Below are 72,089 nucleotides of genomic sequence, written 5' to 3'. Positions count from 1 at the left end.
GTACCACAATGCAGTATTATGATGCCACTACAATTTTAGGTACCCCCTTTTTCGGAATTAACCACTGATTTCAACTTTTTTGTGGATGCTCGCGTTTGGCGTGCATGAACGACAGAAAGATCGTGTATAGGACGCAAGTCCTTACTACATACACTACTGAGTACTTTTTCTTTACTGAGTTTGCGTTTATCACTATGAGTAATTTCTGTATCTGAGTCACTTGTGGAGTCACTACCGCGAGAGCGCGATGTTAAGTTGAGAGTGAATTCTGGTGGAACAGCTAAAGGTACGGTCTGAGAGACGGAACAAGTCTCTTCGACTAAACCAGTATCACTTACCGTAGAAACTGATGTGACGACTGTTGAAACAGCTGGTGCGGTGCTGGGTGTTATGGGTGCTGGAATAATTTTAGTATCCTGAGTTTCTTCCACTTCCATGGTATTAGATGGTACAGGTTCTGCAGGAGCCGATTCGGAGTGAATGGGGGGATCTGCAGGCTGGTTGTCTGATTCGTTCGGTGGATTTGAAGAAGGTGATTCCAGAACATTCTTACGAAGCACGGGAAAAACACTGTAACTACCTGTATCAGGAGCTGATGGATCCACTGGTAAATTATGAGGTACTCGCACAATGGGAGAAACGGAACTGGTTGATGAAGATGGCACAGTAAGACGGGAATTCCTCTTCTTAGGACATCCCTGAACAAAATGGTCGGGGGAGTTGCAGATGGCGCAAGTTTGAATTTGACCAGGAAAGCTGGTAAACAAACGTAAACCACAGACCGTGATAAACGAAGGAATGTTTCGTTTAATAGTCATTTTAACAAGCTTACGACCCGTTCGGGTAGCATAAACATGTTCCTTTGAATATTGTTCGTCGACAATACTAGTAACATCGCCATATTGGGAGAGCACACGCGTTAATTGCATGTCACTAAGTTCCATGGGGCATAAGGACACCTTGACTATCACCACAGAATTATCCGCCAAATCAATAGGCAACACATGTTCCCCATTAGTATCGGAGTAGGTCACTACTCCATTAGTACTAGCTAGGATTTGTTCACATAACACTTTGTTAATTAATTTCAGATATAAGTTCTTACGTAGAAAGTCCATTTCAATGGACAACACCTGATCAAGGGTTAACTTAAATACCTTACGTATCCATTCATGAACAGCAATAGACGTGGGCTTTTGACTCACCGTAACAAAGTTGATACGCAATGTATTAGCTCGTATGCAACTCATGGCAGTAATTCGACGATAAACGTCACCAAACTATGAACAAAATAAATATGCACTGAAAATGCTTATAAAGTTAGAACGGTTAAACTGAAAATAAGTCACACTGAAACTTCAAGTTCTCACAAAAAAAATAGCGATGTAAACAAACACTCGAAACTAGAGCGACGGCAGAGACGATGTTACTCGCCTCGTTGCGAGCGCTGAACTATACTCAATTTCCTAGATTTTGAATTTCCTATTTACTGCTCACATCGTACTGGTACGTAGCGGGCTCGCGTCCGTGGAATTACACCTCTGAAATCGGAATAGTAATCGTGTTATATATGTGTTTTTTAGGATGATTAAGGAAATGATCTCTTGTTATTTGATTGTAATAAGAAATTTGAAAGACACGATTCTAGTACAATGTTTTACTACAGTGTAGAAAGTGGTGTTGTTTAAGTTTCTATAAACAATTTTTTTAAAAGCCTCCAATAATATTCATATTTTAAATTACCTTGTAAATAAACGTCTTCATAAAAAATATAAGAGTAAAGATACAGGAAGACTGTATGTAATTGTCCAGTATAAATAATCATTTCAACAACAAGTCCTGCTGCCCAATAATTACTTTTGTACCAAAGGACAGCATTGTAATACAGTGTACTACGTTACTGTGCAAAAACTGGTGTTCAATCAAATGTTATGAACTAATGTTTAAAAAGCCTTAACAAAATTCATATTTGTAAATTACGAACAAATTTAGTCTTCATAAAAATACAAGACGAGAGATAGAGGTAGACTGCAAGAAATTGTCCAGTAAATATGAAATATTTCAAAAAGTCTTGCTGCAGGTAATATGTACTACTATGCCGAATGGTTCTTTTATAAGGGACTTTTCTAGATTACAGTGCAAAATAGTGTTTTCTCAAATGATACCAACAAATGTTTAAAAAGCTTCCAACAATAATCATATTTGTAAATCACCTACAAATTGTAGTCTTCATTGAAAATACATGAATAAATATACAGGGAGACTGCAAGAAATTGTGCAGTATATATGAAACTTTTCAAGAAATCTTGCTGAGGTAATATGTACAATTGTGCCCAAGGTTTCCATTATAATCCACTGTACTACATTATAGTACAAAAGTAGTGTTCACTCAAATGCTATGAAAAAAATTTAAACAATCTCCAACAATATTCACATTTGTAAATTATCTAGTAAATTGTAGTCTTCATTGTAAATACAAGAATAAATGTGCAGGAAGACTGAAATATTTTCCCACCCTTATATCACAGATATGAATTACTTTTCCTGCAGGTAATATGTACAATTAACTACAAGGACACTATTATATTACATTGTACTAAATTACACTGCAAAACATAATATTAAAAAATGCTACGAATAAATATTTGAAAGGTTGCAAAAATCACATTTGTAAACAGTGAGTGTTTTCGCAAAATGCAAGGTTTAATAGGTAGGCTATTGGAAGATAGTGTCCGCTGTTTATGTTTGAGAAAATAAATTCTGTTATTGTCTCTAACATGTATAGGTGTGCGCAAAGTGTACATAATAAGCCATGCACATGATTGCCAGATTAGAAGTAGTAATAGAGTTCTTTCTAATAAATTGTGTGTTTGCTTTTCAAAGTTACATGGAAGGAATAATACCGGTTGAATTGAAGTATGTGTTGGTAACAGGTGTCTGCTGTAAAGGGAAGTGAATTCCTGAAGGAATAGTTTTCTAGAACATGACACCTCATGGCAAAGGCCTGACCGGGGGCCTGGGGGCGGAGCCCCCAGCGAGCTTTAGCGAGTATGTTTATAATATCAGTAGTAGAAATTTAGAAAACCCACTAACATGTAAATTTAAACTGTTTAGCGGTTTAAAAGTATGTGGACTTACTATACCATATTTACTTTCATAAAACATATTGTAAATAAATATCAATTTTCCGTATTCTCTAAATATAATAAAATATTAATAAAATAACTTAACATCGTTCAGAATATACATTCTGAGGACTCCCATGGGGACAACAGTAATAATATACTGTGATATAAAAACGAATTTAACTTTGAAATCATAATATAGTAATAGAATGCAATTTTCTTTGTGATTGTACATAAATTCCCGGAAAATTCCCATTTTTGGGAATCTTCCCGGGAATATTCCCGAAAAATATCTTCCCGGGAATTTACCCATCACTACTCCATAGGCGCGCCCACCGTGCCCACAAGGGTTTAATGTTTACAATGTTTGGGACAAGACCACTAGCATTAGCCTCGATCTTGACCTCATTGAAAGTGACTGCAAAAAGAGTACCCCTAGTTCATGCACCCACTGCAAAGAGTTTCTCACTACTTATGACGCACTACAGGCACCCTTAATCACAAGGTTAGTACTGTGCGCTCCACAATGTACGTACAAGGCAAGAAGTTGTTATTTACATATAATAGATGAAACACTAATGTTTGCACCACTCGTATTTCCAGAGCCATCATAAGCTTGTCCTCTGAGTTGAACAATGGGAAGCTGGAGTCTCACCATCTCATCCAGAATAACTGAAGCTATAAACTTACCAGTAGTTTATATATATATATATATATATATATATATATATATATATATATATATATATATATATATATATATATATATATATATATATATATATATATATATATATATATATGAAAAACACATAATCAAATTGATCACGTTTTAGTAGATAGAAGAAGACAATCTAGCATAATTGACGTCCGGTCGTTTAGAGGGGCTGATTGTGACACTGATCACTACCTGGTAGCAGCGATAATGCGGGAGAGATTATCGTTGAATAAAGGTAATACTCAATGTCCGAAAACGGAGAGATTTAATTTAAAGAAATTAGAAGAGAGCCGGGTAAGAGAGGAATACCAGATTGAAGTTTCGAATAGATTCTCGGTTTTAGAAGACTCGGAGTGCACTAGTGTTGAGGATACTTGGATTGAAATTAGAGATAGCATTAAAAGTTCAGCAATAGAAAAACTGGGACACGCGGAAATACGTAGGAACAAACCATGGTTCGACCAAGAATGCATTAAACTAGTAGAGAAGAGAAAACAGGCAAAATTACGGTGGCTACAAAATCCGAATGAAATAACTACACAAAATTTCGCAGATATCAGGCGGGAAACTTCCAAAACTTTTAGAACAAAGAAACGGGATTTTTTGAAAGCTAAAATTAAGGAACTTGAAGATAATAGTAAAAATAAAAATATTCGGGTCATGTATAAGGGGATCAGCGAATTTAAGAAAGGCTATCAACCTCGTGCTTATATATTAAAGAAATCTGACGGAACAGTTCTCACTGATACGGATAGCCTCTTAAATAGATGGAAAGATTTCTTTGACGATTTGCTGAACACGCAGCCAAAAACTAATGTGCGTGGAGAAAAGGAGATACACACCGCAGAACCGTATATTCCAGAACCCAATCGAACAGAAGTGGAAGCCGCTATAAAGAAATTAAAGAAACACAAATCTCCGGGTGTAGATGAAATTCCGGCTGAGTTAATTTTAGCTGGAGGCGAAAAATTGTGGAACAAGATACACAAACTCATTCTCCTTATCTGGAACAAGGAAGAATTGCCACAAGAGTGGAAAGAGTCAATCATTGTTCCAATTCACAAGAAAGGCGACAAAACTGACTGTAATAATTATCGAGGCATTTCTCTTCTGTCAACATCCTATAAAATCCTTTCAAATATTCTGTTAGCAAGATTGACCCCATACGCAGATGAAATTATTGGAGATTATCAGTGCGGATTTAGACGAAATCGATCAACTATCGACCAAATATTTACCATTCGCCAAATACTCGAAAAGAAGTGGGAATACAATACCCCGGTACATCAACTATTTATTGATTTTAGAAAGGCTTACGACTCGGTTAGGAGAGAAACATTATACAACGTTCTTACAGAGCTTGGAATACCGAGAAAGCTAATTAGATTAATTAAGATATGTTTAAGTGAATCCCAAAGTAAAGTCCGGGTAGGAAAATTTTTGTCCACGAGCTTCCACGTCGAAAATGGCCTGAAACAAGGAGATGCGTTGTCGCCATTATTATTTAACTTCGTTCTGGAATACGCCATAAGGAAAATCAAAGATAGCAACCAGGGCCTAGAGTTGAACGGCATTCACCAGGTTATGGCATATGCTGATGATGTAAATTTAATAGGGGATGATAGGAGAACAGTAGAAATAAATGCAGAGATATTATTAAACGCTTGCAGGGACATGGGTTTAGAAGTAAATGCAGAGAAAACTAAATACATGGAAGTGCGTCGGGACCGTAATACGGCAAATTGTGGAGGCGTTAAAATATTAAATAATACTTTTGATAAAGTGGATGCTTTCAAATATTTAGGATCAATATTAACAGACGAAAATCATATTCACGAAGAAATTAAATGTCGACTAAAAGCAGGGAATTCGTGTTACTATTCGGTTCAAAATCTCTTGTCGTCGCGAATTCTGTCGAGGAATTTGAAGCTTAAAATATATAAAACGATAATCATGCCTGTTGTTCTGTATGGTTGCGAAACATGGTCGCTTACTCTGAGGGAAGAACATAGACTGAAAGTATTTGAGAACAGGATCCTGAGAAGAATATTCGGACCCAAGAGGAACGAGAATGGGGAATGGCAGAAGCTTCATAACGAGGAACTACATAGTTTATACGGTTTACCCAACATTGTTAGGGTCGTCAAGTCTAGGAGGCTTAGGTGGGCAGGTCATGTAGCTAGAATGGAAGAAAGGAGAAACGCTTTCAAAGTCTTGACTGGTAGACCCATAGGAAAACGACCATTAGGAAGACCTAGGCGCAGATGGGAGGATAATATTAAGATGGATCTCGCAGAGATAGGAATACAAAGTAGAAACTGGATCCAATTAGCTAAGGATAGAAGTCAGTGGAGAGCTTTTGTGAACGCGGCACTGAACCTCCGGGTTCCATAGGCCATAGAGTTAGTTAGTTAGTTATATATATATATATATGTATGTACTATAGAACACAAGAAAACTTTCATAAGAACAGAGATCTTCATCAACTCACGTGGCACAAATACTTAATTGTTCTTCACCATTCAGTTCACGGGAACTATCAGACATGATAGAGAAAAGAGGACAGTTTTGAGATTTGATTTTGTTACATACGAGCTCGTATATGAAAAGCAATTTCTTGGCCCATGGTTTCGAGGTTTCGTTCTGATTTTAACATCCATGAAATTACATCTCTTCATGTTTTTCTTCATCCATCTCTCCAATTGTGGAAAATCTTCAGAGCAAAGGCTCATCAACAGGAATAAATTCCTGAACCGAGAGTCATATCCTCTAAATGCGAGTCCTTGTCTTGCAAGATAACGTATACTTGAAATTACATTTTTTTTTCAGGAATTTCCTGGCTTTCATTTGTTCATCTAAAATTTGTTTGTTTAGTTGGTCTTCTATTGGACTTTTTCTCTGCGTGTAGCGCAGTACAGCCAGTTTATGGCATTCAGAAGTTTCGTGTATACGGAATTTCTCTTTAGCCTCCTTCCAGTTGCAAAATCCTACAGTAGAGAAAGGGTCTTCCATGGTTTTAGTAAGAACTTTTTTTAAGTGTTTTTCAAGATGTCCATATAGTAAAAACAGAAAATGACGTAATTTTGTTTGGATCGACGTGCAGCCACGAAAGGAACCAAGTTGGTACAAATTTCAATGTTCGACCTTTCAGAGACTGTTGTAGAAAATTTGTAGGTAACACTAAAATGTAATTGGGCTCTGAAAGGTTCGAAAGGTGGGGAGAATCTGAACCACTTGCTAGACGTGGAGATTGAGAGGTTTCTTCTATAGGCACTGATGGTGATTTGACCGATACCAGATTTGAATTTCCTTTGTCAGTTTCAGGTTATAATCCATCAGCTGAACTATCATTTGAAATAATTTTTCTCTTTTTTCTTCAATAGTGGCACTGCTTTGACCCACGTGCTGTCTTCTTTTCTTTTTCTTATGACAGATTGATTCATTTCAAAGAATGAAACATCACTAAACAGAAACAAGAAATGAAAAACTTCATATCAACGTTATATTCACAGTAACACACATAAACGCAACTGTCAAAATAACGTTACTGTTGAAAAAAAACACGCTGCAAAACATACCCTTTCAAAAATAGTGGCGCACTTGCGCACAGCCCAGTTAACGAAGTTCAACATTACATTAGAAAGAAGACGCAAAGAGACCTACCGTACGGTACCCGCACACGAAGAAAAAGATCGTTTTAGGCAGGTTTTGAGTTATATTTCCGAAGTTAAACACAGTGTTTTAAGTCTTCCGTCGATTGTCCAGGTTGGCTCAATAATGGTGGTATTTTTACACGAAGCCGACACAGCAAGAGTCGGTATATTAAATAATAATAATAATAATAATAATAATAATAATAATAATAATAATAATAATAATAATAATAATAATAATAATAATAATAATAATAATAATAAAAGATCATTCCACATTTTCTCTTTTCTCCTTGTAATGCTATAAGTGTGGAGAGAAAGGAATCTTTTTAGATACTTAGAGAGCGATATTTTTTTCTTGCAACTACCGCTTTCTTGGAAGACTAAAGATAAAATCTCAAGGCAGAAAGATTTGAAACTGAGCATGAAACTTTGACAAGTACTAAGTCAAATTCGAAATATTTTTGCCTTGGAACCAAGTTGTAAATCTTTGACAAAGCGGTAGCTGTTCAAAATGAAAAGACACACTACGAATTGCGTACTTTCAATTAGAATCTACTATTTTCATAAAGATACTATGTCAGCCTGCACTCTCTACACAGCGCATCATTCACATATGAGCATGAATCTCCTTGTCATTCCTCACAACATCTGTACATGTCCCTGTACAGACACAAGTGGAGGGCGTCTTGATAAAAATCGGCAAGAGGTATCATAAAGGGGGCAATATCTTGCACCGTTTGCAAGATTTGAGCCTACTTCCGGTTGGAGTTTCTAATTCATTTATGAGCAGTGTTTTCTTTCTCATTGCATTCAGTATGTAATGACTAAAGACATTACACACACAATTAATTATAATGTCAGTGATAGGCTATATGGTGTTCATTATACCAAACACTCCAAACAATAAAGATTCATCTTACACTGGAAAAATAGTCATGCTTCGTTTTCCATTATCATTTGACCATGAAACAAACGTCGGAGAGATACACTAACTTCGTATGCAAATGTGCGGTGTTGGGATGTATAACTCGTAGGACAGTATTGAAAGTTTTCGGCGTAGCTAATACAGTGTCGCTACTTTCTGTACTTCATTTATATACCCTGCTAATTGTTACAGAATTTTCTTCAATGAAACTGTAATTCCTTTCAATTCCAAGAATTATTAATTGACAATCAACGTTCCCATTCCAGTATTTCATTATTTTTGCCGAGATATTTGGGGGAGAATTCCTGCTATACAATTTTCTGGGGGGAGATAATCCCCTCATAGAAAATTTCTGGGGGGACGCGTCCCCCATATCCCCCCGGCTGGCACGCCCATGACTACTCACAACAAAGAACACGAGTGCTTTCTACGTCTGGGAGAGAGGCTAGTATTTATCTTATAATTTAAGTATCTTTGATCGTGCCTCTACTAGGATAGTGAATTGCATACAGAAGTCAAGGTATAGAACAGGAGAAGGCTAAGAGAATTGAGTATGTTGATTTTCTTCGGATTTTTCTTTTCTGACTTTCTGTTTCGCTCATTAGATGAGGTGTATTTATCATTAGCTTCCTTTGGAGTATAAAAAAACAATCTTTGCATATTAAGCTAAATTTTTATTGTTATTTTCTGAAAGTGAACACTTTACTTTGAAGAAATAAAAACTTATTTTGTATGAACATGCTCCTGATGTATGTAGATTACAACACGCAGGGCATATGCCCTGGCCGTAGCTGTCAGACATGTACAAAATTGTAATACCGCGAGTGGCAAAACAGCATATAGGACATATTAGTAGTTTTATGATTGTCATTGTGCTTCGTGTCTCAACTTCCACAACTGTCAGATTCTCTGGTGTAGTCCTTTACGTCATCACACTCGTTTTACTACTGTCTGTCACCCATAAGAGTGTCCCAATGAGTTATCTGTCAAGTATCATAATTCAAAATCGTTGTTTTTATTTATTGTTATGTGTACTTTTCTCATTTTCCCATCTTTTTTCTTTTTATCTCTGCACTTTGCAACATTTATCTAAAACGTAACAACTACGTTATTCCTGTTCAAGAGGTTATGCAACAAACATACATTTTATTTAGGGAGAGTGATAGGTAACTGGAACATGGCATTTGTCTATCTGGGTCGGCATCTTTCTTATGGAAAAATCGCATCATAACTAGTGTAAAAATTGACTTTGTAAATTCCTTATTACAAAAGTTTATCGGGTCAGCATATTATCAGACTGAACAGATGTTGCAGGAAATGAGAGAAAAGGGGGTGGGGAAACAGGTTCATACAGAAGAGGGCAGAAAGATAAACAGGAAGTTAAACAACGAGTTACGAAGGTAAACAAACACAGCAAGGGAAGAGTTTTACAAAAGAAAATGCGAGGACATAGAAGTATTAGAAACAGTTGGGAAATGTACAAGGAGGTAAAATCTATGGAAATTGGGAGGAAACATAGGGATATTACGAGGGCAGTAGAAAATAAGAATAGGGACATAGTCAGGGAGAGAAATGAAGTTTTAGAAGGATGGAAAGGATGTGTTGAGGGCTCATATAAGAATACAAATACAACGTGTACCATAGATATTGAAGTGGAAAATGAAGTACGCGAGGATGGTAAAGGGATGGATGATAGTATTCTTCACGATGAGTTTGAAATAGCTATATACGAGATTAGAAATAGAAAGGTAACCGGTATAGATAATATACCAATCGAATTCATTAAGAATATGAGAGGAAAGGGGAAGAAATAAATTTTTCCGACTCTGTATATAAATATATGAAACAGGAGAGTGGCCAAAAGACTTCCTGAATACGATCATGATGGTGATGCTAACTAGGGAAGGTCACGAAGTTGCTTCGCTGAGATCCGAACGAGACAATTGTGTTTGCATTTGATATGTTACAACTGGACGAATCCCAAAGTTATAAGTGCCACCGGGCGGAATATCCTGAGTTACAACATATTTTGCAATGTAAAAGCTACAAAAAGTACCTGGCAGGATAGTTTGAATCGAGTCATTTGTTCGGAAACGGTTGGGTAAATGGAAAACTCGGCGAACACGTATCCCATTATTTTCAAGGGCACACTTTTCGGGGTAGAAAAAAACTTTGCCCCAGGGTCTCCTACAGGCCCCAGGTGGGATCCAACTAAAAAATTTCAAGTGACAAGAGGGGTTAAAGAGAACATCGTTTGAAAGCTGATGATAAATCAAAGAAGATGGAGCAAGTCTCGACTTTCTACGACAACCCTGTGCAAAATGGCGGCGGGTAAAAATATAAACAAAAGCTTAATTGAAAATCTATGGCCACCTTGAATGCAAGATGGTCGCTTAAAACCTGTATCGAAAGAATAGGCATACCCAACTGCTGAAGCTAGGAAAATGAAATTTGGCATGAATGTTGATTAGTAGGTGACGAAAAGATGCGAAATACTCAAAATTGCACAATCTTGAGTTCAAAATGCAGCACTATGTTCTGAACGCATTTCCAACTCAAACCACTAGGGTGTTCCAGAAGCGAAATGTGGTATTTACGTTTATGGTTAATAGCAGATATCCACAAAATATCAAAGAGTTTCATCTGTAATACAATATGGCTGCCAGCGTGAAAAATGATTTTGTATATAAATATACTATTTCTTGGAATATTGTGACAAACCAACAAAGTTTGAGCAGTTTGATGCACTGAAATGATTTTCCCATGGTTTGGTACTACTCGCTAATCTTGTAAATGAATTCTTTTTGTACATGTGGTATTGCTTGAAATATTGTGATCAAACCAACGAATTTCATACAAATGTAACCATCACGAATACATTACAATGGAGACCCCAACCTGATTGGTGCAGGAAGTTCTTTATGTATGAACATTGAATGTAGAAGGCCTAGAGCGATTCATGAATTGCACTCTGAAGTACGAAAATAATAATTACAAAAACACCAAAAGCACACTTTGTATTTTTTAACCATATCATGTATGTGCTAAAATGATCCTATGAAAAAGGTTTTAAGAATTTTACAGTTGTAATTTACAAGCAATGACACAATTTTTAACAAACTTAAAACTGTATACTTCCCTACATGTAAAATACCAAATAATAATAATAATAATAATAATAATAATAATAATAATAATAATAATAATAATAATAATAATAATAATAATAATAATAATAATAATAATAATAATTACAAAAAGACCAAAAGCACTTTTCTTTACTTTTTAACCGTTTCATGTATGTATGTACTAAGATGATTCTATTAAAAAGTTTCAAAAGTTTCATAGTTGTAACTTACGAGCAATGACACAGTTGGTAACAAACTTAAAACTTTATATTTCAGTACATAAAAAATAATAATTACAAAAATACGAAAAACACCCTTCTTATTTTTAACCATACCATGTACGTGTTAAGATGAATGTACAAAAAAGTTTCAAAAGTTTCATAGTTGTAACTTTTGAGCAACGGCATAATTTGTAAAAGCCCTAATATTTGCTTTGTATGCCCCTTACTGTTTGAAAGTGTAATCTTTTGCAAGGTTACTTAAAATTTGCTGAAAGACCAAAACTTAAGCTTTCATTATACATCTGTATGAGCCCAATAACTTAATAAATAAGGAAGTTATGGTAATTTAGTTCCATAATGCTGAGTGCCGGAAAGTGAAATTGAAGCAAAATTCAGATTTTTTAAAAATTTCTCCCCGGTCCATTTCTCATCCAAAAAATCGAAAAAAAAATTAATTTAGCATAATTTCATTGGTATTAATGTATGAGAAAATTTTGAAGAGAATCTGAGACATTGAAGCACAGTGCTCTACGTGATTTCACATGGAATGACCCGAAGGTGATATCGAGAGAACTTACGGATTGAAATAATAGTTGAAGTGAACTGAAATTCAATTGTTCTTTAGTATTTCCATTGTTTCTAAATACATAATAGAGAAAACATAGATTTAGATTTGTGTTGGTATGAATGACATAGGTTTCAAGCGGCCATCTTGGATTAAAGGTGGCCATAGATTTTCAATTAAACTATTGTTTACATTTTGACCCTCCGCAATTTTGCACAGGGTTGTCGTAGAGAGTCGAGACTTGCTCCATTTTCTTTCATTTCACAACTATCAAACGATGTGCTTGGCTATTTGAAAATTTTCAGTTGAATCCCGTCTGGGACCCTGGGGGTACCCTGAGGCAAAATTGTTATTCGCCGAGCTTTCAATTTACCCAACTGTTTCCCAACAAATTACCCGGTTCAAAGTATTCTGCCAGCTTTATAGCTTTTATATTACAAAATATGTTGTAACTCACGACATTCCGCCCGGTGGCACGTATAACTTTGGCATTCGTGTAGTTATAATATATCAAATGCAAACACAATTGTCTATTTCGGATCTCAGCGTAGCAACTTCGTGACCCTTACTTGTAAGAAATGGAACTCAGAGGGATATCAGGGTAAAGAGAACTATTAGTTCCATATCACATGTAGCAAAGTACAATCAATAGTAACAGTTACTCGTGTTAGCAACAATAAGGAGTTCCATTCCAAACATGACGGTGGGTCAGTTTTTCGTGGGTCAATCATTTCAACTAAATTTATGTGAATGTTGTAGTGGAAATAAGGATGGGAAATAAACTCGCAATTTCCGTTATTGCCCTAGGTGTTGTTGATACTAGATACGCCACTGGAATGCGTAAATAATATTTTAAAATTTTGTTTGATATTGCATTCCAGTGGCGTTCCTTTTTAGTAATCGATAGCAGAATAAACTCACATATTCAACTTTAATATCTATTGAAATTATATTCTTGTGCTATTCGTCGTTAAAAATGTGTTTCCATATCAGAACTCACTTTCATAATTGTCCTTGTGTTGGATAATTTTATCATTCTGAAAATCAAAATTAGTTTCAAAATAATTTTCTCAACACTCTTTGATAGGTTCCATATTTCACGACCAGGTGGTCCCAATGTTTAGTGTTCCTCGCTTTATATACTACTTAATAACATATTTGTAAATGTGAGACTTCAGAAGTGAAATATTCCTAAAAGTTTATGTAATAACTGCCTCCATCGCTTGTCTAGTGGATGATGTACATGTCTTAGGCTCTGCTGATCCATAGCAAAAAGTTTCTTATAGGTCTTATATTTGGAGAACTACATATAGCGTAGCCAAACTCAATCTATCACTTAACTCAGTAAGATGTGTTTATTCTTTAAAAAATACGACATTCTGATGCAGGCGCTGTTCAGAAACGTTGTGGACCCTGATCCATATATCCCAATACCCTATATTTCATTCAATCATTTTTTTTCTTGTACGCCTTATATCTGGAGAACTACATGAGTGTAGCCAAACCAAAACTATGACATAACTCAGTATGATGTGCATATTCCGAAAAAAATACGAAAACTTGATCTAAGGACCGTCCTGAAATTTTGTGACAATTCATTCATAAAATCAAATATATTTCATTGAATCAAAACTTTTCTGGTACGCCTTATATTTGGAGAACTACATATAGTGTAGTCAAACCGAAACCATCACTTAACTCAGTATGATGTGCATATTCCGCAAAAAATAAGAAAACTCAATGTAGGGGGTGTTTAGAAATGTTGTGCCCCTGATCCCAAAAATCCAATATATTTCATTCAATCAAAAAATTTCCTCTACACCTTATATCTAGAGAACTACATAAAGTGTATCCAAACCAAAACTATTATTTTACTAAGTATGACTTCCTTATTCCGCAAAAATACGAAAACTCGATGCAGGCGCTGTTCAGAAATTTTGTGGCCCATGATGCCTAAAATTCAATATATTTCATTCAATCAAAAATTTTCTTGAACGCCTTATATCAGGAAAACTACATAAAGTATAGTCAAACCGAAACTATCACTTAACTCAGTATGATGTGCTTATTCGTAAAAAAATACGGAAACTTGATGTAGGGCCAGTCAAAAATGTTATGGACTCTAACCCATAAAATTCAATATATGTCATTCAATCAAAAAATTTTATATGCCTTATATCTGGAGAACTACATATCGTGTAGCCAAACCGAAACTATCACTTAACTTAGTATGATATTCTTATTTCTTAAAAAGTACGAAAACTCGATTTAGGCGCCGTTCAAAAATTTTGTGGCTCTTGATACAAAACAAAAACTAAAACAATATATTTCACTCAATCAAAATTTTTCTTGTATGCCTTATACCTGGACAACTACATATAGTGTGTAGCCGAACCAGAACTATCATTTAACTCAGTATGATGTGTTTATTACGTAAAGTATAGGGTACGTTCAAAAATTTTGTGGCCCCTGGTCCACAAGTAATTATTGGCCAATATCGCAATATTATGGTGTGTTTCTTATCATTCCTAAAATTCTTGGCCAAGATCGCCATTTTTGATCCATTTTTTGGATGATTCTTAAAATTCTTGTTTTACTAATACTTTATTTATTTAGTTGCTACGATTAATTTTATTTAATTTCCAATATTAACTCTTTTGATTTGAATGTTATAAGGTCATTCAGCATTAAAACAGAAATAATAAATTAAAACAATGCCTTCTATGAATCAAGTTGGATAAATATTTAATTCAGAAACAAATGGTTGAGTGTATAATAAACAATTTTCCTTGGAACTTTTGAAAAGTCACAACTTCGTTCTGAGTCAAATATTACAGTTGAAAGTTCTACTATAGTTTTAATATCTTGCAGAATTTTCTATAAGGGGGGTTACAAAGGACCAAGGAGGACCAAGAGGGACCAAGCGGGTTACAAATTTCCACACTTACCAAATTTGGGATTCTAATCATGAGTATGTGTGATCCCTTACTCAATATTTTTATTTTATGTTAACAAGTTTTCTGTGTTAACATGCTAAAAATCTAAGAAGAGAAAATAGGGAAAGAAGAGAAATATAGCACTCAGTTGGAAGAAGAGTGTAGAGTGAAGACTTATCAAGATGCTGGTAAAAGTTTAAAGGAACTGCAAGAGTTTGCCCTACGTCTAAATGTCACTGATATGTTTAGTGTGGTTTCTCAGGTTACAGTGTTTGCGGAAAGTCCATCAGCTATGGAGTAATGTGTACAGAAAACTCTCCTTGATGTGGAAAATAAAGTTAACGTGCGTACATTACTTTTTCTGTTGATTGTAAGTTTTGTGTGTATTAACTCGTAGTATAGAAATGAATACTGTAAATTGACTAGCGTACGTATACCATATTATTTTTGCCTTGGTATGTCCATTATATGCATGCTTTTTTGGGGGGGGATTAGTCTACCTTCGTTAATCAGAAACCTATATTTAACGGAAATTTTTGCTAGTCCCTCAATTTGGCTAAAGATAGATTTTACTGTATTATAATTTGTGCTGACCATAGGACAAGACGAGACGAGAAAAAATGTTTCTTTTTTGTCTCGTTTCTTAATTTTTATCAACTTTTCGTCTCCATTCTCGAAGCATTCTTTATCGTCTCGTTTCAGTTCTCGGAAAGCTTTTATCGTCTCATTTTGTAAATGTATATACGAAATTTGTGTGCTGTTTTTTTCTTGTTTCATTTCGGCCAGCAGTTATCAGAATCTGTGTCACGAGAGATACACGAAGAGTGTGGTATAACAGCATTTAAATCATATTTGTTTTTGGAGTCTATTGTGTAATGACTTGCATATCTTTAAACGTTAATAAATGATTTTCATTGTATTCGTTCAATCTTTTTGTCACCTTATAGTTTTTAGACTATGTATCATGTCACACTAAAAGTATTTGAGATCTAAAGATTAGGTGAGATAGTGTTGCCCACGGGAACAAGACTCTAGAAATTTCTGGCCTCGTCTTGAAAATGAGACGAGATGAGAAAGTTTGCTATTCTTGTCTGTTTCTCACGTCTTGTGCTCAATACTAATTTACTACTAAGATGACATATTTGAAGCATTAAATATGTTGAAAATGCAAATATCTTAGAGTAATGTAATATTTCAGCTTTTTATTAGCCTACACATGCTTTAATATTCATACATTATATATTAAGAATGTATTGAAATGATTCAGAAGCACAAGTAAACACATTTGAACAGTTCTCTTAAACCATTCATGCTGAAAAATTTATTAGTAGCGAAAAGTGATCATTTTGACGAACTTTCTTGAAATCATTTGAAATGTATCTATATGAAGACCAATCTTAGACAAATTTACCAATTATGATTTAGAGAAACATTTTTTGGCAGTTTCGAAAAGTGTATACGAATGGAGACATAGCAGACGGACTCATCTGGACTGGCTAGTACAGACTCGATCCTGCTTGCGTCTTTTTTCTTCTGATGGTAACCGCGAGACGTAGAGTAGTATCATTATCTTCACCAGGCTGGTTAAATGTGACAAAGGACTTCAGTTCAGGTACAGGTACGAGGAAATTTTCCACATTTCCTGTATCAGATAGAGCCTTATATTGGGCAATCGGATAGAATACCTCGTACTGGAAATGTTCTGCCTTTTCAGTTTGTCCGAGATACTGGATATAAATCCTTGACGATATTCTTGACGCCATTGCATTCTCATTCCCATGTGTGACTGCGAGGAAGAAAAACAGACCCCATCGTGGTACCCGGCAGAGAGAGAAATAAGTAGATGCTTTTCTTGGTTTAAATTGCGTTTGCCAGGTTATTTCGTTTGCGGTCGTGTCTCTCACACACTCAGTGGCGCCATGAGATTTCACAAGATGTTCTTGGACGTTATCTCTGTCGAGTCGAAATTTGCAACTGTTCACTGGGCATCTGAAACCCTGTATTCTTTCCACACGCTATTTCTTGGCGGAATTTACATGTCCACTATGATCACCTTGCATCTGATTCATTTGTTCTGCTATAATTACACAGATATCCGAAAATTTACTTAAAATCTTCTACTTTGGTTTGGATATTTTATGACAAAACTTGATTTAATTAATAAGTTTGCAGTCCCCAGCGCAACACTTCAGCAATAATTCGTAACACTGTTACTGTCAAAAATGTAAGATAATTAAATGAATAGCGATATCTTTAATAACGTAATTGTAACATTTTCGAGCAGATAAAATTAAAGTTTATACCAAGAAAAAGCAATATCAATGTGAACTAGCTACGGATCCAGGACGGACTTCTAGCGGGGACGGGGAGTTGTGAGTTGTAATACTGCTACTTAGAGCTACTTTTAAGAGCTCCAAACTCCAGTAAAGAAATTATAAGAACGGGTCCGGGAAGCAATCAAGCACAGGTTTCTACAATACAGCACAATCAGAGACGTAATAGGGCTTACACGGGAGTATCCAGTGTATATCCACTTACAGTCTAGCACACTGGTTTTCAACTTAATTCCTATCACGATCTCCATTTTATCACATCCTCTTGCCAGCGACCCTCGTAATAATAGTCCAGTAACTTAAGCCTAAAATAGGTCTGAATTGGAAAAAGGAGGAGAGATGAAACCTTTTGCAATAGTCTCAGTTTCATATCCTATACTGCAATTGATACTACTTGTCGTTTCTGACAGCTCGCTGCGCGCACGCGGTGCTCAATGCTGTGTTGCCAGTTTTTGCGTCGGATATTGAAACACGAAATTATGCACTGCAAGTAAATCTCAGTTTTTTAAAACTAAATGACACAAAAGAGAACTAAAAAGATTGCTCTCAATAACCAGCAGGTCCACTACTCAAGTTGGCATTGTACTATAACAATGTGCATTTGTTTATATTCAACTCGGCAGCGTGCGGAAAGGGTGGAATGTTTATCATTGCAGAGAGAGAGAGAAATGTGTCACTATAATTGGCTCAAAACACTGTTTCCATAGAAACAGTTCTTGTTGTCTGATTGTTATGACCATGTGCAGGAAAGGAAAAGAGAGGAAAGCAACTGTCAGAAGGAACAAGTTTTATCAAACGGACTGTAGTTAACATACTAAAGTCTCCGAAGTTCTTGGCTGTGGAATCGGAGTTATGACATCATCAATATGCTCGCCGTAAGAATTTCTAGGGCAAGTTTTAAATGCCTATAAAGTCTCAGAGAATTATAGGCAGGAATGTTATTTTTAAGACATAGAAATAGTTGAAAAATGTTTATAACATTTCCTCTGAGTTTTATTAGAAAGAGTGAGAAAATGTCATTTTTTCAATCTTTTTTCGAAGTTTCTCTATAAATAACTAGATACTTACGCAACAAAATGAGATTTTTTCTTTGGTTATATAATACATTCTTAGAGCTTTAAAACGATACCAATATGTTTCCTCTATCATAAATAGTAAGGTAGGTACGATAATTTATTTACCACAAGATGTGATTTTATTCACTAGCCAGTCTGCACAATTGTGATACAACTTTCTTATGTTAGAATTTTAAGGAGATGTATTTTTAAACCCTGCTCAATACTTGTAGTGTAGGAGTATTAGCGTTCGAGGTAGAAGTAATTATTATAAAGCTGACTTTGGCCTCATTTGATGCAGAATACATCCAAGATTGACACATTAAAAGCCCACCGTATAAAGTGCATAAAATAATATTGTTCAAAATTACTTTATGTAGTAAAAATGTAATTCAGATGAGAATTTTAATCCCTTTAAAGTAGAAGGCTGCATAGTTTTACACAAGTACATGGTCTTTTCCTTGAAGTTAAGACCATACAGGATGACACCAAAAAGTCATTGTTCTTTGAAAAGAAGCAAACAGGAGTCAAAATTCTATTGAAACAACAACGTGAAATCCTTTTATTATCTCGAAGTGAAAATTAACGATATGGTCTGTTAACAATCGCAAATATCACCAACGTTGCTACGTCCACATAATTATGTCTAATTGAGTAAAGGTAATGGCGTGCTTTAGCAAAATAAATCTTTAAATTTTCAAGCAGAACCATCACAAAAGTTACAAATGCAGTTCATTAGTTGAACAATCTGAAACGCATCTCCTGATTATCAATGACCTCACTTCAGCGATGAGACTTGTGTATATACTTCACTTTTAAATGTATCGAAAACCTAGCTCATCAGCTCAATATAGACATTCCATGTGTTACTTTCGATCAACTATTGTGAATATCCTTCAAAAAATAAAAAGAAAAAATAACGTTGTTTGTCGTTTAGGTGGGTTTCACGTATTTTATGAGTTTCATCGGTAGCATTGGTACGATTATGGATACTTCTGAACTTCAAGAATCATTTCATGTGAACTACGCCTCAACATGTGGTCCATGTGCTAAATGGTAAAGCATACGCAAGAGCATTGAAAGCTCATTTCCTGCTGCTTTACTGAACTTATTGTTAAAAGCAATAATTCCCAACAATAAAATCCATGAGTTCAAACAGGATTCGGCATTTTCAATACGAGACAAAGATAAAGTTAACAATAACAGTGGCGAAACGTGACTTGAATAGTTATTACTGGACATGGTACGAATGAGCACCCTGAGATATTGTATTTGAACCACAAGCAGACCCATCTACTTCATCTAAAAGACCTGTTCAGGAAATTAGAATCTCATAAATGTATTCCAAAGACTTTCATTAAATGTGTCACACTCCTCAAACAAAATGAACTACACAGAGAGATGAAACACCTATTTTCAATACGCGAACAGCAAAATTGTGGATTCGGTACCTTGGGTACAAAAAGTAGTAAAGATATGAATTCGTGCTGAAATAACTGGAAATTGGAGTCATCACCTCACAGTTGTCGAAAATATGCTGAACCTCTTTGCAGTTGCTAGCCACAATTAATACGCTAAATGTACCCATCCATATCTGATGACTGAGCAGCATGAAAAATCCATAGGTTCACGAAAAATTTGGTTTGCACACAGTCCGGCTCTCGAAGTAAATGTGGACTGAGCTCTGGATAGATTGTGTCATTGAGGAATGCATGATGAAGGTTCGCAAAAGCAAGGGTGGATTAACCAGGGGTCGTGGAATGACAGAAAATGATCGTCTAATATGGATTTACATTTTGGTAAAGTGTATATCCGTGTACGATGCAATGTGCTTAATTTTTGGTATAAGTTTCAAAACATCGGAACAGCATATTGAAATGGGAATATCAAGGATGAGAAAGTATTACGATTATCTCAGGAAGCTCACTGACTGTTTTGAAGTTCACAGTACTCCGTTTGACACTGAAAGTACCAATTCGAGAAGCATAACTAGTAGTATAAGTGCTAGATTACTCAGAGGTGAATTCAATCGACATTCAAGTAGTAGGATTTCGCATTCTTCAGCAACTGGATAATGTAACAATTGATAGATGTGAGTTTTAGGGGGAAAATCAAGTTAAAACATTGATACAGAACGTAAACCAAATTAAAGTGGAAAGGAAGTCCGTAAAAATCGGACTCAACTGTATTATTCAACCGCTACACCGAGAGTTAATTTTAATCGAAACAGACCGGTTTCTGGAGTCCTGCTTTGCGTATAAGCTCAGCCCAACGCCAACATAATTGTTTACAGACGGATTTGTGCGGAAACCAAAGGAAGAATTGCCAGAGTGGTTACAAAGGATGCCATGTGGTATCTCATCACAAAGGTAAGATTACGTTCATTCTGGACGGTAGAGCAGCACTTCATTAAGTTTATTGGACCTAGAAAAGCTCAGAGATGGGAGTGGATTGTATTGGCAATTAATACAAGTCATTCGTAGTGTCAACGTCCGGTCATGCATTTCTATTGTATTTGATGAATATGATTCTCCAAGTACGAAGACACATGAACACTAGAGACATAAATTCTATAGCCATGCATCAGATGTATTTTTGACTCCTCCACAAAAATCTGCATCAACCAGGAAACATTTTTGCCTAATTGTCAAAACGGCCTCGGGTAATTTTGATATTGATATTATGCTTGTTGGGGACAGATATTTTGATTCTGCTAGTATACTACTTCGTACCTGAAATGTGTAATATATTCCTTCCTATAACGAGAACAGCGAGCGTACAAATCTGAGTGTCCGTAAAATATATGTCATGACACCTACTGACGTTTCATGTCATCATTTATCTGTGCTATTTCGTATTGGAAAATCTAGTGCATATAACAAATTCAGAAGCTCACAGCAAGCAAGAGATCTAAGTAGCTCACTCCTCATTTCTCCATAAATCCCTGCAGATGTTGCTGGAATCAGCATGCCATTATTGTCGATTCTCTATGGGGGTCACCCTGACACATATTTAAACAAACGTCCATACTTGAGTTACAATTGGCTATCGCTGGACCAAATAACTTGATTATTCCGGAAAGACAGCCTTCTACGGAGAATGCTGCGTATATCTATATTTTACCTACATTTCTCCAAATAGCATGTTGTAAAACAACGTGCAACACCCTGGATCCAACTAAGTGAGGCTGAATGTTTGACAACAACACATTCCAATTTAAATCGATATGGCACCAGCGAAAGAGGCTCCCCTGAAGATGATCCGCTTGAAATGGACATCTTCATCCAGGAACTCGTGCAGCACAAATATCACCTCATGTCAGAAGCATGGACTGAAGTGCTTACTGTCACAGTGGATCATGTTGCAATAGTGACATTCTCAATTTGTATGGCAGTGATGATGAAGATATTGACAACGAAATGTGAATGTAATTAGAAAAACGAGTAAATCGGTATGTGTTAACCACCACAGTTACTTTTTCTTCTGCCATCTCCAGTGCTGTCCTAACTTTAAATGTATCAGTATATCAGTCTGTGCTCGTCGTATCTAAATATTCCCAAACTCAAGGTGATTTCTTAAACCAGCAATAAATCGTTTCTTATTTATAGAATTGCTCAAGAACTTCTCTAGGAGTACCGTGCACATCATGTTTTCTGTGAAGTTGATGTCAAGTGACTGAAATTTTGCCTGACGTCGCCTGTGCTCTTCATTTTTTGTGCTGGGCATGGAATAACCATCAAAGACGACAACGCAGTTATTGCCAAAAATGCTTCCTTACATAGGTGGAATACAGTCCTTATAATTATTTGTAAGTCAGGCATTGTGGCCAAACAACTGTTCCCATAAATATCTACCATTTACAACATAGGTACAATTTTGAGGAGGATATAGATAGTTATAACTTTTGATAGAAATATCTATAATATCATAAAATACGGACTTCGGTGTTTCTCACATGTAACAATCATCAAACAAAGATAAGGGTTGGGTTGTTAGTTCAACGTTTCAACATTTCTGGAAGTAATAATCGGTTTTCGCAACAGAACAAACCCCGAGGACTAACTGGAAGGTGTTTATAGTAGTAACCACATCGTTGTTGATCTTAACAGCTCTAGTCATATGTGCTAAAGTACGCACTCTGTCATTTTGAAATGAACTTCCTTGAAAGATTTCCATACAATCCGTCCCGCTGCAGCATTTCCGACACTAACTGCATCGTCACATTTGATAGATTAACTTGCTGTAATACCACTTGATAAAGATATAAGTTCAGAAGACATGTGAGCGGAGAATGAGATGCAAACCACGCTACCACTTTTGAACAATCGTTGATAAATCCAATTGCACCCACGTATGACATAAGTGTATGGAATCCGCCAAGTCTGACTACAACAGTTGACAATTCGCCTGTATTTTCTCTTTCGGCTACAATTTGCGAGGATTTTGAGTACATCGATTGATCAAATGTCACAATGAAGGTGCTTTGTTGCAGAAGATGGATTCCATATTAGTTGACTTCAGGTTGATAAAACGGAGTGCTAATACAGCAGACATATCATATTGACTTAGGTGACTAGTTAAAATGTGCATGTATCCACTACATTTCGGATTTTCGGTAATTCCTTATCATTCTAAGAAAATTGTATTACAGAACGTGTCTGGCTAACGAATAACCATACCTGACAGTAAATAAATTCATATAACTTCCTTATTCTTAATGGTAGAGACAACCTACCGTACCATTTTACAGCTCTAAGAATGTTTTGCATGAACACTTTGTTGCATAACAACCTAGTTATTTACAGAGAAACGTCAAAATGGCAAAAAGGTTGAAAAAATTGTATTTTCTCAATTGTTGCTTATTTAACTCAGAAAAAATATTACATACATTTAAGATATTGTTACATAAACATTTTTCAAATATTTCTCTGTAATTTTGTGCAAAAACGACCTTCCTACGTTGATTCTGTGACAGTTTATAGGCATATAAAAATTACCCCAGAAATTCTTACGGCGGCCATATTGATGACGCCATAATTGCGATTCCACAGCCCGGAACTTCGGAGACTTGTAGTATGTTAACTAGAACATGAAACTGAGACAATTACAAAAAGTTTTATCTCTCCCCTATTTTTTCCAATTCATTGCGTAAAAGTCCTGGACTATAAGCTTGTTAAACAGTTTTAACTAAGCTTCTAGTTTCCTTTTGATTGTTCAAAGAAAAAAACAATAAATCAATTCAGTTAGGAGATAGTGTTACAAATGCCAGACCTCGAGTTGAAAAAAAATCTGAGTTTCCTTTAGTCTTTGAGAGCAGAAACAGATATTTCGATTCGAAGTCTTCTCTAATCCTATTTTACGTTTACCTCTGTAGTTTATATCCATTCATTTTCCTTTTTAGCAGTTATTTGCGTGTATGCGCTTTTGTTCTCTTTCTTTTTAAGTTATGTTGCGTATGGAAATTAGAAAAAAAGAAGATATTAATAAAAGCATACATTTGTAAATGTGGATTAGATATATGAATGTATATACAAGAAAAAAAGAGCATAACCCTTTGTATATATCTTCGTCAGAGTTCATATGGGTAATCTCCCTGGGAAACTGTTCGTATGTATACAATATAACGGAAGTGCATATTAAACTTGGTAAAAACGTATGATTTGTTCTGAGTATGTGACATTTGACATAATATTTAGAGATCGAATGGTGAAGCTTACTAATTATCAAGTATATATATCTATATCTATATCTATATCTATCTATCTATCTATCTATCTATCTATCTATCTATATATATATATATATATATATATATATATATATATATAACAACTTCATCTTAAATTTAAGATGTTACATCAAGAAGATAAAAAGGCCCCTATTTATATAATCTAGTTACACACTTATGTAATTTCCTTATAGCTTAGGAATATTTTAGCTTATAGAAAATTTCACTAATCCTAATTCAAATGGTTGTACCAACTTCCTAATATACTGCTCATTTTAAAATAGTAGGGTGCTAGAAGTGCTCCTAGCATAATATTAAGATAAACAGATACCAGCTTATTTTTATTATCCTTCTTTCATATTATTTAATCCGCAGTGGTGTTACGATTTCTGCTTTAGTAGTAATTCATATGCACAATGCCTCCACGAAGAAGTGCTTTTAATATACCGAAATAATTGTTTTTGTCATGTATATATATATATATGTATATATATATATATATATATATATATATATATATATATATATATATATAGAGAGAGAGAGAGAGAGAGAGAGAGAGAGAGAGATCGGGTGTATCAAAACAACACCGACAACGTTTGGGAAGTGACTCCTGACACCAACATAAGACAAAGTTATAGACCAACCTTGGTGCACAAATGCTTCCTTTCGGAGTTATTGGCTGCAAGAAACATGAAAAAATGAACTTTAAAAGTCTATAGTTGTAAAACTATGGGATCTACCGTAGTTTGGTTAAGACATCACTTAGGGACTAGTATGCGCCCTATCCAAAAATACATGTTTCAGAATCCTGCGATACTTCCACAACAATTTTTATAGAGGTAGCTGATGAGTACTTCAAGTTATATGGCCGTAGGAAAACGCCCTCTATAGAAATTGTTGCGTGAGTACCTTAGGATTCTGATACATGTATTTTTGGATAGTGCACATATTAGTTCCTAAGTGAAGTCCTGTCCCGACTACAGTAGGACCCACAGTTTTGGAGCTATGGAAATTTAAATTTCATTTCTTCATATTTTCGGCAGTCTATAACTCCGAAAAGAAGCATTTGTACACCCAGATTGGTCTATACTTTTCGTCTTATGTTGGTGTCAGGAATCACCTCCCACGCTTTGTAGGTGTTGTTTTGTATGTATATATGTATATTGTACAGTTATACATTTCCCTGAACAAATGTAGTCTTGTAATTTTTGTTTTTCTTCTGGTTGCAATCTCATAAATAAGCATTTCCTAGATCTTTCCGAACAACTCATGTATGCGTTGCGCTCATCCGCCATATTCATTACATTCTCTATCCTCATAGTAGACATTGATTCAGATTGGTGGTATCTGTCCTTAAGAGCCGGGGTTGATAATTTGTCACCGGTAGAGAAGTGGTAGAGAATTTGTCAATATCACGAGCTCGTAATGTTACTTATAATAACAGGAATAATGACTGATATTCCTATTAATAAACCAAACGCCAGTCTCCAGGGCGGCGCAGGCAACAATAGGGATCTTCATTTACAGAATTCGTATTCCGTTACAGTTGTTGAGAGATAATGATTTTCAAATTGAAATTGAATAATGTTGGGGGATTACACATCAATAGGTACAAATATTAACTGAGAATACTACCTAGATATTCTAATCAGCCAACTGGGACAACAACAGCTTACCAAACATCAACATAATAAGGAAACATCAACATAATAGCATATAAGGTAACATAATAACGACAAACAGTGTACTGTTCACCAAACGAAGAATATTTCGAGGAGATGTTCTAAAATAACTTTCATGTCAATTACTTTGAATTGATTAGTTCCCAACTACTCAAATCTCTTCCTACAATTTAATCAAACTTCAATTTTTGCTAAATTTTGGATGTTAATAATCTTTTGACCTGATGTAGATCTGTAGATAAGAGACACCTGGAATAAATCCATTTTAAATAAGATAACTAGAAATATTACTTTCGATCGGATGAAGTACATACAGTTGAATATATGATCCATTGAAAGAGAGTAATATAATATAGACAAAAGTAAATTAAACTGACAACATATAGCACTACTTTTGTTATACCTCTCAGATTCTTTATGGTAGTGTTTGCTAACCTGTGAGCGTGAAGAGTAACAAGAGTCAGGGCACAAACTACTGGCAGAGATAAACTGTGACATTATGAAAAATCAGGACTTGTACTGACTTAAAAATGTAGGTTTATCAATCTTCCCAGACGCTCTTTGTTTCACTACTAAGTACTGCTCTCTTTCTACATGTTGTTTTAAGATTATCGTTTTTTAAAAAACGGTGCATTGACTCATTTTTCCTTAAAGTCGGAAGCATTGTCAGTTTTCTGGAAGTATTGATAAATTATAAGAGGAACATCTTGAACTATTTACAGCTAAATTATAGTAACCAAAAATATATAAATCTCATCACAAAATAAATGTAAAAACTAGAGCCAAGTTCTCGTACATAAAATCACTTGGTTCGGTCAGGAAAACAATAGAGACCTGAAACAATTCCAAGTTCTATTGAAATTCGAAAATGGGAATAACTAATTGGAAACTCTAACGCTGAGAACAAATTAACAAACAAACGCCTCTCGAATATTACCTTAAAGAAATTGTTTAACGTACAAAACTTGTACATTTAATTTTCCTTTTAATTTTTTGATTTCAATAACATTTGGCATCGACTCGGATTTCTAGAATTGAACGTTTCGCCTGTAAGTATCTGAAACGATGCCAAGTTTTATTGAAATCCTAAAATTGAAAAACGAAATTCGTGTGTTTTCTGCTGCAAACAATATCACCTCCAAAGTATTGTGCCTGCAAAATTGTTATCAGCACTAAATTTGCAAAGGACACCGTACAAAAAGCATTGCATTTCCTCGTCTGTCCGATTTGGGTAACACAACGGTCTTGGCAGAACCGGTTCAAATTTGGAATGCCAAAAATATTTGTGTTACTCTAGGCTACGACAAATAAGGATTGTCCATATAACCAACCTTGTGATTTCCAGAGATCCCCAAACCGAGACCAGTTGCACTTGAAGACAAAGTATAACGTGACGTGCAACATATTTAATATGTTTGAGGCTCAATTAGAGGAGGCTGGTTTTCTGCGTGCGCGAATGTTCTCCAGGTTCTCAGGTTCCGTCAAACATCAACTTTCGATTAAATTTAAAGACCCCGGCTACATGCAGCCTGAAAACGGCACCAAGGAATTATTCGAAAATCCAATATCAGGTTGGTACTGCAGTGCAAAAGCGGAGCCTGAACTATTGGTTGCAGCGCAGACGCTGTTAGTGTGCTGTGTTACATGGGTTATGCTAGACATGTATGAAGTATTCGCTATCCCAGCAAGAGATTTCTGACTACGTTCCTTGATGCTGCAGAACGTGACATTCCCGTTATTTTTTAACAAGACGAGGATGAAAATTTCGGCTTTGAAGGTATATAGTCTGAACCAGACTACTAGTTGTAAGGCTTCATCAAGGCATAAAATCATGTAGGAAGGCGCGGCTACCGTTTACCCTAGTTAACAAATAGGCCGATGGAACAGAGTAATCGTTCCTTGTTTTCCACACACGTACTGGAAGGAGAAAGTCACCTGCTGGCTCGGAGGCCGGGGTTATGGAAAATACTGGAGCATCATGGGGAGAGAGGTGCAAGTTCCCTGCTCCGGGCAACGCTAAGAATAGCACTGACCTGCTTGCTGACGTCTCCCACGTTTCGATTTGTGACCTTCCATTATATCACTACTGTATTTTGTAAGCCAACTTTGCGACAGTACCGACAAAGCCCATTGTGTGAACTTTGGTGTCCTCTGGAGGTCACAGGGTTGGTCATAGAGAGTTGACCCGACATAAACAATTGTCCAGGGGGGTTCTCAGCTACAACATATCCAAAAGTCATTCAAATAGGACAGGCGAGGAAATGCAATGTTTTCGTATTCAAAATTTTAAATTTCAATAGAACTCAGCATCGTTTCGTATCTCTATTATTTCTCCAGACGAACGAAGTTATTAATCTACCAGAACTTGGATCTACTTTTCACATTTTAGTTTCCTGTCGGATATTATTATTATTTTCTCCTGAAAATAATTTACAATGATTTGCCTAGTATCTTCCAATCGCCGTTCTTATCAATCTGCGCTACAGTAAATATGATTGTTTGTTTGCTTTACTCTGTATGTACTTGTTTATATGCTAGTAGGTAATCAGATGTTTTGAGTTGCTTATGTTGAGCAGATGAATAGTATACCGCTTTCTATCTAATGAAGTCCACAATTTTGCCGCATAGCAATGATAGTGAGTGACAATCATAGGTGTCTTGGTATTAGTAACAAGAATATTTCAAAGTAGTATGAATTCGAAGATGAATTGAAGGTTGGTGTGGTTGTTTACAATATAAAGCTGCAGAAACATCGTTAGTTTGCTAGTGTGTTAATTTGATACTGATGAATATTCAGTCCTTATTCTTCCTTGTCAAATTCAAGATTTTCTCGTATATAAGATGTATTTTGCAAGTTTATATTAAATCTAGCGACAGCAAGTATGCTACCGAAAATACAATTTTAACTTACATACTGAAGTACCTAATATTTTTCACATGAACTGAAAAAGTTTACATTTTAAAAGTTTTATCCTTATTTATACAAAAAACGTACGTTTATGTGGAATTTCAAGTTCTTGGCTTAGAAGAAATATCCTACTGTATGTGTCTGAATTTGTACTTCTGAGTGATTTAGATATACAAGTTCTCATCATGAAGAACTTTATGGTTTAAAGTTGAATCGCTTTTTTGTAAAACGACACATGTCAGAAGAAATAACTTTTGAGAAAAATGAGAAAAATATACTACACACTATAGTTTCTCCTGAAACGTCTATTTATTTATAACATAACAAGTGTAGGCAACAGCTTGACAGGTACAGATATCTCACAAAATGGGTATCTACACGTAGCATACACGATATTGTCGTTATTTTCGTGTCTGACAAACTTGACATGTGTCGCTTTACAAAACATGATTCAGTTGTTCTCACAATTTAATATATCACTTTGCTCTTGTTCCTAATCCCCACTTTGGAGTTTTAATTTCTTTTTTTACTTCATTCCAGCTCATGTTTTTCATTTTTTTCTAATATTAAATTTTCACGTTTACAGAAAGTATACTATAGTTTTTGAATCGTTGTATTGAGAGATGTGATAATATGTGGGCTAGCCTTTCCTAAATAAGTTTCTTCAATGGAGGGGAAAAAAATCGAGCTTTCAGATTCTTTTTACTTTATTTGTGTGATAAACTATACATTCTAGCCAAATAACGAGTTTCAATCTTTACAGAAAGTCTACTATAGATTTTATACTGTAGATTTTCACTCATTGTCATCAATGACTAACAATGATTAACGTTGAATATGCTACCTAATGTTTCCTCTTACAGAGGGAAATATATAGTTTAAGATTTAGTTTTTCTTTACTTATACTATGAATGTTACACTTGTGCCAAATTTGAAGTTTCCATGTCTACGATAAGTACGCTATAGGTTTCTAATGAAGTCTAGCGACTATATAAATTGTATATAAGTTTGTACTTGACTTCTAATTTTCCTTCTTTGAGTGGAAAATTTCATGTTTGTTTTGGATTTTTTTCCTTTATGAATGTTTACAAACCCTATACTTGTCCCTAATTTGACATTTCCTTGTCTATAAGAAGTACACTATAAGTTTTTATGTGTCAGTGGGTGAGTGTTAAAGTTTGTGGTATTGTGAAGTTTTCACAACTATCTATCTCGTAAACTGATTGAGAATAAACATTGAAATTTTATCTACGTGTAACATGGTGGAATTAGCATTGGCACTCTTTTATGGAAATTGAGATTATGAGTATCCGAAAATGCCCTAAATTTCTTCGTATAAATAGGCACAAGACGTGCTCCAGACAGAGAATTTGACTTAGCGCACTGCCGAGCACTTTGATACTTAATGACACTGTTCCTCATGGTTATTTAACTTCTAAATTTTATAAATATCGTAACAAATCGGTGTCGTGCGTGCTTTTTGGACTGGGCTGAGTGGAGTGGGGTGGCGTAACGTGTGCAGGACCACTATGTATACTAAGTTAGAAACGATTATCTTATAGCTAAAGTTATGTACGTTTGTGTTCGACAACATCACGTCTGTAGGTTTCCTCGATGTTGTCTTGTTGTTTCCCCCATTATCATTCCATCAATTCCTTCCATAACCATTTACATTTATTAATTACCTATCTTTGGTAGTCTATAAAAGTTAACTCATGAGACATACAGAAAGTTAATATAAATTTTAAAATCATTAAACTCCTCAGAAGTAGTATTATTTATAATAATGTATATTATTAATAATAATGTGTAAATCAATATTATTAATAGTAATCATTTGTTGTTATTTTTTAAATTACTTAATGTAGCATTCGAAAGCAAAGTCATGAACAAAACTATTGTAAAGCTCATATTTGCATTTAGGCGTTATAAATTCCGATCCAAACAGAACGTTGTCTTCCTATTTACATAATTTACTAACAATAAATTAAAATTATATACATTAAAATACTATGTATTCTGACTTAAAATATATTGTCTTCATAGAACAATATATCTGTCTACAATTTGTTTTAACGAAGCAAAGGAGTACACATCTTTTACAAAAACGTATTTAACCCAATCAATTTACATTCAATCTAGATATCAACGAATTCTAGCTAATTTAACTATTTTATTGGATTAAATGGCTAAGTTTGTTTACAAATTCCTAAAAAAATGTTTTTCTAACTTTATACTTCATCTTCTATAACTTAATAGCTAAGGACGTTCTGAGATTGAAAATGAGGAAGTAACATTAAACTATTATCTTCTCGGATATATCTATGTTATGTTATTACGAACCTATGTTGTTTACATTTCAAAATTTGTAAACGTTTTACCATTTTTATTTCATTTCCTTCTTAAATCGCTTTATATTACAGTTAATCAAAATGACGTTAGTTTCTCTAGTTTGATGTCTTCCTCTTTCGAAAACATTTTTAAAAGATTTCTAAGTTAACTTGCAGGAGGAAGAAATTGATATTAGATGTCAAATGTCACATCTTTAAAATGCATGAAAATTATAAATATATTTATTGAAACGCAACAACGAACGGAAATCTTTTTTTTTTTTTTTCTTTCTTGATCAAGTTTGAAAATATGAGTGCAATCGTTTATTTCATTACAAAAGACTGTCTAGTAAAATGAAGACAGAAAAGAAAAACAGAAATGGACATTTTGTAGCCGGAGTTTACCCGCGATTGGGTAGGTTCCGACTCATTATTCTCTACGATATCCGAGAGTCTTACTCGTTTGAACTTGAGCTCATCTGCTTCAATGACTCTCACAATCGTTCGATCTAGCGTATACTAATCGAATAGGTCTGCACATTGAACTTGAGCTGTGGTTTTCTATCTAACTTACATTGACCCATGATCAATTCAAGTTCGAACCCGACTGAACCAGAGAGCTAAGGCTCCCGAGTTTCTACAGCTATGAAATGTTTGTTCCTCGCATGGGAGAATAGATTTCTACAAAAATATTTCAGCTTCCTTCCTGCTAGAACATGCATTTGTACTTTCTAACGGTGTATACATTATTTAATATATATATATATATATATATATATATATATATATATATATATATATATATATATATATATATATATATATATACATCCAATTTATCTTGGTGTTATTTACAATTTTGCTAGTCACTCAAAGTTAGAACTCATAATCTTATAATTAAACACAATAGGCCTATATTGCATATTGATATCAAAATTCTTGAAGTGTCTTCACACGCTATTTTTATAACGACAAAACCGAAATAGAATGTGACACTTTTTTTTACAAGACTTTCCATGAGAACTTGATTGTACCAACTTCTAAACATTTTACTTTCTTGGTTAATAATCTTGTAGCTGCGTATTTAACCCTTTTAGGATTTCCATTTTTTTTAAAAAAGTAAATTTTAGACTTTACCTCAAATAGCTACTGTTTCCTTACTATTTATCGTACGATCATAGTTCATACCTCTTTTTTTCTTCAGAATAGATCATACTTTCCAACGGTACCACTCGCTTGCCTGCATTGCAAACCAGAAGTGGTAAAATAAATAAAAGGAAATTTTCCGGGAAAAAAAATTCGAAATATTTGTGCCCGTCTGGCCCGGGCCTGGGTTGAAGTAGGGATCTACATTTTTTTTTTTTTTTTTTTTTTTTTTAGAAAAATACGTTGTTATGTACATAATAGTTCTGCAAAACTTCATTTTTATATCCTGAAAACTGAGGTCGGGAGATTTTTTTTTAAGTCTGAAGGTGACCTATAGGATGTAACTAAAAGGTACTGCAAAATTTCAGTGGTGGATTCCTTACGGCTAACCGAGCAAAAAACCTCATATGACCATTTGTCAGGAAATGCATCGTTACAGAGTTACGGACATTGAGCCGCCTAATGGTGTAACATAGTCACATTCTGGTCGCCCCTTAATGTGACTCAATTTAAACCTCAATAACTCAGTCCCTGATTAAACTAGGAAGATAATTTTAGTATATATGTATTTCTGAAGGACGATGCTTCCCACTGATATGTATTTTAAGTATATGGGGGATACCACGTAGCAATTACGTTTTTTTTTTTTTTTTATCAGGATTTTGGGGATGACATTCCTTCCCCCATGAGGGTACACTCATAAAATGTAAATTGGCGGAACGCTTTATCTTTTAGGAACACATTACTACTAAAATTATCTTCCTAGCTTATTTAGGGTCTGAGTTATTAAGGTTTAAATTGAGTCACATTAAGAAGCGGCCAGAATGTGACTATTTCACACCATTAGGCGGCTCAGTGGACATAACTCTGTAAAGATGCATATCCCGACATATGGTCATATGACCCTTTTTTTTTTTTTTTTTTTTTTTTTTGCTTGTTTATCCATAAGGAATTCACCCCTCAAATTTTGCCGTTACACCTAGTATATTTATATATATATACAGTGGCGGCGTAAGGCAAACTGGTTCCCGGGGCAAGTGAGAAAAAGTAGATCGGGGCCCTTTCTTGAACAATGATGATTTATACACTGATATTTTTTAGATTTACTTGCATAATCATTCTTTCTCTTTATTTCTCCTCCCCTTTTCCGGTTGGTGTTTGTGTTTAAACCATCTTAATTTCAGGTATATTTAATAATATTAGTGACATTCAGCACTCATGTCTATTTTTTTAATGCTCAGAACCGCCTTCAGGCTGGTATCTAAAAATAAAACTGGACCACAGCTATCACTGCATATTTTTTTAAATTCGTTTTTAAACAAGGGACATGATTAAAAAAAAGGATTAGAGATACAAGTGTAACGAAAACTACATCCCACGATATAAATAACAATCTTAAGAACAAACAAAACGTTACAACAAAGAATTCAGAATCTACCGTACACCTAAGTTATACTAATCCTAATTTAAATGCATACTGTAATTAGATGGAATAGTAGAAGTAATGATCCTAAAAATACATTTAGATTCAATCAAATTTACGTACAAAATGTAACAATGAGCTAATATTGCAAATAATGATATAACGGTTGCAATTTCTAAATGTAAGTTCCAAGTTTTCTGGATTTTGGGGGGGGGGTCTCGCCTTTGGTGTTTCTCCTGTGCAATTTCTCATAAGGTTAAGTTTATTCATGGTTTCTCACCTGCCTGACTTTACGATACATGGGTTTTATCTGATTAGATTTTTCTCCTACAATTATCCCCATTCACTTTAACATTCGGTTTCTATTGCGTAGTGATCATACACGATACTTAAACACTTTTTTTTTTAAACCAAACAATCAGTAAATAATGGCTAGAATAGATTTCACTCTTGCCTGTCTTCTTCAATTATCTTTTACTAGTTTCTCCCCAGCGATAATGTACTGCCTATTTAGGCCCACTGCTTTTGCTGAAATATCACTGAAAGTTAAGCATTGGAATGTTTCTCTCCTCCTTGTCTTTTATACTATTGTTTCGAGATGTCACAATTGTTTTATGATTATATTATTTTGTATTTAATAATTAAGTCATACATTGTCACTTGTCTTTCCATTACATCTTACTAATAACACACTTACTAGGGATGATACCATATCGGGACCAAGTACCTGGAGAAAACCTATATATCGTCTGTAATCTCTTGTGCTGGCCGATTTGATCATAATCTTGTGCTGGCCGAAGTAGATATTCAACTGAAAAATGTAGGCAACAAAGTGTTAAATATTGAAAAGTTAAAAAAAAACTAGGAAATAAGAAATATTTTCGTTGAAAAAATTCGAAGAAAAATAGGAGCAAACGAGGAAAGGATAGGCGCAGATAATAACGCACGGTGGGAAAATAATAAACGTTGCTTACAGCAGGCTGCAGAAGAAACAGTAAGTTACCGTGAACACAAAAAGGCTAACAAACCATGGGCTCCAGAGCAGATGTTGCAGAAAATGAGGGAGAGGAAGACGTGGAAACAGGTTGATAGAGAAGAGGGCAGAAAGATGTAGAGAAAGTTAAATAATGAACTACGTAGAGAAGCAGACTGAGCGAGGGAAGAGTTTTACAAAAGAAAATGCGAGGACATAGAAGAATTAGAAAGAATTGGGAAATATGAGGAAATGTACAAGGAGGTGAAATCTATGGAAATTCGAAGGAAACAATGGGGTACTACGATGGCAGTAGAAAATAAGAATGGGAAGGTAGTCAGCGAGAGAAATGAGGTCATAGGAAGGTGGAAAGAATACGTTGAAGACTTATATGAAAGTAGGGATAGACCGTGTAGTCTAAATGTTGAAGTAGAAAATGAAGTAGGCGAGGATGATAAACGATTTAGTATTCTTCGAGGTGAGTTTGCAAAGACTATACCAGAGATTAGGAATGAAAAGGCAAGCAAAATAGATAACATACCAATCGAATTCATTAAAAACATGGGCGACAAGGGAAAGAGAGAATTGTTCCGACTATGGAATAATATACGTATATGAAACAGGAGAGTGTCCAAAAGACTTTCTAAAGACGATCATGATACTGATGGCTAAGAAATCGAACCCAAAGAGGCGTGAGGATTATAGAACTATTAGTCTCATGTCTCATGCAGCTAAAATTCTGCTCCGAATAGTAAACAGAAGGTTATATGGAAGAAGAAATAAAGAAGGTGAGGAGCAAAAGATCGGATTCAGAAGAGGGAAGGGCACAAGAGATGTAATTGGATTATTAAGGGCGATCGGTGAAAGATTTATAGAAAAAGGGAAAGAAGTGTATGTTGCATTTATTGATCTAGAAAAGGCTTTTGACCGCGTGAATTGGGAATTGTTGTTGGGAGTTCTAACGAAAATAGGGTTGGAATGGAAAGATAGAAGACTCATAAGAAACTTATACATGAACCAACAAGTAAGTGTTAGGATAGGGGAAGAACTGACGGAAGAAAGTGCAATTGGAAGGGGAGTTCGACAAGGATGCTGCCTCTCGCCAACACTATTTAATATCTACCTAGACGAGATAGTGAAAAAGAGCCTATATGATGATGACAGCATTTCGGTAGGAGCTAGAATGATTAGATGCATAAGATTTGAAGACGATATGGCGCTTGTTGCAGAATCTGAAAAGAAAATCAATAAAATGTTAGAGGAAATGAGGAAGGGCTTTGAAGAATATGGGATGAAAATAAATGGTAGAAAGACAAAAACCATGGTGATTGGAACGAAGGGGTCTGTGTCAAATATAAAAGTGGGAGGAGAGAAAATAGAACAAATGAATAGTTTTCGATATCTGGGTAGTATTCTTAGTAATGACGTGAAGTGCGAACGAGAAATAAAAGCAAGGGTGAGAATGGCAACAGAAGCCTTTAGGAGGAAGAAAAGTCTGTTTTGTGGTACCTTGAATAAAGAGTTGAGAAAAAGACTCATAAAATGCTTCGTGTGGGGTGTTGTATTGTATGGAGCGGAAACGTGGACATTTCGTAAAAGTGATGAAAATAGACTGGAAGCCTTCGAAATGTGGGTGTGGAGAAGAATGGAAAGAATTAGTTGGTTCGAGCGGAAAACGAATGAGATAGTGTTAGAAATGTTGGAGGAGAAATGAACACTTTTAGATATTATTACGAAGAGGAAGAGAAACTGGTTGGGACATTGCCTAAGAAGAAATTGTATCATGAGGGACTTCTTAGAGGGTATGGTGGCGGGAAAGGGGGAGGGGGCGAAGGAGACTACAATTAATGGATGATATAAAAACAGAAAGATCATACGTGAAGATGAAGACGTTAGCGGTGGACCGTGGAGCATGGAAGCTTCTCAGTTGCGACAAGTGACCTGCCAATAAAGGCAGAATACCTATGATGTTGATGACGCTCTCATTATTTAGTTGCTGCATAAAGTTGGTAAAGTAAAAAAAAAAAAAAAATATAGTTCTACTTTATTTCCATCTAAATATATATATAGAAGGAAGAAATATAATATATAATTCACGTAATTTATTTTTTTCTTTAAATATTTGAACACTTGTTTTCTTATTGAATATTGTCTTCACTCTAAATTTGTTGGCTGAAGTGTAAATTCATACGCCAAAAAACAAGAACAAAAAAGAGGAAACTAGCTAAGCAAAAGGGTTTCGCTCGCTGAAACTTCTACTTGTAAAGGACAAAAGAAAAAAAGACAGAAGAAAAACAAGTGAATCAGTGATTATAGAGTCTGCAGCAAAGAGCTTTTAGTTAGCAGCAGAATGCTAGTACCCTAATAAAGCATTATCTACATTGAACAATTCTTTGTGCCTTTCCCTCGAACTGATAAATAAATAAATAAATAGTGATATTTTTAGGAGGCAGGCTAGCAGAAGGGATCCCATAACTACATCATGAGACCTTAGAAAATAAACAACACAATATACTTCGACTTTTCTTTTACTATATTTTAATCTACACTCAGCTTGTCTTTAAAATTCTCTGCGGTTAATAAACAGATTGAAATTTTTATTTTATTCATATTTTGATCCGCATACATTTTTCCTTTAAGTTCCTTGGGGGTCACAAGCTTTTTTCTTTAATTTTTTGGGGGACCCCAAGAGAGTGAAACGTTTGTATTATTATTTTTCACCTACATTCACCCTTTTCCTTTATTTTTTTTGCGAGGGGGGTTCCTGCAAGAGCGTGAAACGTTTACTTTATTTTTCACCCATATTCAGCTTTTTCCTTTCAATTTCTTTGCGGGCTTCCAAGATAATGAAACTGTTACTTATTTTTACTCTACATTCAGTTTTTGTTTTTAAATTTCTTTCCAGGTCCTCAAGATAGTGATTCCCTTGATTCCCAGTGATTCCCTTGTTTAGCTTATACGGAAATGCGGCACTGAATATTTTTATTAGACAGGTATTTCTGTTGTTCCATCTGTTATTTGGTATATATTAATTAACAATTAACTGCGTTTACTTTCAGGGAAGGTGTGGATTATAAACCTTGACAGCTCTTGTACGGCTTATGCTAACAAGGTTATTTAGTAATTATTTTTTACCTACTGTCCGGGGGCCGTCCACAAAGTGGGGCCCGGGGTGGGGGCACCGCTCGCCCCGCCCTTACTCCGGCACTGTATATATATATATATATGCTTGTTCAAATTATTAGACTCAACATTTGTTCTGAGGAAAAGAAAAACAAATTTTCAGTTTCTGAATATTTTACTTTTCTTACAATATTACGTAGGAAAATACTTTCGAACTTACAAATTATTATTTTGTAACTCTGTCCCAATTTCTAGTAGGTGTAGCATATGCTTTTCAATATCTATAAAACAGATGCGTACGTAACATTCAAATATAATTACTATAAAGTGTGTATATCCAAATTGGAAACAAAAAATGAAATGGAATACTTATAAGAAAATTATCTCTCACGCAAAGATTAATATTTCTTATGAAATCCATTATTCTTCATTAAGTCTTTTATAATTTGTGGCATCCTATGCACGAGTATAGCACATCTTGCCTTCAAGCCAGCATCGTGATACCACAAATTGTTGATCTCCTTGATCAATTGAAGTTTGGTTCTTCTTTAGCTTTTCTTTCATGAAGCTCCAAAGTTTTCAATCGAATTCATATCAGGACTAGTGCCTGGTCACGGAAGAACACTCATTTCGTTGTCCTAGACGAATTTTGTCACAGCTTTGGTTCGCTTTGCTTCCACAACAATTTTTATAGAGGGAGTTTAACTACGGGCCTATGATATAAAGTACTCTCCAACTACCTCCATAAAAATTGTTGCGTAAGTACCTTAGGATTCTAAAACACGTATTTTTGAATAGAGCACATACTAGTTCCTAAGTGAAGTCTTGACCCGACTACAGTAGGTCCCATAGTTTTGGAGCTATGGACCTTTAGAATTCATTCTTTCAGGTTTTCGGCAGCCTATATGACGTAAACGACGGGTTTTTGCCCTATGTTTATTGGAACTTTTTTGTTTGCTTTATTCTCAGAAATCACTCCCCTGCTTTTGTACAACTAATTTAACGCCATACTATATATATAGGCTCTATACCTATTATAAAAATTTACTGCATAATTACTATTTCGCCTAGAGTCATGCTTCGAATATGATTTTCTTTAGTATAACAAGGCCTTTCCAACGGCCCCACTCACATGTCCGTATCATATACCTGAATCGGAAAAATCGAGAAAAAACCGGAAAATATCATCACCTTGGAAGTCTTACTCACCTCAGGCCCGGCCCTGTTTCAAGTAGGGATCTCAGAAAAAATTGAGAAATACCCAAAGGTACACACAATCAGTATGAAAAGCTTCAATCTGATATCGTGAAAACTAAAGGCATGATTCTTTTTTAAATTTGCGTTTAAAAAAATAAGAATGCCACGCCCGTCCGCCTCTACTTGGCGCCGCCAAGTTGACTATTCGGTTCCAAAACCCATCTGGGGTGTTCTTTGTTCCATTCCTGAATTGATTAATAAAGAAATCTAGCATAAATATCTGTTATAGAACCTAAATAAGTGGTCAAAGGCGATATTACGCCATGGCAACAAAAGTTACCAAAAATCCTAAGAAGGTTAAAGGAGAACTTTAAATGCACTAGGTTATAATACAGAATAATCAATGGGGTTAAAATCGTAGAAATAGAGGTCAAGCATCTTTAGAAATGGAAAAAGTGATTGCTAAGTAATTTAGATATACAAAATAAACCATGTTAGTATAGGAATAATTTTCTTAGCAGCGTTTTCTTCCTTTAGGGAACCACTTAAGGTAAACTAATGTTATAAAAACGTAAATTAGATTATGTTCCTTTGTGTACCAAAAATCACTCAAATCTGTGAGGTGATTTAAGACGTGTTCATTCCCTAACATTGTTACATTCACTTTTATTTGTATAGATTATTCGGGTCATTTCTAAGCTCAGATGAAGTATCAGCTGTCCCAGGCACGTAGCCAGGATTTCGCAATAGGGGGGTCCGTGACGAAATACTGTGGTTATCACACTAAGGGATCTGTCATTCTAAACTATTTTACTGGCAACATACACATATTGGTTTGTTAGGGTAATAAAATGAGGATATGTTAATAATTATTTTAATAAAAAAAACTGAAGAAATCTTCAGAAAAAGAATATTAAAAAGTATTGAAAAAGATATAGTCTTTCGAGGTCATTCGAATTCGGTTCTACTTGTCTTCTTTCTTCTTCTTTTTCTTATCTTCATTTAATGCCCTCAAGGATAGCAATAAGATCTCTTTCGGGAGTAGTATAATGGATAATGGATCCAGATATAATGGATTAGTGTGCCGTGAAATTCAAAATGGCTCATATTATTGGTGATTCTGGGAATTTCTTAAGTTCTACCTGAGAGTTTATTTATCCATGGAAATAGATGGAATTCGGTATGCTTCGTTACAATAATATGCATTTTAACTTGACTCCCCCCGTTTCCTCCACACAAAGCTCCTCATAAGAAAAAGTAATCAAACGCTTCCTGTAGCTTTATATTTTTGACGCTGATTCATCTTTTTCTCGGATCTTTTTGTTTTATCGTTCCTTAATGTTTTCATTTCTGGATCCAAAGGGGGGGGTCCGGACCCCCCGGATCCACCCCTTAGCTTCGTGCCTGGCTGTCCTTTGTCAGTTCTGGAATGAGCTACAATGGCTACGCGTCTGGAAATAACGTTACAGTAATTAATATTCCAAAGAAGATAAATTAAAAAATAGTCATTCTATTTCCTTTTCAATATTGGCACAAATCATGTTCATTTTTTTTTTTTTTTTTTGTTTTTTTGTTTTTTCAATTTGCGAATATGTTTGACTGCGAAGTGAAACTTTCAACCTTCATATGCGGATTTGGTTTTATTTTGGTGGTTTGAAAGGTGAAAAAGCTTCGTCACTGACAATTAACTAGCTCCAGAATTTCTCGTGTTTCATGAGTTGTTGCACCTCAGCGGAGAATGTCAAGCGTAGCTCTTTATCATAGCAGGTATACAGAAAGTAGAACTTATACGTCTTGGATTTCATTTCTATCTCGTTGTCTGTGAGATTCTGAGTCCTTAACTTGTCTTGCAAGCAGTTTTCGTTTGACTATGCTGGATCTTCTCCTTCAGTTATTCTATTTCAGTTTGTAACACACTAGGCTCTCAAAGTCTTTTTCCAATTTTTTTTCCGAATCCATTCATTACTTGGAATCTCAGAGTAGGATTGCTACGAGCACACTAATCTCGCAAAATCTTTTATCTGAATTGATGAAGAGGCCTTACACTTGATATTTGATGTATAAATCACATTAGAATGTACGTGAACAAGGTTTTTACAGTCCAATTTATAAAAGAAACTTGGTCGATAAAAAAAGTCTTAAGACTACGATTTCCGTGTATTCGTTTCTTATTTTAAGAAGGAATAAAATTATGACATTTTAACACTTTTACTTTCAAGTTGTATAAATTTAGAAACAAATTATACCTAAGATTGTGTTATCTCTTAGGGTTATATTTAACCTGAGAAACGTTTAATTCGGCTGGGACTTTGATATAGCTATGCGTCTTAATAGAAAACAATAGTAATAGGAAATGTTAGGTCGTTACTAAATTTACATATACATAGGTATCTTGAATGGCAGAATGTGATTATAGTTACAACTAATGCGGACAAAAACGAAAATAATGAAAGAATAAATGTTCACATTTTATAGTGTAAATACTTCTATAAAATTGTTTTATATTTAATCAAAAGAGCAGGGTAAAAGGATCGTGTGTTTGAATGCTGGAAAGTCTTAACATTCTGGTATAGAACGGATAAGGAAAGAAGTAAACTAAGAAAAGTTGGAAAGAAATTTGGAACCGCAATGTAATAGGGGGATATACATAGAAACTAATGCGACAAACTTCTGGTGCTACTCTACGTCACGGTGTGCTCGCTCTAGGTGAGTTTGCTGGAGAGTAAAATGGAGAGTCTACTTCAAAACGCGCCCAGCATCACTCACGTACAACGTTAAGATTAGTATCTATCTTAGTTTGAGTAGACCCCTGTTTATATGCATGATCGAAGTTTTAAAATGCAATTTTCTTTCGAAAATGTTACTCTACTAAATTCTGTGTGGGACTCTAAACTTCAGCCTTGGAGATGTTTGTCATGATTCAGAAAATACTTGATAGTAAAACCCAAACAAAAGCAGTTACTATTTGAAATGGCACAAGTGCTTCAAAGACAATAAAGGGATTGTGAAAAATGAACGTCGCGCAGATGTCCGTCCACTAGCAGAACCGAGGACCATGTGGAAAGTATGCGTGATGTGTTGAACTCAAACTGCCGGTGAAGTATTCGAATAATCACAGACCGCTTAGGAACTGATATAATGACTGCTATAGACACAATACTTATCGAGAATGAGAAAAAACTGTGCTAAAATCGTTCCTATAGTTTTGACACACAACCCAAAGGGAAACTCTGTGCTTGTTTGCCAACATATTTTGCAACCCGTTCAAACAGATCCTGAAATTTGAACAATGTAATAACCGGAGATGGAACATGAGTATTTAAGTACGACCAAAAGACAAAACACCGAAGTGCCGAGTAGCACACATCAGTAACCCTTCTTCAAAGCGGCTCGAGCAAGCAGGTCGGAAGCCAAGGCCGTACTCATTGTTTTCTTTAAGTCCTCTACGAATTTGTGCCTGAGAGACAGGCCATCACGGGTGCTTTCTACGTGGAAGTGCTGAAAGTATTGAAGGTAAAGGTCAACCGACTGAGAGCAGACATTCTCAAAAAGAATTTCCACGGCACCTTCCAGTGTACAACTGATACGTTCGTGATAGTTTCTAGATACCTAAGTGTCCTATTTTCAAGCATTTTAATGAATTTGACGATATCTTAAATATATTTTCCCGAATTTGGCCTCATTACTTTTTATATAAAATAAATAATGAAACTACTTTCAAAATATCCTCTGACGTCAAAAGGTCCCATTTGACATCTGCATTCTTATCTGGATCTAAAGTTCCTACGAAAGGAAGACAACGATTAACTGAAATACGTCAACTAGTTCAAATACAAGTTATTTATTTGTTATAAATATTGATAACAGCATAATGAAATATGAATTTTACAGTCTGCTTACGAAACGTTCAGTAAATACATTCAACCAACGTAAATACTATGAACGAAGGACCAGGATTTAGCATCTGAGAAGAATTAGGCTAAATTTCCATTGAATTTGTTTGTCCATTAAAGTAGACAAAACTTTTCAATAAATACATCCAGTATACTTTAACATTATATCAACAAACTTATACGGCATGCTGAAATTTGACTATTTAATTATCTAAAATAATTACAATTATAACATAATTTGTATAAGAAACACAAAAGTAAGGAAAGCCGTTAATTCACCTTGTTTCATGGTGGAAATTCCGCTTCATTTGAAGACTTTAATAGTTGTTCGCTGCAAAACGTAGGATATGTAGCTACCGAATTAACAGTAGCATATCGTGTTTAACTAAGGTACAAGATTTACACAATTAAAGTATGTCCTCATAAGCATACGAAACAATAGGAAAAACTACATTTCCATTAGAACAGACATACAAACTGAAAGGGTTGCTAGTTCTATATATTATTTTTATATTTTTTTATGTCTAATGGGAGTTTTTCCAACTAAAATTTGCATCGCAATTTTAGTGAATGTTTAGTACTTTACTACATATGGCATCTCATGCTAATTTCATATCATGATCCTTGTAGTACGTTGAATACAAATCCTTTCACTTTAATTTAATTCAGTTAAAAAGTAGAAGAATTTAACTTACTCTGAAACTCTTAATGAAAATAAACATAGATAATTCTTAGTTGGTGTTAGAGTCACTCTAGTTTTATTACACTAATGGACATGTTACACCTGTATTACTAATTTCTGATTAGTATATGATTTAAATGATGATAGGAACATTAACGGTTATATACATATCTAGAATTTCTGAAAAGACATATTTGTTTTCAAGCTTCGGAGTCTCACATCACAAACGTATGATATGCTCAAACAAAATATGATTGATGAAATCCTGGTATTGACAGTACTTTTTCATGAATGAACTGACCGTTCTTCATCCATTAAAATCACTGAAAATGAGTGCCAGCTGTTCGGGAAATATATCCCTTGTGCAGTTAGATAGCCGAGAGTATTTCGTGCATAATTGATATCTCTTCGTAGTGGAGTATGGAATAAGTTTACTAATACAATCAAATGAACATCAACGTTGAACATATGTTGATTCCATACAAATACATACTTTGTATTTTCTAATAATATAAAATGAACAAGAGCAGTAAATATTTTAACATAAGCCTGGAAGCTGCTGATAGTGTCGATACAATTTTATAATCATCAACAAAGGTATTCTGTCATGTTAGGCAGGTCACTGGCGGAAACCGAGAAGCTTTCATGCTAAACGGTCTTCAGCTAACTTCTTTGTTTTTACGTACGACTTTTATGGTTTGAGGTCATCCATCAATCGTAGCTTCGTCTCTTTCCAAGCACCATACTCTCCAGCACGTCACACATGATAGTTCCTTCTTAGGCAATATCCCAAAAGGGTTCTATTTCTCTTGTCAATAATATCTAAATTATTCTTTTCTCCCCCACTATTTCTAACACCCTCTCATTCGTTTTCTTCTCAACCCAGTTAACTCTTTCCATTCTTCTTTACAACTACATTTCGAAACATCAATTTTCTTTCATCACGTTTGCGTAATGTCCACGTTTCTGCCCCATAAAATACAATATTCCACACGAAGCATTTTATGTCTTTCTCATAGCTCTTTATTCAAGGTCCCACAAAATAGACGTTTCTTTCTCCTAAACGCTTGTTTCTCCATTCCTGTCATTGCTTTTATTTCACGTTAGCATTTTATGTTGTCACTAACAACACTACTCAACATCGAAAAATAATCACATGTTCGATTTTCTGCTCTCCTTCTTCTATATTTGACACCGATCGCCTAGTTCAAATTACCAAGACGTTTGTCTTTCTAATATTTATTTCCGTCCCATATTCTTCATAGCTCTTTCTCAAATTTTATAACATCTTAATTTTCTTTTCACATTTTGCAACAAGTGCCACATCATCTGCATACCCTATACACTTAGTCATTCTACCTCCTACTGAAATCCCACTTTCATTATGTAGACCATTTTTTTCACTATCTCTTCTAGATATATACTAAATAACGTTGGCAAGAGAGGAGCATTGCAGTCATATTTCTCCTTATAATTGTACTCTTCTGTCTCCTTTCCTTCCTTAATGTAACACTTACTTATTGGTACATATATATGTTCCTTATGATTCGTTTATCTTTCAATTCCAATTCAACTGTCTTTAGAACTCCCTACAACAATTCCCAATTCCCAGATTTTTCTATAAACCTTTCACTGATTACCTTTAATAATCCAATTGCATGTTTTGTGTTCTTACGTCTCCTGAACCCGAATTCTTCCTCTCCTTTTTCATTTGTTCTTCCATGCCACCTTCTGTTCAAAATTGGAAGCAAACGTTTTTCTGCATACTATATGAAAATGGTAGTTCTATAATCTTCACATCCCTCTGGGTTCGATTTCTTAGCCATCAATATCTTGCTCGTCTTCTAGAGGTATTTTGGCCTCCTGTTTCATATATTTCATTACAGACTCGGAACAGTTTTTCTTGGCCTTGTCTCCCATATTTTTAATCAATTCGATTAATATATTATCTATCCCTGTTGCCTTTCCAATCCCAATCTCGGACATAGCCTTCCAAATTCATCGCAAAGAATACTAAACCGTTCATCGTCTTCGCATACTCCTTTTTCTACTTGAACATTTATGACCCATTGTCCATCCCTGCTTTCATATACGTTTTCAACATATTCTATTCCAGTTCTCTCACAGACTATTTTCCCATTCTTATTTTCTACTGATATCGTAATACGTATTGTTTTCTTCGAAGTTCCATAGATTTTACGTGCTTGTATGTTTCTTCACACTTCCGTACTATTTCTAATCCTTCTATGTCCTCACAGTTTTCTTTGTAAAATTCGTTCCTTGCCCGATCTGCTTCCCTTCGTAACTCGTTGATTAACTTCACGTACAACTTTCTTCACTCTTCAGTATCTATCTGTATCTATTTGTATCTGTAGGAATTTCTAATAACATTACTAGATTTTGACTGGGTGATGACGCTTATATTTTTTTTCCTTATTTTCAGTTTTATTGGTAAGATTGAAATAGTTAACTATCTCTGATTATTTTACTTTTCATTTCGTACTTGATAAGCTTAATTATTGTTAATTTTAGCTATTTTTTGATGACTATTTTATATTGTTATTTATTACTATTAACTTTTTCCCTACTTCGTTTAATAGTAATGTTATTTTAGATACTTGTTGTATTTTATTTTAGTGTATATTTCAAGTAAATTATAATCTTGAATTTATTATTTTTATTATCATTATTATTATTATTTTATTATTATTATTATTATTATTATTATTATTATTATTATTAGTAGTAGTAGTAGTAGTAGTAGTAGTAGTAGTAGTAGTAGTAGTATCTGCAGTTCGTTTATATGTAGCATATGATGGCCATTGGTCTCTTCTGGACATGACAGTTGTTATCTCTATTAACTCCCTTATCCGATCCAGAAATGAAATCTTTTCTTCGTTCATTGTGCATAAATGCACACTTTAAATATGGAAAGTTTTGTAATAATACCAATACATCACTCACTTGCACAAAATTTAAGAATTTACGTTTCAAGGTGTAGATAAGGATTGCAAGGAATTATTATAATTTTCGGTTACTACATATTTGTTCTAAATTGAAAGTATGAAAACAGAATATCTTTGTAAAGTTCTAACTGGTACTCTTAATAAGTCCATGTAATTAACTTACAAAAAATGTAGTATGGTAGAATCACATGACGCAACTTACTATACCATTGGGCAACAATACACTAGGGGAAATTTCACTTGTTTGTTAAATTCCAACTCCCGTATATTAATTCATCAATGCAATAACAAAGTTTTGTACATACTAGTAATTTGCATTTATTTTATTCTCTACATGAAAGAGTTTGCACTTATGTTAATAAGTGAACAACTAAAAATAAATAGTTACTTAACTATGGATTAGCGATCAAAAAGATCATCGTCCTAGAAAAATAGTTCAGTATGGGATTAATTTCTCCCATCAAACTAATTTGATCTGGATTATGATTTTGACTTTCTAAAGATCATGTTTCGTATTATGTTTTCATAAGCATCTTCATTTTCAAAGCGCACGTTCTTCTAGATCCACCAACTGAAACTCTATACATCTCAAGCAGATTATTAATGCAAACAACATGTCTTGTCCATGTTACGATTCTCAACATATTTATCTGTATGATATTTAGTGCTGTAATGTCAAAATATATACTCAGAATAGTATTATGTTGATGATTTAATATATTGTTAATGTAATTACATTGTAACATATAACGTTATGTATATGAATAACTTGATAATATATTTACCTGCGTTATGCTTGAATTCTTTGATGTGATGTGCACAAAAATAAAACAAGAAGTGAAGAAAATCATACATATTACGATACAGAATACTTTGTTTTTCGCCATCAACGGCTCTGCAATTCAATAAACTCTTCGACAATGTATTGTTAAAATCATGAAAAGTCATATGCAATCCATTATGATGATGGATATAATACATCCAACGGCATATATATATATATATATATATATATATATATATATATATATATATATATATATATATATATATATATATATATATATATATATATATGTGTGTGTGTGTGTGTGTGTGTGTGTGTGTTAGAAAACTGAGAATCACCTTCAAAGAAGATCAATTTATAACAAAACTTGCAATTTACATCTTCATTGTGGAGTGTTTGTAGTAGGTCATGGCTAGTTTCATCATAAACTAGTTTATAAAAATGAAAAAAGGTCATCTTCAATTGGCGTACTCACAGTTTCTCGTGCTTCTTTTCTCCTTTTCTCGAGAAACTATGCATGAAAGTAAAGTTGACATTTGCTTCAAAAGATGAGAATGGAACTCTTATGTTCCACGTTTGAAACTTTAAGCGATATCTCGCATAAATGAAAATTCTTGACCATACATGCATAAAATTTAATTTTATTTTATATGACATTAAAGATAAGGTAATAGCGCAACAACAATTTTGGCAGCATGTTCTAAAATTCAGCTTATTTTTCTGTGAACTGATATCTACATGTGTATCTAGTTGATACACACACACACACACACACACACACACACACACACACACACACACATACAGTGTTCCAGTTCTTATAGTAAATCAGACAGGACTAGTCTGATATATGAAATGTGTGTGTTGAAAAATATTTGCAAACTAACTGGTAAGTACAATATTACGTTGGAAATAACAATATTTTTCTTTCTTAAAAAGAATAACAAATTAAACCTAATAATATGCACATTCTAACTTTTATCTATCTACCACACACACACACACACACACACACATATATATATATATATATATATATATATATATATATATATATATATATATATATATATATATATATAGGATGACTGGTAATTCGATCCCAACGGTATATTTGGAAAAAAAAATATTAGAAAACAAAGCATCACCTTCAAAGATGATCCATTTATAATAAACTTGCGAGTTACATTTTCATTGTGGATAGTAAGACTATTCATGGCTTTGGGTTGATTATTTTAACAAGAGTTTTTATAATAGGTCATGGCTAGTTCCATCATAAACTAGTTTATAAAAATAAATTTGATTCTGCAAGTACTTTGGAATATTTTCACCTATATGAACCGGGAGTCACAAATCAATAGTTTCTGAGTATTTTGCAAATTTGTGATTTCTTTGAAATTTGTTAGCTAACGAGTGGTGCGCGAGAAAGTTTTACTCTGACCCACTTTCACATATCATAGAGCGATCAAATGATATATGTGTAATTCTGCGTACCTATGTAGGTCATGTCGTAATGTACAGCTCGTAACTCTGCGCCGTTGCTGTATTATAGGTTTCAACGTGAAGTAAAATGTAGTGATCCAAAATCCATTACTGCACCTCAGAAAGCAACATGGCAACATTGCAGAAGTACTTGCTCCTAGGAAATGATTGCATGGTTGGAAAGAGATGGAATGGAGATGGTGTGAGGTCAAGAGAAAACGCAAACTTGACGATTTCATACCTAGGAACTTGCATCTGTCTGGCCAACATTCGGGCAGTGAACGGGTGCGTTGTTTTCCAAGAGGCGGACACCTTTTGTCAGCCTGCCACGCTCTGGGCTTTCCTAGAATCCAGCAACAGATGTACCAGTTAGCCGTAATACGTCTGATAATTGTGGTACCCTTTGCCTGGAAAGCAAGTAGTAATACCCCATACTGATCCCAAATAAACGTGATAATCACTTTGGTCGCTCAGAGTTGAACAAGGACTTCCTTTGGTAGTGGTACGTCGGCAAGCTGTCATTGGCTTAACTAGGTATTTATGCATGTATTTATGGAAGAGAATGACACAAGGAAAGGTTCGGGCCTCCAACTCTGGGGTCACATCGGTTTTTTAGGTGGGTCTAGGATTAGGGAACGAACTAGCCCTGAAATTCTGGAAGATACTATTACGGCCTTCGCCTAGCAGAAGTGAAGAAAACCAGAGAAAACTTAGCCAACGCAATGACAGCGTGAAGTCGTACCACCACCACAGAAAATCCTTATTCAACTTTTAGCGACCAAACTGATGATCACGTTTATTTGGGATCAGCATATAGTATTACTACTTGCTTTTCAGGCTAAGGGTACCAAACTTTCTAGGATTTAGTATGCGACATTGCTGTGTGCGTTGCAGGATTCTGTGAAATTCCGAAGCGTGGCTTACTGATAAAAGATGTTCGCCTCTGGGAAAACTACGCACCCGTTCACTGCTCGAATGTTGGTCAGATAGATGCACGAAACTGAATACGAAATCCGTTGTAATTACGTTTTCTCTTGACGGCACACCATCTTCATTCCACCTCTTCCCAATCATCCAGCCATTTCCTAGGAACAAGTACTTCTACGATGTTGCCATGCTGCTTTCTGAGGTGTAGTAATGAATTTTGGACCACTTCACTTTACTTCACGTTCGAACCTATAACACAGCAATGGTCCAGAGTTATGAGCTATACATAACCTACATAGAAGTGCAGGATTACAGATGTAACATTTCGTCGCTCTACGACATGTGGAAGTGAGTCAGAGTAAACCTTTGTTGTGCACCTCTCATTAGCCGGCAAGTTTCAAAGAAATCACAAATCTGCAAATTACTCAGAAACTATTGATTTGTGACCCCCGGTTCATATGGGTGAAAATGTTTCAAAGTACTTGTAGAATAACCTCTTGCAAGGAATGCATTTTATTACCAGTCACCTCGTATATATATATATATATATATATATATATATATATATATATATATATATATATATATATATATATATATATATATATATATATATATATATATATATATATATATATCGGGTGTTGCAAAATAAGTGTTACAACGCTTGGGAGGTGACTCCTGTCACTGAGACAAGAAAAAAAGTTCTCTTGAACTTTCCGCTATCGGACATAGTTTCGGATCTACAACGTGCCGAAAGCGTGGGAAAATGACTTTAGGACGCCAATAGTTTGGAAACTATCCAACGTAACGAGAGCGGGTAAAAAATTCACTGAAGAAGTCATACCTGCTGTATTGAATTTTGCATGTTTCACAATCCTATCATGCACGCGCAAGGGATTCCCCAAAGTAACGTAGGGATTCCCGGATAATCCGCCAAATGAAAATTGGTCTAAATTGATATGAATTGATAGGGTTTCTACCAGGTAACAATAATTCGTTTGTATTAAGTCGATATCTGAAACAAATACAAAATGGCGGACACCTTCTTGCCCGTTGTGTGTGGTTGCATAATCGCCAGGTACGGATGCTGGCCAACAGTGACGTTCTGAGTATTAAGTGTATCGAATTTGTACTCAAATGCTCTATAAAGACATCTGGAGCGTCGGTAGAAAACAAAAGGTGAAGCAGGGTGATCACATGTGTGGAAATACTTAACGAAAAATGCCCAGAAAAAATGCACTCATACTAAGTAAACGTGAGTTCAAAGCGTTGGAAATGTAAGGATTAGCGTAAAGAACATGAAAGCCATTGCCAATTCACCAATAATATTCCCTTAAACCGATGCAATATGATATGCACGGTTGTATACCAATAAGGATGCAACAACTGAGGCCAAGTTGAAATTGTGCAAGGGGACTCACAAAGAAACTAGGTAAACTAAAGGAATGTCACTAGTGGGATCGCATTATCGATATTGAAATGTGGCCAATGTGTGTGTTGATATCGACATGTAGTTAATGGACAAATGTCAACATGTCCCACTACTGCGAGGACACCGTCTCACGTGGAAAAACTAGGAAAATAACGTTGTACATTCTGCTATTACATCTGGTGCACTTTTTGGTAGAACGTAACTAGAACACGATTGTATCAATGACTCTTTGTTTGGGACATTGTCCCACAGTCGACACATATGAAAATAAATCTCTTAATCCATGGTTCAAATTCTGATAGAGCATGAAAATAACAAACTTGTATAATGTCCCACGTCTTCTGGGACATATGACGTACTCAAAATATAGGAAAATACCTCCAGAAATTCGTGTCTTATACACAGTACACATGCCAATACAAAGATGAAAATTAACCAATTTAGCACACATAACACTACAGCTGGAACACCATACATATGGAAAATAAAACGACATGAGAAATAGAAAGAAACGTCTTAAAACTCTGATTGTTTACAACTGTGCAGTAGGAGTAATAACATGAAACACACAAGCATGTCGGGAGGCTGTACAAGAGCGCTTGCCAAACAAAGTAAGTACTCCTCAAAGAAATGAATACAGAGAAAGTGAGGCTTCCTCGAGCCTCAGGACTAGAGCGCTCGCTTTCGATCGCGTGGTCGCAGTTTCCAATCCTACTGGGAGCCCACGGCCTCAGATTCAAGACCCGAGTAGTTATTTTCCTATTTTTCGCACGTGGGACGGTGTCCCCGCAGTAGTGGGACATGTTGACATTTATCCATTAACTACATGTCAATATCAACACACACATTGGCCACATTTCAATATCGACCATGCGATCCCACTAGTGACATTCCTTTAGTTTACCCAGTTTCTTTGTGAGTCCCCTTGCACAATTTCAACTTGGCCTCAGTTGATGCATCCTTATTGGTATGCAACCGTGCATATCATATTGCATCGGTTTAAGGGAATATTATTGGTGAATTGGCAATGGCTTTCATGTTCTTTACGCTAATCCTTACATTTCCAACGCTTTGAACTCACGTTTACTTAGTATGAGTGCATTTTTTCTGGGCATTTGTCGTTACGTCTTTCCACACATGTGAATCACCGTGCTTCACCTTTTGTTTTCTACCGACGCTCCAGATGTCTTTATAGAGCATTTGAGTACAAATTCGATACACTTAATACTCAGAACGTCACTGTTGGCCAGCATCCGTACCTGGCGATTATGCAACCACACACAACGGGCAAGAAGGTGTCCGCCATTTTGTATTTGTTTCAGATATCGACTTAATACAAACGAATTATTGTTACCTGGTAGAAACCCTATCAATTCATATCAATTTAGACCAATTTTCATTTGGCGGATTATCCGGGAATCCCTACGTTACTTTGGGGAACCCCTTGCGTGTGCATGATAGGATTGTGAAACATGCAAAATTCAATACAGCAGGTATGACTTCTTCAGTGAATTTTTTACCCGCCCTCTTTACATTGGATAGTTTCCGAACTATTGGCGTCCTAAAGTCATTTTCCCACGCTTTCGGCACGTTGTAGATCCGAAACTATGTCCGATAGCGGAAAGTTCAAGAGAACTTTTTTTCTTGTCTCAGTGGCAGGAGTCACCTCCCAAGCGTTGTAACACTTATTTTGCAACACCCGATATATATATATATATATATATATATATATATATATATATATATATATATATATATATATATATATATACAATTATTTTATGTCTGTTCCTTCTAACTAAAACGTCAAGTACATAACAATTCTTGCAAAATTAAAGCTGCGATTAGAAAAGAGCAATACATTTTTCTAACAAGAATATGAAAGGAAGAAAAGAAGAAAAATCTTGGAACTAAATCATTCTCCACCCTACGTATGCGAAAGGGATATAATTTAAGTCTGTCAAGATCTCAAAATACAATTAGCTTTTGTTAAGCTCTTTAATTACTACCTTGAGAGGAACAGAAAAAAGAAAACAAGGGGAAACGAAAGAATATCTAAGCAAGATGTAGACAAGGAAGACAGACTAGCCGCGCAAAGCGTGGAAGGAGAGTGATTATAAAGAATATCACAGAATATATATATATATATATATATATATATATATATATATATATATATATATATATATATATATATATGGTACCTCCTTTCTTCTTCTTCTTCCCATTGCTATCTTTTGCTAATATTTTTTTGTCTTCTTTTCTTTCTAAGATTGTTCCATTATGAGAGTTAAAAAGGGACGAAGAGGGAAAATATTACGATAGACAGTTTTTTGAAGTGTGGAAAATCTATACATTATCTTCATATCAATTTGTGTGCGCTAATTGCAAAGTTACACTTATTAGCACTAAACGATGTATTAAATAAAGGAGTTTTCTTGCTCAGTTGCAAGAGGTCACAATCACACTCACATACACAGAAGAAAAAATTAATTGTGAGGATTCAAGTTGAATTAAAATGTGGCTAAATTCAGAATGAAATTTCGGTTTGTTTTGCAATGATTACAGTATATCTTTAATAGTGTTTTCAGGAGCCTTGCTGTCTTATGTTTTCAGTAAAAAGCATTATTTGCTAAAAGTGGAAGAAAAGTAATTGCGAGAAAAGGCATGTAGTTTTATATGTAATGAATTTTTTGTTTTGAACTTGTTTAAAAATAAATTTCGTTCACTCCAGAAATGAGACCTTCCTTAAATATAACATATAAAAAATTAGTATTCGAAACAGTCAATCGTAAAAATCATAAATATTACACGTACCGAAAACTATAAACTTACCGATAAAAGTTTTTATCTAAATATTATTTTTTGACAGCTATGTAGTACCAACATAATTAGTTTTAGAAAAGCTAATTTGAATAACTTCTAGGCTTCTGGAGAGTTCAGTTGAATTATTAATGGGCAACTATCTTCTGAAATTTGTTCTATAGAAATCAGATTTTTCTTTGTAAATTTGTTTTAGAATGTTAAATCAGCTGCAGAAAAGAACTTCAGGTAACGTTTCATATCCGGAAAGAATATATACATCTTTAATAATATATAATACAAATTATTTATACATCTTCTGCTTTTCCAGACAATTTATTACTTATTACTAAGTATGTTTCTCTGCGAAAATTTCATTTGTTTTAATTCCAATCCCATCACTACAGAAAACATTCAAGATTCTGATTAATATCACAATATAAGTAATTATCTACATGACACCTGGATATCAGGCCAAATGCATCTTTGCATCTAGGGGCCGCGGTGGCTCGGTGGTAGAGCGTTCACCTCTGGTGCTGGGGGTCCTGGGTTCGATCCCAGCCCCACCAAGTGAACCTTGTGGTGGACAAATACCGTGTGCGTGGGTTTTCTCTGGGTTCTCCCGTTTCCTCCCACTTTCTTCATTCCACCATTTTCATTCATTACTCATCATCACCGTCTGCTTTAGCCTAACATGCATAAACGTGGGACGTAAAACTCAAAGATTTCATTTCATTTCATTTTTCATCTTTGCATCAATGTATTTTTGTGTCAAATATCAACATAAAATAATTACATCATTTATTTACTTATTATTTATTTATTTATTTGTGAACAACAACACAAAAGGCAAAGCCCAATTGTAGTATTGTTTCATTACAAAATAAACTTACAATAATTTTCTTGAAATTATTATAGTTCATATTACATATATCAATTTCGTTGTGTTCGAACGGGAACTTGCGACAGTTGCAATCCCGTAACATCTCTGACATCACAACAACACACCCAAGAATCACATAATACGAAGAAAGGCATGGGCTTCGGCCCGAAACTTCGCACCAATCAGGGTCTCAACCCGCGAAATAAAGAAGAAGAAGGAGAAGAAGATACATAATTTGTTATAAGAAGAGCATTTTCTTCAGATTGGTGACTTCAATAATACCTTGGTCCTTGCCTTTTTGCAATAGAACAGGCCAGAGTTTTCATCACGAGTTTTAAGTGTCGGGACTTGAAAATTGAGTGTCGATATCAGGTCTGTACAATTAAACTCATTTTGTACTATTTTACGAAGAAAGATCAGATCTATCACATTTCGCCTTTTGTTCTAATGTAGGGATACAGAAGTTGTCTAGTTTTCCTAAGATGGATAGATTCCAGTACTCTTGTATACTAAGTATTTGATAAATTTGAATTGTACTTTTTTGAGTTGGTTTCGGTATTGTTCTTGCGATGGGTTTCAGATCACAGCAGCATATAGCAGTTTTGAAAGGACATAAGAGTAATACATTTTTGTTAGAATGGTGTTATTGTTAAACTCCTTCCCGGTTTTATTTTTGAATCCCAACATTTTAAAAGATTCATTAACTATGATCACTAAAAGATCATTGAATGTTAGTTTCGTATCAAACGTAACCCTGAGATCTTTCACTGAATTTAATCTGTTTAATACAATTTGATTAAATGAATAATTAAACTCTACTTGATTTTTGTCTCTAGTAAACGATAAAATACTTCATTTATTTATGTTTACACTGAATTTATTAAGAGAACACCAGTTTGCAATAGTTTCTAAGTCATGTTGTAACTTGAGACAGTCATGGGTGGTCTCTATCCTGGCGTATATTTTGAGGTCATCCGCAAAGAGCAATTTCTTACTTAATGATATGTAATTAGGGAGATCGTTAATGAATAAATAAAAAATAACGGACCTAGGTTGGAGCCCTATGGAATTCCACACTACCCAGTATAGTCACCGTAAATAACGTTTTGTTTACGATTGCTTAAATATGAAGAGAAGAACTTCAAGGGAGGAGAGAAATTATAGTTGTTTAGCTTATGTAATAATACTTTGTGATTGACTCTGTCAAACGCCTTTTCAAAATATATATATGTTACATCCACCTGAAATCCAACATCTAACGAGTTCGCTATGAAGTCTGTGATAATTGCAAGATTAGTTGTTGTCGATGTGTGTGGAATAAAGCCATGTTGATATGATGATATTACTGTTTGTATGTGGTGAATTATCCGTCTGTATAAAATTTGTTCAAATACCTTTGCAAAGGTAGATAAAATTGATATGGGCCGGTAGTTGTTTATTTCATTTTTATTATTGGTCTTTGGTATTGAGCGAACTATAGATGATTTACGTTTGTCTGGAAAGACACGTTTTCAGAGAGAGGTTGAATGCAATCCATAGTGGATACGTAAATGCATCTATACACCCCTTTATAATAGGTGGGCACGTTGGCTCAGTGGTAGAGCGTTCACCTCTGGTGCTTGGGGTCCCTGGTTCGTTCCCAGCTCGCGCCGTGTGGACTTTGTGGTGGACAAATATCGTGCTCGTGGGTTTTCTCGGGGTTCTCCCGTTTCCTCCCACTTTCTTTATTCCACCATTTCATTCATTTCTCATCTTCACCGTCTCCTTTAGCCTAACCGGCATAATCGTGGGACGTAAAACTTAAAGATTTCATTTCATTTCATTTTCCTTTATAATATATGGAGGTATTCCATTGGGTCCAACAGCTGTTCTGGGCTTTAATCTTTTGATTGCCATTTCTACTTGAGATTGAGTGATATCATCTACCCTAAGGAACTCTAGTTTTTCATTTACAAAATTTACTATAGTGATAATAGTGCTGTTTGTGTCATGCACAAATGCTGAAGAAAAATACTGCCCAAATGCATTGGCTATTTCATTATTACGATCATTCATTTCACGTCCCTCGCAATTCAATTTCCCCCCAGGAATATGTTTAGTCTTATTTTTTACAAAGTTCCATAATTCATTGTTATTGTTATTAATGCTATTTTCGGTCTCTTGTATGAACTTTCCGTATGCCAGCTTAATGTCTTTCTTTATTTCCTTACGCAATTCATTGAATTTATTAAGATAATATACTTCTTTGTAACGTTTGCACCTTTTATGTTAGATTGCTTTCGTTTTGAGTTTTCTGATAATTTCATTTGTGAACCAGCACGGATAATCTGTTCGTGGGTTGTTTCTAAGCGGCACCCACTTATCAAATACATTATAAATAATATTATACAGATTATTAACTAAGTCGTTAACGTTTTCATGGTCTTTTAGGCAGTTACAGTCAATATATGAAAATTCAAGATACATCCCTAAGAAGTCTGCTTTTCTAAAATTATATCCAGATATATTGGTCTGTTTTTTTTCTTTTTTTTTCTTTCGCGGTACACTGTTGTATCACATCTATTGTTATACATGTGTACATCTTCTGGAATTAGTGGATATCCTTCCCTCAAGACTTCTATGTTCGTTACATTATACAGAACCAGTTCTAATGTACGGTTGTTTACGTTTGTCACATTATTTAAAGATTGTAGATTGTAATAAGACATAAATTCATATAAATTTCTTGCATTAGAAGAGCTTGTTTCAAAATTGAATCTCGTACCATTTATTTCCGGGATTCAATACGTAAGATTCCGGGGGGTGTATATGTAAGATTCGGTTCCTCATGTTTCGTAATATAATTATTTAGTATCATTAGAGAATGTAATGTTTTATATCCTAATTGGATTGAACCTTAGCCTTATTCCTTTCTTATGGATCCATAATAATATTTGTAAGTGACCATAATACATAGAGTATAATAATATACCATATAATTTTAGTATTGATACTGGTGATTTAAGATAACATAAACAACGTAAGTTAAATAATTTGAATCAGCTGTTTCAACTGCTTTAGTTAGTATGATATATTTCTAATTTGTTCCTTTTTTATTTTGATTCTCATGAATATATACCAATAAATTTGATATATTAACTTTATATTTCACCAGTAAAGAGTACCAGGATTCACGTTAAGAATTTCAATCAAATCAATCAATAACATAGAAATACGATTATAAGCATTGATAGAATGGATTGATTTGACTTGAATTTCAGTTTAGAGTCTCTTTCAGGAGGAAGACAATATGAGACATGGATCTATATTTTAACGTAGGATCCGAACCACATGAACTCCCGCCAGGAATCGAGCTCCCGCTAGGTCTCCCATTGATGTAATGGAGGTGTTAATGTCATTAATACATAGTTTTCTTTAGTTTATACTGATATAATACGCTGTTTATCGAACCTACTGACCCGGTTTGCAAACTGATTGAAACCAACTTGCGATGCAACTCGAAGTCGATTTGCTTTAAAATCGAATAAAGCCCTTCTTTATGTTAGTAAACAGTTCGTGATTCGTACCAATGGATTACTTACACTACACAAACTTTCTACGAGGTACTAGTACATTATAATACCATTTCGCTAAAGGTACTGTGTAAGGAAATAACTCGATTTTCAAAAATACATATATAAAGTTTGCTTCTTCATAAACAAAATATCGCCTTTTCATCTCTAAAGCGAATCGCGGTTAAGTGGTAAATCACTAACGTCTGCTATGAGAGACCGTCATTTAATCCCAAACAATATGAGTTTGTAGTGGACAGTCAAGTCAGTGGATTATCTTGGAGTTTTTTCGTTTCCATTCAAATTCTCATTCAGTCTTCTGTAATCATTATTTTCCATTAATCATGTATCATAATGTGGATAACAAAATTTCTCTTACTGTGTAGCAGATATGTCAAACTCAGTATCTCAAGTGTACAATAGTTCTGCCAATAAGAAAAACAAGCAATTTTTAGAATTAGTGATATATTTAAAGAGGAGAGTAAATACACAAAATATTTTCTAGTACTAAAGTTACTTTTGAAAATAGAAGGAAGAAAGGAAATCTCGTTTCGTACATGGACACGCATTGTTTCTTTCAAGACAATAGGCATCCTTCTCCTACAGTCAATGTTTGGATTCTGGGATGAAATGAAGATTTTTTTTAAAAAAATTATTGTCTACAATTATGCGACGAGTCTAAAGGAGACACGGCTAAGATAATTAATGAAATATGGAATGAAGAAAGTAGGAGGAAGGGAATAACCTTGATAAATGATACGCACATAATGTTTATCCACCACAAAATCATATTGGTGTGAGCTCGGAATGAACCAGGGACCCTATGTACCAGGTGTGGCTACCCTTGCTCCTTGGATCTCTGGAGACATGCTGCTTTCTCTTGCGATCTTCAGAACACAGATCAGATGAATGTGTGTTAACGTGGCTTTTGCTGGGAACTTGTTCACTTTCATAAGCGAGAACATTTTTCATGTTATGTACGTACCTTGTACTACTGAACATGGATATTACGTACAATGTAAATTAGCATTTTCCAGGAAGTGCCGAGGCAAGTATTTCTAAAATTCGGAAATAACAAATTACATAGGTTGGACAAAAAGTAGTGACAGAATGGTTCTATGTTTGATCTCTATAAGAGTTCCGTAGATATTAAGGGAATGTGTTGTGATAAAGTATAGCGAGTAGCAACAACTGTGTGTATTTCAGTCAAAATCAGCATTGAAGCCAAATAGAAAAAAAAAAAGTGGAAGAGTCATAATAGCAATTTTCGGAACAACGTGCATGGACCAAGGTTGAAGTGCCAAGTGGACGTAGTACACAATAATATTGTCAACGACAATCTTTTTGCAAAATGGACCAATTACTTCACAGTAATTACTAGGACGCAATAGAATACATCATCCGTATAACATGACAGTATGAACAGATTCACATGATGACGGTGTAGGACGCCTTGCACACGTACGGCGAAAGTAATAGAGATGAAAGGTGGTTACATTGAAGATATGTAGCATACATTATTCTGTGCATAAAGCTAGATATGAATTATAACTATGTTTTGTTACTATTTTTCTAGTCCATGTAATTGAGTTATTGTTTAAAATTGAGTCGCATTGAATTTCTGTAAATTTCATCTGTAATTGGGATGGCATTTCTCAACGTCGATTGAAAAAGAAGTAGAAAACAAGAAAAACATCTCAGATAAATTTAATACCGCGAAACCAATCTTCGAATTCGTGTTGAAAAGCTAAATTATTTCCACACACTTACTTTTTGTAAAAATTGGTTCCCTTCATATCACTAGTACTTGATAAAAATTGGAGAAAGTTTCGGGTCCCTTTTCATAAACTGTTTTTCCAAGAGCGGTAACTTGCATTCGAATGTTTTTATCTAACCATTCATAATTGTATCATTTCCTTGTAGCTTCAAATTCTGACAAAAATCTCCCAACCTCGTCCATAATAGAAAGCTATCGTAACCACAAAGGATCTATCAGTAAGCTGGTGCCTTTTGTTCTTTGATTTCCAGAGTGGCGAACGTTATCTCTCAAGTACCTGAACACTTCAGAAGAGACGAAACAGGATAGTCTGGGCAATTCTGTGTGATGAAGAGCGAGTAGTAAATCTATATGATCTCTAAATCTTCCAAGAAGGCACCAATTTTTCACTTGTATAATCCATGAAATCTTAAAAACTTTATTATTATTGTTGTTATTATTATTATTATTATTATTATTATTATTATTATTATTATTATTATTATTATTATTATTATTATTATTATTATTATTATTATTATTATTATTATTAAAATTTAGAAAAAAAGAAATAAAACATATTTTTTTTAAATTTTTGGAAGGAATCGATATAGAGTCTAAATTGGAACAGTAAATTAAATATTTCTTTTACCTTTATTCCTTTTGACTTTATGGAAATTTTAAGCAGATCTCTCGATCTTATAAAACACTTGTAGCTTGGGTTCGGATTAAGGTACAGATACATATTGATTTAAATTCTGACATAATGGGTTTTTCAACTGTATAACGTTTCTTCTGGTACCATGTAGGCGATAAACAGAGGAAGAAATTGTATTTTTTTCAAAACAAATAACCTCTTTTAGTAACTAGTTGAAGTACACGTTCTTTACATGGGAAAAATGTCTTTAGTAAATTATCAAAAAATTAAGACATCCTCTGTCTCTTAGGATACCCATCTTAGGCTAAATGGAATTAATAAAACCCAGGTCAATCCAAGTGCTAACTATGCTTACTAATAATTTCAAATGATTGAAACGATTCAACAAGTTTATGAATACAAAGTAGGGCATTTTGGAAATTATCCTCGTTATGGCCTACAGAAGGAATTTGAAGAAGCGAAAGAGAATCTGGTAACAGGACTTAAATGTCATTGGGACTTAAATCAATCAGCTTAGCGACTACGGATACTATATATCTATGTATTCGACACTAATATATGTCAATCTGGACAACTTATTTCTCGCTTCTTCTTAGGGCCAACCTCATGTGGGGTGATCCTGGATTTCAATGGCATCTGTAATGTCACTATTCATATCAGCGACACTGAAAGCTATGAATTCATTACTAGTATCGATTTTTTAAAAGATAATTTAATATGTAATTTTTTATTTCGTTTTTATCTTAATTATAGAGGTTTCTTGTAATAATATTCTTTCTACAGATTGTAGATCACATGTGTACGAAGTTACTGAAATTGGTCGTGACATTCTAGAGACATTCTGGAACATAATACACAATTTATTTCATTATGGTGGGCCATTAGTTATGAAACGTCCTGCAAATTTTAAACTAATAGATAATTATTCGATTAAATTTTGTAACATACAAATATCGACAAGGAAACATCGCTGAATATAAGTTAGATTTGTTTTTGAGTTCAACATCACGTTCAACAATGAGGCTATATGAGACGTGATAGCTGAATATACACTGCAATAGCACCCAAATAATAGTGATACAAACTCTGCATAAATATGTAGTTTTCCTAATTCATACTACGTCACGTTATCACGTAATTGTAATCTACATTTTAAACGAAAACTTCTAGGATCACATTTATTATTTTGTATAACAAAATAAGGATATTACAGTACTCTACCCTTTCACAAAAATTCCTAATCATAAAAGAATTAGAGGCCTCTGTAACAGTAACAACGAGAATGAGATGGACTTGTCAATGCAAACTGGAAGTAGTTGAGAGTCGAATACTATGACTGTGTGATCTGACATATTTCTAACAAATAGGACAAAAGTAACAAACGTTTCAAAATTTTACTTTCTAGAAAAAAAGACTTTATTTCAGAAAATGTTTAGGTAAATATAATTTGTAATCTTATAGATTTTAAAACATCATAATGTCATTTACAGTTTTCTCATTTTAATCTGTTGGGAAGATGTAATTAACATTGATAAAGTCTAAAATACTGTTAGAAATTAAGAACCTTTTTAAAATAATGCTTTTTGCAGAAACTGAAATTTTCAATTTCTTCTTTGTTCCAATTTGTGAGAAATATGACGTATCACAGTTCTTGTTATAATTGTTATAGAACCCTCCAAAATTTAGAATTCTTAACGATGTTTGTGATACTATAACATCCTTAATTTGCATCGCTGAATAATAAACGTGGTATTGTAAATTTTTGCTTAACACGTAGGTTTGAAAAGCTTCCACCTCAAATCTACGAAAGAACGGTTTAAAATTCCAATGGACAAATCTGAGAAACTTTTCGATACGTGTAAGAAGTTTTTAATTTTGGTGATCAATTTCATGCCAAGCACTGAAATCTCAGTCCAAGATTTGTTTGGTGGGGAAACAATTGAAAGTCAATGTATTTTGTATTTGCGGAAGAGAATTCATGAGTATCCATTCTCTGGCAACACCAGTTTTATACAATTGTACTCACCTCTTTCTGCCCCTTCTTTGTGTAAGTTTTTGACCCTGTTCTCGTTACTTACAATTCCCAGCTGCATCATATATCGGCAAGATGTATGACGCATATATAGAATGACAAACGAGTCCAACTTTCATCAGGAATCGAACCGGATCGCTCATTGCTAAGCAGATGCATTACTGTTTCATATCTTCAAAATTAATACAGTTTATTGTTGAAATGTTTCCATTAAATAGATTGTATTTTTGGTATGAAATGATACATGATAAGGAAAATTATGTTTTTGATTTTCTTTTAATGAGAGTATTTACAATTCAGTTTTATCAGTAGTATAGAGGTGTTTTGTGATTTTGAAGTATCTTTAGCTAATGTAAAAAGAAGACTAAGATATTAATATTTACATAAATAATAGATTATGTATTATCTGAAGCTTATAAAAACTGAACTTACGTAAGATATATAAGACTGTCTGTGGAAGACCTCCGCAGTCTTATTTGATGTTTTAATATAACGATAAAAGAGATACACTTATTAGTTTATGGACTTTGGTTCTTGACTTACGAATACCATCTTTCTCACTTTCACGGTATGTCCTATCAACGTCAAGACTAAAGTAATCAGGAAGATCGGAATGGACCCGAATGACCATTGTTTTAGGGTCAGTTTATGCAGTTTTCAAGTTACTTTTCACGTTTGTTTTTCTGCTTTCATTTTCTATATTTATTACTTTCACTCTTGTTGTGCAAGGAAGTGATTTGGTTATTTTCTCTTTTTGGAAATTACTCAATTTCTTTTACTAAAACATTACAAATTAATAAAATTGAACAAACATAAGTTGAATACATAACGCATTACTGAGTACGCTAGTGCAAATTTTTTCAACAGAAAATGTGTATTCTTCTAGAATTATTTGTATTCGTTGGAATGGTAATTGGTGAATTGTAAAGCGATGCAAACATCAAATATTAACGAAATGCTAGTTTAATTAAATGTTGATTAGATCACGTTATTCAACGATTATTCGTTCTTGATTTACGATGAAAATTTGCATCGTAAATCTATCCTAATTCTAAAGACAAAATATTGTACATTGATGATAAATCCATGAGAACTTAAGCAAACTTGTAATATTTAAGGTGAAAAATAAATAATCTTCCGTATTACGTTATTTCATTTCCTTTTACTTTGAAGTTTTACACGTATCTCATTGTTTGTGCAAAAATAAAAACACGAATGGAAACGGTATGAGACTTTACCGAAGGAAGAGCCTTATGATCTAATCCTGACATTTTCAGAGAATGATTTGTTTCGGTCTTTGCAAGATTCTTCGGTGTTAAGTTAGTTTGAAATAAAGCGGCTAAGAACCACGTGTCAAAAGTTTGTCTTTCTTGTGGAGAAATCCATATTACACATGATAGTTTTAATAAGAACAGTATAAATATTTCCTCGTTCATTTCTAGAAACGTTGGGATTTTGCCATTTCAAATTGTATAACAAAAAGCAAATGAACTTTTCTATTTGTTAACAAAGCCCTTCGGAATGATTTTATGTTACAACTCAGGTTATAATAGTTAACTAATTCGAGTTCAAAAGCTGCTATTATGAGATGTAAGTACTAACTCAATGTGGATTCAAACCACATGAGTTCCTACCAAAAATCGAACCGTGCGCAACCGAGGAAAATAATAAAATAGTGAAGATACTGAATACGTTGTTTTCATTTTACGTTTGTAATTCGTAAAGCATTGTTTCCTAATCGAATTTGAAAAGAAAAGATACAATGAAATGTTAATCAAAGAAATGTCTCCAATCTCCGGACATGCAATAAAGAAAGTTATACTCCTCCAGGATTTGAACATACGACTTGACTAATTCATGTGCCACCTCAAACCTGCTCTATGTAAAGTGGTTTTCTGTAATACACTAAGTCTTGCTTACAGTAAGATACGACTGAATTTGCGGAAAATAACTGAAAGTTATCTATCTTGCAATGTAAAATGTATACTTTGCGTAAGTCGTATTTTCTTTCAAGTCACGATAACTAATTTAGAACAGATTGAACCTGTGAAAATATGTAGGCTGAAATGCAATTCATCGACATGCATTAATAATAATAATAATAATAATAATAATAATAATAATAATAATAATAATAATAATAATAATAATAATAATAATAATAATACAATAGTAATTACTTAATAACATTTGATAAAAAAAATTAATAACTCAACTAATGATCAACTCTTCATAGAAGCTTAGTGGTTCGTTGAGACCTACATGTTAGCATTTTAACTATCTAACAGAACACTCTTGTTCAAACTTAAAAAGAAAAACTGATTAGCGTCACTTACTTGACTTCGTGCGAGCGACTAATACAGTTGGCTTTGTATAAAGTCGTTCTTTCAGAAAAAATGTTTCGGATGCCACACTTAGTATTCCGGGGCACTGCTGGTACTATTCTATTTATTATTACATTTTAGACGTATTATTCTGATGTCCTCAGGGGGACTTTCAGATTTACGGGGGGACAGTGCCCCCCAAAAACAGGTCTGGAAGAAACACTGTTTGTCTGTCGCTCCGTGACCCCTTTTTTCGTTGTTACAAGAGCGCATAGTGTGCTTGTTACTTAGTTCTTTCAGTGTTTGAGACTTTATAGTTAGTATTTCTACGTTCTTATAATAGTTCAATGAAGCTGTTCACATTTTTAAGCGCTTGTTACCCTGTAACCTTCAAAATAACAGCAGATTAAATTCATACTCGAAGGGAAATATAGATTTGCAAAATCCTTTTCGGGGCTCTTGTTATAGTGCTTCGAAAAAACAAAAAATCTTTTTATTCCTAACTGGCAGCCCTGTGTTGTTGCTAAGGTGAATAAGTTGGATACCTGGGTGCTACATAAGTTGACACCAGTCAACAAGAATGACCATCTAGAAGTGTGCAGTTCTCTTATTGTAAGGAATAATCCGAAAGTTTTCTAGCATCGTATTGTAAGATGAAAAGTTGACCTGGTACGAGAATCATAAATGATTAGAAAAATAGATGTATTATAATCAACGTCCAGGGTGACTTTCTAATCCACTTTGCAACCTACAAATGATCTTGTTGGTATGGTTTGTATAGTTTAAGTGAATCATTATATCTTTCTTAGGTGATGTTGAAACAAAAAACGCAAATCATTACAGTGCTGAACTCCACTAAATCCACAGCAAACTTGCTCGCAAGGATGCAGCAAGAACAAATAGGCTGGTATCGCGATATTGGACTACAACGCTCACTTTTATTTTGCGCAAAGGACAGTGCAGCATCTTACCAGTTGCGGTAAGATACTCTTCTCATCCATCCTATTTCCCCGATATCTGTCCCACTGACTACCATGTTCTCCTGTGAGGTTCTGTTTGAACCTCTTCTTGAGATGAAAGAACTTCCTTAAATATCAGGCGGTGCAACGAGAAGTTGATTTCTTCGCAACACAGAATCTAAATTTGTTTTTATCACGATATCTAATAGCTTGCTAAGGGATGGCAAAATTGTGTGGTATAGAGAGCCACTATTTTCCTTAACCAGGAATTGTAGTTTCAATTTTTTTGGCTCTTAGAGATGATATACATGGAGCGGGCATTTCATTTGCATCAATCTAATATGTATAATAATAATAATAATAATAATAATAATAATAATAATAATAATAATAATAATAATAATAATAATAATAATAATAATAATAATAATAATAACGTGTATACTTGTCTGTCTGTCATCAGCTTTTCGCATAAGGAGAAACAATCTAGAGCCACCAAATTTGGCACACAGCTAAAATGTGATCAGATGTAATCGTATACAAAGCTTTTTTTTATTTTCCATTTTTAATCTTCGCTTTGGGCGGATGGGAAGAAGCAAAATTTTATTTAGGTTTTCTTTCCAGTTATTTTGAAAAACGCCTTGCCTCTATGCAACCCAAATTATTACGAGTTGTACTGGCTTACATAATAGCATACGATAAATACCTGGAAATGAATTTATTGCGGATTTTTCTTCTGTTTTTCTTACAATTTTGAATTTGACCTTCCTTTTTATTCTCGGTGCTTCCTCTTTATCTAAGGTTTGAACGAACATTCGGCATACACACAAGTGAGTTTCGTTGCACAGTATGAAGCTACGACAGACTTCCGAACTATGTGAATTAAATACTCAAACTTGAAGTAGTACATCTTTAACTTCTGGTTCCAACAAAGAAATGAGATCAAAGATTGATTCTGTTTCTGGAACTCCGAATCCATATTAAAAAAAAAAAAAAACAATTACTAGCTATATCTGACTGTTTTACTCTATTAAGTTTAACGGTAAAAAGTAATCGATGTCTATCAGTTCTGGTTGCAACAAAAGCAATAAGGTTAGAGATGAAATATATTCTTAGTACTGAATCCATATCAATAATTTCATTATCGGTAGCAATTGCCGTTTTTCCTTATTATGCGATCAGTGTTGTAATAAAATAAACATAGATTTTCGAAACTTCCGGCTTCAACAAATACGTTTATAAGGGTCGAGACGAACGTCATTCTTGTGGTGCTAAATCTGTGTTAAAATCCGTTTGATGATATCCCTTACTATTTTTGATCTATGGAAAAAAGTATTGAAGTCGGAAATACTAGTAATGTCTATCGGTTTTGTTAGTGTTGCAGATAGTATGTATTTTTGAGAATCTAAATAGGTTGCTGAAATCTGCTTGTCGCTATATACTACTGTTTTATTCTATAGCGATAAACATTAAAACCGGAAATGGTTGATTTCTACCACTTCCAATTCGAATAGATAGTTAACATGAGATCTAAGACCAATTGTAGGACGCCGAATCGATTGCGAAAACCGCTTCTCTATATCACTTATCGTCAGGGGTGTAGCCAAGGGGGCGCCCATTGGGGCCGGGCCTCCCCAAATGGTTTCCTGGCCTCCCCAAATGACCAGCTTTTAAAACATCATAGTAAAATTATCTCGCTTCATTCATTTAAAAGTAACGAAGTTTATTGACAATTAATAATTTATGGTAAAATAGTAAGGAGAAATATTGTTTTTTTTCCATACCGATCGAAAAATAGTATAGTATCTCTTCCTTATACCGATCAAAAAATAGGATACTTTTTTTGTGACAGCAGATTACACTATTTACCGCGATTTATATTTGACAGTTTGAAGACAAACGTTTTAACAAGGTACTACAAATACAGCTGTAAAACAAAGGTATTAAACTGATTTGTAACTACAGTATATTTTTATATGCTTTAACAAGTGTTTTAAAAGACATAGAGGATGGAAAATTTGGTGAGAAACAATGTTTTTATTCAATCTGGATTTCATTCGCTCTCTCTCTTATTTCTGCTCAGTGTAATAAAATAATTATGTTTTCTTAGTCACGAATAATAAACATTTTTGTCAGGAAACCGTAAAGAAATTAAGTGAAATTTCAAAGAAAATCAATCTTGTGTAGATAGGTTCTGTATACAAGGTCTTAAATTTAAATATAAAGGTAACCAAAAAACGTTTTGTTGCTTTTTCACCCACCACCTTCGAACATTGATATGTCACCAAACCTGGAAGATCAAAAATAGTCCCCATCAGCATCGACGACCTTCTGAAAACGTTCTGGAAGGCCATGGAATTCATCGCGGTAGAACTTGGTGGGCCGAGAAACGAAGAAAGTATCACGTGCATTTTGGACTTTTACTAGGGATTTGAACTGGCGTCCTCTAAGGGGATTGTTCAAAGAATGGAACAGGTGATAATCGGACGGTGCAATACCCGGGGGATATAGTGGTTGCAATATTGTTTCCCATCCAAGGCGGAAAATGGTGTCCTGAGTCATCTTAGCCACGTGGGACTTAGCGTTGTCCCGTAAACGAGGACCCATTTGCAATTCAGAAGCGATGGCTCCAGAGTTTTGAGTTTTTTGTTGAGCACAGCTCAACTGCTGACACTACACAGTTGCATTGATACTCTGACCAGCTGGTAGCAGTTCCCGATGCACAATGCACCAAACACACAGAAGGACCTTATTCTGGTACAGTGCTGGTTTCGGCTGTTTTGAAATCGGTTCATGGGATGCTAACCAATGATGACGGTGCCGTGAAGCTTCGTATAGGACACACTTTTTATCACATGTCAACGACTCCGAAATCACAGAAATGTTTCCGAAACAGTAAATAAACACAGGCGACTGCCGCGTTGCCTTCTGGCCCGGAGTCAAAATATGTGAGACCCATTGACCCAACTTGTAGTGCTCCACAAGTTGATGGATGTGCTGCCAAATGGTTTCTCCACATACTGAATTGTAGTCCCAGTTCCTCTTTGTACATGTGTTGGTCTTCTGGCACGTGGTGTTTTAGGGTGTTTCGTCATCGTCCTTAAACTTGTTAAACCATCGCTGCAATGTCCGCGTCGTCACGACACCCTCACCAAAGGCCTGGCATATCTTCTGTCCCGCTACAGCGGCGTTTGACCTCCATTTGAACTCGTTTAGCATACATGCTCTTATGACGCTCTGTGGATGTCCCATGTTCCCTCTGTCTTTACGCAGTTCACGGTGTGTCTGAATTGCCACAACCAGGTAGTATGTTGGATATACCCACACCAACAACTGACGTTCGCCTTATCTCCACTCGCATTCAACTCACGGTGTGAGGTCCAATTGAACACAGACCTCCACGAAAAGGGACAAAACTTTCTTGGTGATTATTATAGTGATGCACAAAAGTATAGCGTTTTGTCCCGGGCAGTAGTTCTTGATTAAGCATAATAAAAACTATCTTGAATATAATTTATGGATAATAATAATAATAATAATAATAATAATAATAATAATAATAATAATAATAATAATAATAATAAGAAGAAGAAGAAGAAGAAGAAGAAGAAGAAGAAGAAGAAAAAGAAGAAGAAGAAGAAAAAGCTAAAATAGTGTTTTTAGTTTTCCAGAAGAAAACTAAAATTTTCCTTTCTTTGAGGCCTCAAAAACACTAGCAGCAACACCTTTTATTGGGCTTTGTACATTGTAGCTGGCTCCCCCTCAAAAACGACGGGCCCCCCCTACACAAACCTGCTGGCTACACTCCTGCTTATCGTTCTTGTGATATGGAAATCTATATTGAAATCGGAAGAACTAGTAAATTTTAACCGGTTCTAGTTTTGGTAGGTTGCTGCAAGCAGTGATGTTATGCTCCCTTGAAACATTGAAACGGTTGTAAGAAAACTGCTTGTAGCTATCTATTACAATTGTTTCTACATTAAAAACTTTGAAACTGGAAACTCTGATTTAAATCACTTTTGTTTTGAATAATATATTAAAGAAACAGATCGCACCTATTCTTTCGATACTGAATCGATTACGAGAAACCGCATTTCTAAATCCTTGATCGTTCTTGATCTATGGAAATCTTTATTCAAACTGCAAAAACTGGTAAATTTCTACCTTTTCCGGTTTTGCTAGGCTATTGAAGGGCTGGTGATTTGTTCTCTTGAATAGGAATTAGTCGCTGTCGCTATCTATTACCATTTTTCTACATCGGAAAACGTTGAAATTTGAAATTGTTAATTTTAACTTGTTCCGATTTGAGTAACAGGTTGACGGAGAAGGTGAAACCTATTCTTAGGACGTTGAATGAATTGCAAGAAACAGCTTCTTACTATCGTTTAACACTCTTGCTGGGATATCTATCCAGAAACAGACACACAGTCAGACAGTCGGACTGACATAGCCGTTTCCTAAGACATTCGACATTTATAGAACGCATAGTTTGGAAGTACAATAACTGTAGCAATAAGACAAATTGGTGTGTTTGTAATCTCTTCTACTTAATACATTTCCGAAATTTGACTACATAGTGAATGCTGTTAAGAGAATTTGAGATATTCAGCAGTAGCAGTTAGATATTAAAGCTAATAGCAAATTTAGATATTAAAGCTAAATTTTTAATTTATTCAAACTTAACGGATTTTAGGATATCTTCTACATATGAGTTTTCTGAACTATCTGGTAAGCATTAAACTATTACCTGCTATTTCCCATTTCGTATACACGTGGCATTTTTCACTACGACTCACATAAAATATAAGTACGAAAGATTGATGAACTATGGCAGTTCAAGTGTTACACAATATACTGTGATGACGTAAAATATTTAGTTTCAAATTTCAGAATCACATTAATAATAATATTCGGAGTGTTTAAGATTCTCGGACATTTTCAGTAAACACATAGTGATTATTGCATGCATTTTGCCAAGCTAATGTTCTTGGAGATTCGTTTTGGAGCTAAAAGTCAATCAGCATTGGTGCACAATATTGTAGAAACAAACTAAACTGTGGGATTCTTCGTTGAAAGCAAAGACGTGTAATATCCTTATTTTATGTTTTAGGATGGTAATCAGAAAAATTGGATTAATATAACCTAATTTAGTGTGTATTCTTCTTTGGACTAAGTTTCAGGTAATGTTATATATTTCAATCTACATGTGAGGTGGGAACTAACACAAAGTTCAGGAAATACGTCATTTTAAGTGTAAGGTAGTTCTGTTTTCCTTGTTTTTTTTTTTTTTTTAATATTTGGCTACTGACATTCAGATTACGTAAATTAGCATTTACCACATCTAGACAGTGCTCATAGTTTGTGAACGCTTTTTGAACTTTTGAAACACATGAAACAAAATGACACAACACGCGTTAACAATCACTATAGGAAAAACAGATAGAACGAAGTAGATTACCAGTACAGAGTGCTATTAAATGTCCACAAATCTTGACATTACATGACTTTCAAATGTCTGTTGCACGAGCTGTCTTGTTGATATCACTTCACTGACAAGTTTTGCCACTTCGCTGAAAGTAAAATGTCATTTGGAGCCTGACGTGAATCGATGTAATTTATGAATGAAAACATGTATCCGCTTTCCGAAGCGGTAATTTTATCGCCTTCAACCCTCTCTCTTTTGTATCTTCTCTCTCTGTAGATTACCGCAAAACAGACACAAGCATGTGATATATATATATATATATATATATATATATATATATATATATATATAT

Source organism: Thermobia domestica, chromosome 8 (assembly GCF_964235325.1).
Source record: "Thermobia domestica chromosome 8, izTheDome1.hap1.1, whole genome shotgun sequence".
Lineage (NCBI taxonomy): Eukaryota > Metazoa > Arthropoda > Insecta > Zygentoma > Lepismatidae > Thermobia > Thermobia domestica.
This window is presented reverse-complemented; position numbering follows the sequence as displayed.